The sequence below is a fragment of the Chiloscyllium plagiosum genome, unplaced genomic scaffold (genome assembly GCF_037043375.1).
Source record: "Chiloscyllium plagiosum isolate Xiang-an unplaced genomic scaffold, Cpla_swu_hap1 HiC_scaffold_40, whole genome shotgun sequence".
NCBI lineage: Eukaryota > Metazoa > Chordata > Chondrichthyes > Orectolobiformes > Hemiscylliidae > Chiloscyllium > Chiloscyllium plagiosum.
Genome location: NW_028270178.1, coordinates 6,143,479 through 6,215,567, shown reverse-complemented (window position 1 = coordinate 6,215,567; position 72,089 = coordinate 6,143,479).

Below are 72,089 nucleotides of genomic sequence, written 5' to 3'. Positions count from 1 at the left end.
TTCACAGTGAGCGAGATTTCACGCAAAACACAGTGAGGTGTATAATTACTGTAACGGCTGTTGCACACAACTTTGCATCTTGCTCAGCAGTTTCTGGACAAAACCTTATGTCCTGTAATGAGAAATACACCCTTACTATCAACTTACATCCTCCATAACGTGTTTGCTTCACAGGCTGGACGGTTTTACAGAACGGAATATTTATTTTGACAGTAAAGTCCTCACAGACAGCATTTTGTAGTGGAAATGGTTCCATGATCCTTTAGATTAGATTAGATTAGATTACTTTACAGTGTGGAAACAGGCCCTTCGGCCCAACAAGTCCACACCGACCCGCCGAAGCGCAACCCACCCATACCTCGACATTTACCCCTTACCTAACACTACGGGCAATTTCCCGTGGCCAATTCACCTGACCTGCACATCTTTGGACTGTGGGAGGAAACCGGAGCACCCGGAGGAAACCCACGCAGACACGGGGGAGGGGGGGGAACGTGCAAACTCCACACAGTCAGTCGCCTGAGGCGGGAATTGAACCCGGGTCTCTGGCGCTGTGAGGCAGCAGTGCTAACCACCGTGCCGCCCACGAGGTGAATTGGCCATGCTAAATTGCCCGTAGTGTTAGGTAATGGGTAAATATAGGGGTATGGGCGGGTTGCGCTTCGGCGGGTCAGTGTGGACTTGTTGGGCCTGTTTCCACACTGTAATGTAATCTAATCCTCTGATCAATCATATTGTACAGCCAGAGTCTCGTTTATCTGAATGATGCCTGTTTTAGGATCAACTCCAATACGCTGCTGAGCAATCATCTTGAACGCAACAGCTCGTGGCAAATGGGGAGTTTATGACACCAGTCAGGCATCGAGTCTGTGTATTCCGAAATGTTTTGTCTCAAATGACCTTCATTTTTTAATGCTGATAATCATCAAATGTGCTGTTGCAAACTATAGATGCAAAAAAACAAAAAAAAAATCCTGCACCCTTTTTTTTACAGAAAGAAGAACAGGATGGTGAACCACAGAAATGCTTTGTGCAAGTTTCCTGTGATCCCAGTCATGAGCATTTGCAACGCTTTGGAGAGCGACAGCAGAAAGGGGACAATAATCTCTAACCAAACACCGAGCACTAAAACAAAGAACTGTTGGCACTGCAGATCGAAAACAAATAACAAAACAGAAATCGCTGGAGGTCTGAAGCAAATAAAAACATGAAATCGCTGGAAATCTGAAACGAACTGAAACAGAAATCGCTGGAAATCTGAAACGAACTGAAACAGAAATCGCTGGAAATCTGAAACAAATTAAAACAATTCGCTGGAAATCTGAAACGAACTGAAACAGAAATCGCTGGAAATCTGAAACAAATTAAAACAATTCGCTGGAAATCTGAAACAAATAGAAACAGAAATTACTGGAAATTTGAAACAAATAGAAACATGAAATCGCTGGAAATCTGAAACAAATAGAAACAGAAATTACTGGAAATCTGAAACAAATAGAAACATGAAATCGCTGGAAATCTGAAACAAACTAAAACAGAAATCACTGGAAATCTGAAACAAACTAAAACAGAAATCACTGGAATTCTGAAACAAATAGAAACAGAAATCACTGGAAATCTGAAACGAACTAAAACAGGAATCGCTGAAAATGTGAAACAAATTAAAACAAATCGCTGAAAATCTGAAACAAATAGAAACAGAAATCGCTGGAAATCTGAAACAAACTAAAACAAAGCACTGAAGGTATTCCAGATGAGAAAACAGAGTAAACGTTCAGAGTTCAGTGACCTTTCTCCAGAATAAAAATCTCTTGCTACTTTCTACAAGAGTAGCCATTTCACCAGGTTCAAATATTTCACTGCCATGTTAGATATTGCACAGCATTTTTGTCAAATAAATACTTTTGCTCAATTTAACACATTGTTCCACCTATTTATCATCTTAGGCAGCAAAGACTAAGCAGGCAGGTTGTTAACTGAGTAGCTATAAATCAAGAGAGGGAAATATTCAATGAGACCGACATGGTCCTTGTACACCAGGCCCTGAAATTAAGTCTGCAGGTGCAGCAGGCAGGAGAGAAAGCACATTGTAAGTTGTTGTTCATAGAGAGAGGATTTGGGTACAGTAGCAGGGATGTCTTCCTGCAATTGTACAGGCCAGTGTTGAGAGTTCATTTGGAATACCACGTGCAGTCTCCTCACCTGGGAAAGGATGTTCTTGCTATGGAGGGAGGGCAACAAATTAATTCCCAAATTAACCTCTGGGATGGCAGGACTGACATGTGAAGAGACATTGGGTTGGTCCCCACCTTACCACAGTGCCAGCTCGGCATCATTCTCATTGATCCATGGCCAATCCACCCTCACCTGCACATCCCTGGGACACTATGGGACAATTTCCCATGGCCAATCCCACCCTAACCTGCACGTCCCTGGGCACTATGGGACAATTTCCCATGGCCAATCCACCCTAACCTGCACATCCCTGGGCACTATGGGACAATTTCCCATGGCCAATCCCACCCTAACCTGTACGTCCCTGGGCACTATGGGACAATTTCCCAGGGCCAATCCACCCTAACCTGCACATCCCTGGGCACTATGGGACAATTTCCCACGGCCAATCCACCCTAACCTGCACATCCCTGGACACTATGGGACAATTTCCCATGGCCAATCCACCCTAACCTGCACATCCCTGGGCACTATGGGACAATTTCCCATGGCCAATCCACCCTAACCTGCACATCCCTGGGCACTATGGGACAATTTCCCATGGCCAATCCACCCTAACGTGCACATCCCTGGGCACTATGGGACAATTTCCCATGGCCAATCCACCCTAACCTGCACATCCCTGGGCACTATGGGACAATTTCCCATGGCCAATCCACCCTAACCTGCACATCCCTGGACACTATGGGACAATTTCCCATGGCCAATCCACCCTAACCTGCACATCCCTGGGCACTATTGGACAATTTCCCATGGCCAACCCACCCTAACCTGCACATCGCGGGGCACTATGGGACAATTCCCCATGGCCAATCCACCTTAACCTGCACATCCCTGGGCACTATTGGACAATTTCCCATGGCCAACCCACCCTAACCTGTACATCCCTGGGCACTATGGGACAATTTCCCATGGCCAATCCACCCTAACCTGCACATCCCTGGGCACTATGGGACAGTTTCCCATGGCCAATCCCATCCTAACCTGAACATCCCTAGGCACTATGGGACAAATGTATTATGAACCTTGCAGTTAACCTATCCATCTCTGGACAGTATGGGACCATTTAGCATGACTAAACCGTCCTAACCTACACACCCCTGGACACTATGGATAATTTAGCGTGGCTGACCTACCCGAAACTGCACATATTAATGAGACTGCCATTATTTTTTACATGATTTATGCTGCAGATGACATATAACAATGATGTGCCCACCCACTGCATTAGGTTTCTATGACTTATTGTGTGTTTCCATGTGGATTACATGGACTACTTGATTGTAAGGAATATACGATCTTCCAGCACACTCTTTGTCCCATGGATGCTGGTTAATAAACATTTTCGTGTATTAATCAAGTTAAGAAATCCCAAGTGGATTACAATGGCCAGTGGGCATGATCTGAGGGTTGGTTCAATTGGATGGGACTTTTTTTTTAAAAAAGGTTCACTCATGGAGGTCACTGGGTGGTCCGCATTTGTTGCCCATCCTCAGGTTGTCTTGAAGTGAATGAGTTCAGAGGGCAGTTGCTAAGGGTCTGGAGTCACATGGGTATTTTGTCCCCACCCCCCCCGCCCCCCCCGAAAATTGGCAATGATCCATAGTCATCATTGATTCCAGATTTGACTTATCGAAGTCTTCCAGCGGGCTGCTGGTAAAGCACAGTAGATCAGGCATCAGCCAAGGAGCAGGAGATGGACGCTTTGGGCTTCTTCATGAATGAGGCTGGGAGTTCGAGGGGGTGGAGAGATAAATGTGAGGGGGTGTGGGACTGGGGTAGGTTCCTGGGAAGGCGATAGGTGGGGGTAATGTTGATAAGTCGGAGAGGAGGGTGGAAGGGATAGGTGGGAAGGAAAGTGGCCAGTTAGGGACGTGTCATGAGGGCGGTGCCGAGATGGAACTGGGATAGGGTGAGGGGGTGGGGTGGGGGAGGGGAGCTGAGGAAACTGGTGAAGCTCACATTGATGCTGTGTGGTCGGCGGGTCCCAAGACGGAAGATGAGGCGTTCTTCCTCCAGACGTCGGGTGGTGAGGGAGCGGCGATGGAGGAGGCCCAGGACCTGCATGTCCTCGGTGGAGTGGGAGGGTGGATTGAAGTGTTTCACCTTCAAAGTCACCATCTGCCCCTGGTGGGATTTCAGCCTGTTTCCCCAAACGCTAGTTGGGTTTCTGATGAAAGTCAAGTGAGAACACTACTCGTCCATCGCCTCTTGCGGAGATATTTGTACCATCGATAGTCACAGGTGAGGTGCCGGAAGGCTGGAGGTTGGCTAATGTGGTGCCACTGTTTAAGAAGGGTGGTAAAGACAAGCCAGGGAACTATAGACCGGTGAGCCTGACCTCGGTGGTGGGCAAGTTGTTGGAGGGAATCCTGAGGGACAGGATTTACATGTATTTGGAAAGGCAAGGACTGATTAGGGATAGTCAACATGGCTTTGTGCGCGGGAAATCATGTCTCACAAACTTGATTGAGTTTTTTGAAGAAGTAACAAAGAGGATTGTTGAGGGCAGAGCAGTAGATGTGATCTATATGGACTTCAGTAAGGCGTTCGACAAGGTTCCCCATGGGAGACTGGTTAGCAAGGTTAGATCTCTTGGAATACAGGGAGAACTAGCCATTTGGATACAGAACTGGCTCAAAGGTAGGTGACAGAGGGTGGTGGTGGAGGGTTGTTTTTCAAACTGGAGGCCTGTGACCAGTGGAGTGCCACAAGGATCGGTGCTGGGCCCTCTACCTTTTGTCATTTACATAAATGATTTGGATGCGAGCATAAGAGGTACAGTTAGTAAGTTTGCAGATGACACCAAAATTGGAGATGTAGTGGACAGCGATGAGGGTTACCTCAGATTACAACAGGATCTGGTCCAGATGGGCCAATGGGCTGAGAAGTGGCAGATGGAGTTTCATTCAGATAAATGCGAGGGGCTGCATTTTGGGAAAGCAAATCTTAGCAGGACTTATACACTTAATGGAGAGGTCCTGAACAAAGAGACCTTGGAGTGCAGGTTCATAGCTCCTTGACAGTGGAGTCACAGGTAGATAGGATAGTGAAGAAGGTGTTTGGTATGCTTTCCTTTATTGGTCAGAGTATTGAGTACAGGAGTTGGGAGGTCATGTTGCGGCTGGACAGGACATTGGTTAGGCCACTGTTGGAATATTGCGTGCAATTCTGGTCTCCTTCCTATCGGAAAGATGTTGTGAAACTTGAAAGGGTTCAGAAAAGATTTACAAGGATGTTGCCAGGATTGGAGGATCTGAGCTACAGGGAGAGGCTGAACAGGCTGGGGCTGTTTTCCCTGGAGCATCGGGGGCTGAGGGGTGACCTTATAGAGGTTTACAAAATTATGAGGGGCATGGATAGGATAAATAGACAAGGTCTTTTCCCTGGGGTGGGGGAGTCCAGAACTAGAGGGGCATAGATTTAGGGTGAGAGGGGAAAGGGAGCTAAGGGGCAACTTTTTCACCCAGAGGGTGGTACGTGTATGGAATGAGCTGCCAGAGGAAGTGGTGGAGGCTGGTACAATTGCAACATTTAAGAGGCATCTGGATGGGTATATGAGTAGGAAGGGTTTGGAGGGATATGGGCCGGGTGCTGGCAGGTGGGACTAGATTGGGTTAGGATATCTGGGACACCATGGACGGGTTGGGCCGAAGGGTCTGTTTCCGTACTGTACATCTCTGTGACTCTATGACTCCCTGAGACAGAAGCGGAGAGTTTGCATAATTGTAAACTTGGAAAGCAAATCATGTTGATGGCGGCTGGGCCCATCATTTATTGACCCCGTCCCCAGTTGCCCCCTGCCTTGAGAAAGTGGGTGGGGGTGAGCTGCCTTCCAGAATTGCTGCAGTCCACGTGCTATAAGGTAGACCCACAGTGTCCATGTGTTTGGAGGGTGTTGCCTGGGGAGACACAGTGGTGCAGGGAGGAATTTGGTTGCTTGCTGTGTTAATGATTTGAAATGAAATGTGTCTTTTTATTTACCTGTTTATTCAGTGTACCATTTACCTGTTTATTCAGTGTACCATTTACCTGTTTATTCAGTGTACCATTTACCTGTTTATTCGGTGTACCATTTACCTGTTTATTCGGTGTACCATTTACCTGTTTATACGGTGTACCATTTACCTGTTTATTCAGTGGCCCATTTACCTGTTTATTCGGTGTACCATTTACCTGTTTATTCGGTGTACCATTTACCTGTTTATACGGTGTACCATTTACCTGTTTATTCAGTGTACCATTTACCTGTTTATTCAGTGGCCCATTTACCTGTTTATTCGGTGTACCATTTACCTGTTTATTCGGTGTACCATTTACCTGTTTATACGGTGTACCATTTACCTGTTTATTCGGTGTACCATTTACCTGTTAATTCAGTGTACCATTTACCTGTTTATTCGGTGTACCATTTACCTGTTTATTCAGTGGCCCATTTACCTGTTAATTCAGTGTACCATTTACCTGTATATTCAGTGTACCATTTACCTGTTTATTCGGTGTACCATTTACCTGTTTATTCGGTGTACCATTTACCTGTTTATTCAGTGGCCCATTTACCTGTTAATTCAGTGTACCATTTACCTGTTTATTCAGTGTACCATTTACCTGTTTATTCAGTGGCCCATTTACCTGTTAATTCAGTGTACCATTTACCTGTATATTCAGTGTACCATTTACCTGTTTATTCGGTGTACCATTTACCTGTTTATTCAGTGGCCCATTTACCTGTTAATTCAGTGTACCATTTACCTGTATATTCAGTGTACCATTTGCCTGTTTATTCAGTGTACCATTTACCTATATATTCAGTGTACCATTTGCCTGTTTATTCAGTGTACCATTTACCTGTTTATACGGTGTACCATTTACCTGTTTATTCGGTGTACCATTTGCCCGTTTGTTCGGTGTACCATTTGCCTGTTTATTCAGTGGCCCATTTACCTGTTTATTCAGTGTACCATTTACCTGTTTATTCAGTGGCCCATTTACCTGTTTATTCGGTGTACCATTTACCTGTTTATTCAGTGTACCATTTACCTGTTTATTCAGTGGCCCATTTGCCTGTTTATTCAGTGTTCCATTTACCTGTTTATTCAGTGTACCATTTGCCTGTTTATTAGGTGTACCATTTACCTGTTTATTCAGTGGCCCATTTACCTGTTAATTCAGTGTACCATTTACCTGTTTATTCAGTGTACCATTTACCTGTTTATTCGGTGTCCATTTACCTGTTTATTCAGTGTACCATTTACCTGTTTATACGGTGTACCATTTACCTGTTTATTCAGTGGCCCATTTACCTGTTTATTCGGTGTTCCATTTACCTGTTTATTCAGTGGCCCATTTACCTGTTTATTCAGTGTACCATTTACCTGTTTATACGGTGTACCATTTACCTGTTTATTCAGTGGCCCATTTACCTGTTTATTCAGTATTCCATTTACCTGTTTATTCAGTGGCCCATTTACCTGTTTATTCAGTGTACCATTTCCCTGTTTATTCAGTGTACCATTTACCTGTTTATTCGGTGTCCATTTACCTGTTTATTCGGTGTACCATTTACCTGTTTATTCGGTGTCCATTTACCTGTTTATTCGGTGTACCATTTACCTGTTAATTCAGTGTACCATTTACCTGTTTATTCAGTGTACCATTTACCTGTTTATTCGGTGTACCATTTACCTGTTTATTCAGTGGCCCATTTACCTGTTAATTCAGTGTACTATTTACCTGTATATTCAGTGTACCATTTACCTGTTTATACGGTGTACCATTTACCTGTTTATTCGGTGTACCATTTACCTGTTTATTCAGTGGCCCATTTACCTGTTAATTCAGTGTACCATTTACCTGTTTATTCAGTGTACCATTTACCTGTTTATTCAGTGTACCATTTACCTGTTTATTCGGTGTCCATTTACCTGTTTATTCGGTGTACCATTTACCTGTTTATTCAGTGTACCATTTACCTGTTTATTCGGTGTACCATTTACCTGTTTATTCAGTGGCCCATTTACCTGTTAATTCAGTGTACTATTTACCTGTATATTCAGTGTACCATTTACCTGTTTATACGGTGTACCATTTACCTGTTTATTCGGTGTACCATTTACCTGTTTATTCAGTGGCCCATTTACCTGTTAATTCAGTGTACCATTTACCTGTTTATACGGTGTACCATTTACCTGTTTATTCAGTGGCCCATTTACCTGTGTATTCGGTGTACCATTTACCTGTTTATTCAGTGGCCCATTTACCTGTTTATTCGGTGTCCATTTAACTGTTTATTCAGTGTTCCATTTACCTGTTTATTCAGTGGCCCATTTACCTGTTTATTCAGTGTACCATTTACCTGTTTATTCGGTGTCCATTTACCTGTTTATTCAGTGTTCCATTTACCTGTTTATTCAGTGGCCCATTTACCTGTTTATTCAGTGTATCATTTACCTGTTTATTCAGTGGCCCATTTACCTGTTTATTCAGTGTACCATTTACCTGTTTATACGGTGTACCATTTACCTGTTTATTCAGTGTTCCATTTACCTGTTGATTCAGTGTACCATTTACCTGTTTAGTCAGTGTATCATTTGCCTATTTATTCAGTGGCCCATTTACCTGTTTATTCTGTGTACCATTTACCTGTTTATTCAGTGTACCATTTACCTGTTTATTCTGTGTACCATTTACCTGTGTATTCAGTGGCCCATTTACCTGTTTATTCAGTGTACCATTTACCTGTGTATTCTGTGTACCATTTACCTGTTTATTCTGTGTACCATTTACCTGTTTATTCAGTGTACCATTTGCCTGTTTATTCAGTGTACCATTTACCTGTTTCTTCAGTGTCCATTTACCTGTTTATTCTGTGTACCATTTACCTGTTTATTCTGTGTACCATTTACCTGTTTATTCAGTGTACCATTTGCCTGTTTATTCAGAGTAGCATTTCCCTGTTTATTCAGTGTACCATTTGCCTGTTTATTCGGTGTACCATTTACCTGTTTATTCAGTGTATCATTTATCTGTTTATTCAGTGTACCATTTGCCTGTTTATTCAGTGTACCATTTACCTGTTTATTCAGTATATCATTTACCTGTTTATTCAGTGTACCATTTGCCTGTTTATTCAGTGTACCATTTGCCTGTTTATTCAGTGTCCATTTACCTGTTTATTCAGTGTACCATTTACCTGTTTATTCTGTGTCCATTTACCTGTTTATTCAGTGTACCATTTGCCTGTTTATTCAGTGTACCATTTACCTGTGTATTCAGTGGCCCATTTACCTGTTTATTCAGTGTACCATTTGCCTGTTTATTCGGTGTACCATTTACCTGTTTATTCAGTGTCCATTTACCTGTTTATTCAGTGTACCATTTACCTGTTTATTCAGTGTCCATTTACCTGTTTATTCTGTGTACCATTTACCTGTTTATTCAGTGTACCATTTACCTGTTTATTCAGTTTACCATTTACCTGTTTATTCAGTGTCCATTTACCTGTTTATTCAGTGTATCATTTACCTGTTTATTCAGTGTACCATTTACCTGTTTATTCAGTGTATCATTTACCTGTTTATTCAGTGTACCATTTGCCTGTTTATTCAGTGTACCATTTACCTGTTTATTCTGTGTACCATTTACCTGTTTATTCAGTGTACCATTTACCTGTTTATTCAGTGTACCATTTGCCTGTTTATTCGGTGTACCATTTACCTGTTTATTCAGTTTACCATTTACCTGTTTATTCAGTGTACCATTTACCTGTTTATTCTGTGTACCATTTACCTGTTTATTCAGTGTACCATTTGCCTGTTTATTCGGTGTACCATTTACCTGTTTATTCAGTTTACCATTTACCTGTTTATTCAGTGTCCATTTACCTGTTTATTCAGTGTATCATTTACCTGTTTATTCAGTGTACCATTTACCTGTTTATTCAGTGTACCATATGCCTGTTTATTTGGTGTACCATTTACCTGTTTATTCAGTGTATCATTTACCTGTTTATTCAGTGTACCATTTACCTGTTTATTCAGTGTACCATTTACCTGTTTATTCAGTGTATCATTTACCTGTTTATTCAGTGTACCATTTACCTGTTTATTCAGTGTACCATATGCCTGTTTATTTGGTGTACCATTTACCTGTTTATTCAGTGTATCATTTACCTGTTTATTCAGTGTACCATTTACCTGTTTATTCGGTGTACCATATGCCTGTTTATTTGGTGTACCATTTACCTGTTTATTCAGTGTACCATTTACCTGTTTATTCAGTGTACCATATGCCTGTTTAATTGGTGTACCATTTACCTGTTTATTCGTTTTACCATTTACCTGTTTATTCAGTGTACCATTTACCTGTTTATTCAGTGTACCATTTACCTGTTTATTCGGTGTACGATATGCCTGTTTATTTGGTGTACCATTTACCTGTTTATTCAGTGTACCATTTACCTGTTTATTCGGTGTACCATATGCCTGTTTATTTGGTGTACCATTTACCTGTTTATTCAGTGTATCATTTACCTGTTTATTCAGTGTACCATTTACCTGTTTATTCGGTGTACCATATGCCTGTTTATTTGGTGTACCATTTACCTGTCTATTCGTTTTACCATTTACCTGTTTATTCAGTGTATCATTTACCTGTTTATTCAGTGTACCATTTACCTGTTTATTCAGTGTACCATTTGCCTGTTTATTCAGTGTCCATTTACCTGTTTATTCAGTGTACCATTTACCTGTTTATTCGGTGTACCATATGCCTGTTTATTTGGTGTACCATTTACCTGTTTATTCAGTGTACCATTTACCTGTTTATTCAGTGTACCATATGCCTGTTTATTTGGTGTACCATTTACCTGTTTATTCAGTGTACCATTTGCCTGTTTATTCAGTGTACCATTTGCCTGTTTATTCAGTGTACCATTTACCTGTTTATTCAGTGTATCATTTACCTGTTTATTCAGTGTACCATTTACCTGTTTATTCGGTGTACCATTTGCCTGTTTATTCAGTGTCCATTTACCTGTTTATTCAGTGTACCATTTACCTGTTTATTCGGTGTACCATATGCCTGTTTATTTGGTGTACCATTTACCTGTTTATTCAGTGTACCATTTACCTGTTTATTCAGTGTACCATATGCCTGTTTATTTGGTGTACCATTTACCTGTTTATTCAGTGTACCATTTGCCTGTTTATTCAGTGTACCATTTACCTGTTTATTCAGTGTATCATTTACCTGTTTATTCAGTGTACCATTTACCTGTTTATTCGGTGTACCATATGCCTGTTTATTTGGTGTACCATTTACCTGTTTATTCAGTGTACCATTTACCTGTTTATTCAGTGTACCATATGCCTGTTTATTTGGTGTACCATTTACCTGTTTATTCAGTGCACCATTTGCCTGTTTATTCAGTGTACCATTTACCTGTTTATTCAGTGTACCATTTACCTGTTTATTCAGTGTATCATTTACCTGTTTATTCAGTGTACCATTTACCTGTTTATTCGGTGTACCATATGCCTGTTTATTTGGTGTACCATTTACCTGTTTATTCAGTGTACCATTTACCTGTTTATTCAGTGTATCATTTACCTGTTTATTCAGTGTACCATTTACCTGTTTATTCGGTGTACCATTTGCCTGTTTATTCAGTGTACCATTTGCCTGTTTATTTGGTGTACCATTTACCTGTTTATTCAGTGTACCATTTGCCTGTTTATTCGGTGTACCATTTACCTGTTTATTCAGTGTACCATTTGCCTGTTTATTCATTGTACCATTTACCTGTTTATTCGGTGTACCATTTGCCTGTTTATTCAGTGTATCATTTACCTGTTTATTCAGTGTACCATTTACCTGTTTATTCGGTGTACCATTTGCCTGTTTATTCGGTGTACCATTTACCTGTTTATTCAGTGTACCATTTGCCTGTTTATTCAGTGTACCATTTACCTGTTTATTCAGTGTACCATTTACCTGTTTATTCAGTGTATCATTTACCTGTTTATTCAGTGTACCATTTACCTGTTTATTCGGTGTACCATATGCCTGTTTATTTGGTGTACCATTTACCTGTTTATTCAGTGTACCATTTACCTGTTTATTCAGTGTATCATTTACCTGTTTATTCAGTGTACCATTTACCTGTTTATTCGGTGTACCATTTGCCTGTTTATTCAGTGTACCATTTGCCTGTTTATTTGGTGTACCATTTACCTGTTTATTCAGTGTACCATTTGCCTGTTTATTCGGTGTACCATTTACCTGTTTATTCAGTGTACCATTTGCCTGTTTATTCAGTGTACCATTTACCTGTTTATTCGGTGTACCATTTGCCTGTTTATTCAGTGTACCATTTGCCTGTTTATTTGGTGTACCATTTACCTGTTTATTCAGTGTACCATTTGCCTGTTTATTCAGTGTTCATTTACCTGTTTATTCAGTGTACCATTTGCCTGTTTATTCAGTGTTCATTTACCTGTTTATTCAGTGTACCATTTGCCTGTTTATTCAGTGTTCATTTACCTGTTTATTCAGTGTATCATTTACCTGTTTATTCAGTGTTCATTTACCTGTTTATTCAGTGTACCATTTACCTGTTTATTCAATGTATCATTTACCTGTTTATTCAGTGTACCATTTGCCTGTTTATTCAGTGTTCATTTACCTGTTTATTCAGTGTACCATTTACCTGTTTATTCGGTGTACCATATGCCTGTTTATTTGGTGTACCATTTACCTGTTTATTCGGTGTACCATTTACCTGTTTATTCAGTGTGTCATTTAGCTATTTATTCACTGTACCATTTACCTGTTTATTCGGTGTACCATTTACCTGTTTATTCAGTGTATCATTTACCTGTTTATTCAGTGTACCATTTACCTGTTTATTCAGTTTACCATTTACCTGTTTATTCAGTGTACCATTTACCTGTTTATTCAGTGTATCATTTACCTGTTTATTCAGTTTACCATTTACCTGTTTATTCAGTGTACCATTTACCTGTTTATTCAGTGTATCATTTACCTGTTTATTCAGTGTACCATTTGTCTGTTTATTCAGTTTACCATTTACCTGTTTATTCAGTGTACCATTTACCTGTTTATTCAGTGTATCATTTCCCTGTTTATTCAGTGTACCATTTGTCTGTTTATTCAGTGTACCATTTACCTGTTTATTCAGTGTACCATTTACCTGTTTAATCAGTGTATCATTTACCTGTTTATTCGGTGTACCATTTAACTATTTATTCAGTGTACCATTTGCCTGTTTATTCAGTGTATCATTTACCTGTTTATTCGGTTTCCATTTGCCTGTTTATTCACTGTACCATTTTCCTGTTTATTCAGTTTACCATTTACCTGTTTATTCAGTGTACCATTTGTCTGTTTATTCAGTGTACCATTTACCTGTTTATTCAGTGTACCATTTACCTGTTTAATCAGTGTATCATTTACCTGTTTATTCGGTGTACCATTTAACTATTTATTCAGTGTACCATTTGCCTGTTTATTCAGTGTATCATTTACCTGTTTATTCGGTTTCCATTTGCCTGTTTATTCACTGTACCATTTGCCTGTTTATTCGGTGTCCATTTGCCTGTTTATTCAGTGTATCATTTACCTGTTTATTCAGTGTACCATTTGCCTGTTTATTCAGTGTACTATTTGCCTGTTTATTCAGTGTTCCATTTACCTGTTTATTCAGTGTACCATTTACCTGTTTATTCAGTGTCATTTAACTGTTTATTCAGTGTACCATTTACCTGTTTATTCAGTGTACCATTTACCTGTTTATTCGGTGTACCATTTACCTGTTTATTCAGTGTACCATTTACCTGTTTATTCAGTGTATCATTTACCTGTTTATTCAGTGTACCATTTGTCTGTTTATTCAGTGTACCATTTACCTGTTTATTCAGTGTACCATTTACCTGTTTAATCAGTGTATCATTTACCTGTTTATTCGGTGTACCATTTAACTATTTATTCAGTGTACCATTTGCCTGTTTATTCAGTGTATCATTTACCTGTTTATTCGGTTTCCATTTGCCTGTTTATTCACTGTACCATTTGCCTGTTTATTCGGTGTCCATTTGCCTGTTTATTCAGTGTATCATTTACCTGTTTATTCAGTGTACCATTTGCCTGTTTATTCAGTGTACTATTTGCCTGTTTATTCAGTGTTCCATTTACCTGTTTATTCAGTGTACCATTTACCTGTTTATTCAGTGTCATTTAACTGTTTATTCAGTGTACCATTTACCTGTTTATTCAGTGTACCATTTACCTGTTTATTCGGTGTACCATTTACCTGTTTATTCAGTGTACCATTTACCTGTTTATTCGGTGTACCATTTTCCTGTTTATTCAGTTTACCATTTACCTGTTTATTCGGTGTACCATTTACCTGTTTATTCGGTGTACCATTTACCTGTTTAATCAGTGTATCATTTACCTGTTTATTTGGTGTACCATTTAACTATTTATTCAGTGTACCATTTGCCTGTTTATTCAGTGTATCATTTACCTGTTTATTCAGTTTCCATTTGCCTGTTTATTCACTGTACCATTTGCCTGTTTATTCGGTGTCCATTTGCCTGTTTATTCAGTGTATCATTTACCTGTTTATTCAGTGTACCATATGCCTGTTTATTTGGTGTACCATTTACCTGTTTATTCAGTGTACCATTTACCTGTTTATTCAGTGTACCATATGCCTGTTTATTTGGTGTACCATTTACCTGTTTATTCAGTGTACCATTTGCCTGTTTATTCAGTGTACCATTTACCTGTTTATTCAGTGTACCATTTACCGGTTTATTCAGTGTATCATTTACCTGTTTATTCAGTGTACCATTTACCTGTTTATTCAGTGTACCATTTACCTGTTTATTCAGTGTATCATTTACCTGTTTATTCAGTGTACCATTTACCTGTTTATTCAGTGTACCATTTGCCTGTTTATTCAGTGTACCATTTACCTGTTTATTCAGTTTACCATTTACCTGTTTATTCAGTGTACCATTTACCTGTTTATTCAGTGTATCATTTCCCTGTTTATTCAGTGTACCATTTGTCTGTTTATTCAGTGTACCATTTACCTGTTTATTCAGTGTACCATTTACCTGTTTAATCAGTGTATCATTTACCTGTTTATTCGGTGTACCATTTAACTATTTATTCAGTGTACCATTTGCCTGTTTATTCAGTGTATCATTTACCTGTTTATTCGGTTTCCATTTGCCTGTTTATTCACTGTACCATTTTCCTGTTTATTCAGTTTACCATTTACCTGTTTATTCAGTGTACCATTTTCCTGTTTATTCAGTTTACCATTTACCTGTTTATTCAGTGTACCATTTACCTGTTTATTCAGTGTATCATTTACCTGTTTATTCAGTGTACCATTTGTCTGTTTATTCAGTGTACCATTTACCTGTTTATTCAGTGTACCATTTACCTGTTTAATCAGTGTATCATTTACCTGTTTATTCGGTGTACCATTTAACTATTTATTCAGTGTACCATTTGCCTGTTTATTCAGTGTATCATTTACCTGTTTATTCGGTTTCCATTTGCCTGTTTATTCACTGTACCATTTTCCTGTTTATTCAGTTTACCATTTACCTGTTTATTCAGTGTACCATTTTCCTGTTTATTCAGTTTACCATTTACCTGTTTATTCAGTGTACCATTTACCTGATTATTCAGTGTATCATTTACCTGTTTATTCAGTGTACCATTTGTCTGTTTATTCAGTGTACCATTTACCTGTTTATTCAGTGTACCATTTACCTGTTTAATCAGTGTATCATTTACCTGTTTATTCGGTGTACCATTTAACTATTTATTCAGTGTACCATTTGCCTGTTTATTCAGTGTATCATTTACCTGTTTATTCGGTTTCCATTTGCCTGTTTATTCACTGTACCATTTGCCTGTTTATTCGGTGTCCATTTGCCTGTTTATTCAGTGTATCATTTACCTGTTTATTCAGTGTACCATTTGCCTGTTTATTCAGTGTACCATTTACCTGTTTATTCAGTGTATCATTTACCTGTTTATTCAGTGTACCATTTGCCTGTTTATTCAGTGTTCATTTACCTGTTTATTCAGTGTCCATTTACCTGTTTATTCAGTGTACCATTTACCTGTCTATTCAGTGTCCATTTACCTGTTTATTCAGTGTACCATTTACCTGTTTATTCGGTGTACCATATGCCTGTTTATTTGGTGTACCATTTACCTGTTTATTCGGTGTACCATTTGCCTGTTTATTCAGTGTACCATTTACCTGTTTATTCAGTGTGTCATTTAGCTATTTATTCACTGTACCATTTACCTGTTTATTCAGTGTCCATTTACCTGTTTATTCGGTGTACCATTTACCTGTTTATTCAGTGTATCATTTGCCTGTTTATTCAGTGTACCATTTACCTGTTTATTCAGTGTATCATTTACCTGTTTATTCAGTGTACCATTTGCCTGTTTATTCAGTGTACTATTTGCCTGTTTATTCAGTGTTCCATTTACCTGTTTATTCAGTGTACCATTTACCTGTTTATTCAGTGTCATTTAACTGTTTATTCAGTGTACCATTTACCTGTTTATTCAGTGTACCATTTACCTGTTTATTCGGTGTACCATTTACCTGTTTATTCAGTGTACCATTTACCTGTTTATTCGGTGTACCATTTTCCTGTTTATTCAGTTTACCATTTACCTGTTTATTCGGTGTACCATTTACCTGTTTATTCGGTGTATCATTTACCTGTTTATTCAGTGTACCATTTGCCTGTTTATTCAGTGTACTATTTGCCTGTTTATTCAGTGTTCCATTTACCTGTTTATTCAGTGTACCATTTACCTGTTTATTCAGTGTCATTTAACTGTTTATTCAGTGTACCATTTACCTGTTTATTCAGTGTACCATTTACCTGTTTATTCGGTGTACCATTTACCTGTTTATTCAGTGTACCATTTACCTGTTTATTCGGTGTACCATTTTCCTGTTTATTCAGTTTACCATTTACCTGTTTATTCGGTGTACCATTTACCTGTTTATTCGGTGTACCATTTACCTGTTTAATCAGTGTATCATTTACCTGTTTATTTGGTGTACCATTTAACTATTTATTCAGTGTACCATTTGCCTGTTTATTCAGTGTATCATTTACCTGTTTATTCGGTTTCCATTTGCCTGTTTATTCACTGTACCATTTGCCTGTTTATTCGGTGTCCATTTGCCTGTTTATTCAGTGTATCATTTACCTGTTTATTCAGTGTACCATATGCCTGTTTATTTGGTGTACCATTTACCTGTTTATTCAGTGTACCATTTACCTGTTTATTCAGTGTACCATATGCCTGTTTATTTGGTGTACCATTTACCTGTTTATTCAGTGTACCATTTGCCTGTTTATTCAGTGTACCATTTACCTGTTTATTCAGTGTACCATTTACCTGTTTATTCAGTGTATCATTTACCTGTTTATTCAGTGTACCATTTACCTGTTTATTCAGTGTACCATTTACCTGTTTATTCAGTGTACCATTTACCTGTTTATTCAGTGTATCATTTACCTGTTTATTCAGTGTACCATTTACCTGTTTATTCGGTGTACCATATGCCTGTTTATTTGGTGTACCATTTACCTGTTTATTCAGTGTACCATTTACCTGTTTATTCAGTGTACCATATGCCTGTTTATTTGGTGTACCATTTACCTGTTTATTCAGTGCACCATTTGCCTGTTTATTCAGTGTACCATTTACCTGTTTATTCAGTGTACCATTTACCTGTTTATTCAGTGTATCATTTACCTGTTTATTCAGTGTACCATTTACCTGTTTATTCGGTGTACCATATGCCTGTTTATTTGGTGTACCATTTACCTGTTTATTCAGTGTACCATTTACCTGTTTATTCAGTGTATCATTTACCTGTTTATGCAGTGTACCATTTACCTGTTTATTCGGTGTACCATTTGCCTGTTTATTCAGTGTACCATTTGCCTGTTTATTTGGTGTACCATTTACCTGTTTATTCAGTGTACCATTTGCCTGTTTATTCGGTGTACCATTTACCTGTTAATTCAGTGTACCATTTGCCTGTTTATTCATTGTACCATTTACCTGTTTATTCGGTGTACCATTTGCCTGTTTATTCAGTGTATCATTTACCTGTTTATTCAGTGTACCATTTACCTGTTTATTCGGTGTACCATTTGCCTGTTTATTCGGTGTACCATTTACCTGTTTATTCAGTGTACCATTTGCCTGTTTATTCAGTGTACCATTTACCTGTTTATTCAGTGTACCATTTACCTGTTTATTCAGTGTATCATTTACCTGTTTATTCAGTGTACCATTTACCTGTTTATTCGGTGTACCATATGCCTGTTTATTTGGTGTACCATTTACCTGTTTATTCAGTGTACCATTTACCTGTTTATTCAGTGTATCATTTACCTGTTTATTCAGTGTACCATTTACCTGTTTATTCGGTGTACCATTTGCCTGTTTATTCAGTGTACCATTTGCCTGTTTATTTGGTGTACCATTTACCTGTTTATTCAGTGTACCATTTGCCTGTTTATTCGGTGTACCATTTACCTGTTTATTCAGTGTACCATTTGCCTGTTTATTCAGTGTACCATTTACCTGTTTATTCGGTGTACCATTTGCCTGTTTATTCAGTGTACCATTTGCCTGTTTATTTGGTGTACCATTTACCTGTTTATTCAGTGTACCATTTGCCTGTTTATTCAGTGTTCATTTACCTGTTTATTCAGTGTACCATTTGCCTGTTTATTCAGTGTTCATTTACCTGTTTATTCAGTGTACCATTTGCCTGTTTATTCAGTGTTCATTTACCTGTTTATTCAGTGTATCATTTACCTGTTTATTCAGTGTTCATTTACCTGTTTATTCAGTGTACCATTTACCTGTTTATTCAATGTATCATTTACCTGTTTATTCAGTGTACCATTTGCCTGTTTATTCAGTGTTCATTTACCTGTTTATTCAGTGTCCATTTACCTGTTTATTCAGTGTACCATTTACCTGTCTATTCAGTGTCCATTTACCTGTTTATTCAGTGTACCATTTACCTGTTTATTCGGTGTACCATATGCCTGTTTATTTGGTGTACCATTTACCTGTTTATTCGGTGTACCATTTACCTGTTTATTCAGTGTGTCATTTAGCTATTTATTCACTGTACCATTTACCTGTTTATTCGGTGTACCATTTACCTGTTTATTCAGTGTATCATTTACCTGTTTATTCAGTGTACCATTTACCTGTTTATTCAGTTTACCATTTACCTGTTTATTCAGTGTACCATTTACCTGTTTATTCAGTGTATCATTTACCTGTTTATTCAGTTTACCATTTACCTGTTTATTCAGTGTACCATTTACCTGTTTATTCAGTGTATCATTTACCTGTTTATTCAGTGTACCATTTGTCTGTTTATTCAGTTTACCATTTACCTGTTTATTCAGTGTACCATTTACCTGTTTATTCAGTGTATCATTTCCCTGTTTATTCAGTGTACCATTTGTCTGTTTATTCAGTGTACCATTTACCTGTTTAATCAGTGTATCATTTACCTGTTTATTCGGTGTACCATTTAACTATTTATTCAGTGTACCATTTGCCTGTTTATTCAGTGTATCATTTACCTGTTTATTCGGTTTCCATTTGCCTGTTTATTCACTGTACCATTTTCCTGTTTATTCAGTTTACCATTTACCTGTTTATTCAGTGTACCATTTGTCTGTTTATTCAGTGTACCATTTACCTGTTTATTCAGTGTACCATTTACCTGTTTAATCAGTGTATCATTTACCTGTTTATTCGGTGTACCATTTAACTATTTATTCAGTGTACCATTTGCCTGTTTATTCAGTGTATCATTTACCTGTTTATTCGGTTTCCATTTGCCTGTTTATTCACTGTACCATTTGCCTGTTTATTCGGTGTCCATTTGCCTGTTTATTCAGTGTATCATTTACCTGTTTATTCAGTGTACCATTTGCCTGTTTATTCAGTGTACTATTTGCCTGTTTATTCAGTGTTCCATTTACCTGTTTATTCAGTGTACCATTTACCTGTTTATTCAGTGTCATTTAACTGTTTATTCAGTGTACCATTTACCTGTTTATTCAGTGTACCATTTACCTGTTTATTCGGTGTACCATTTACCTGTTTATTCAGTGTACCATTTACCTGTTTATTCAGTGTATCATTTACCTGTTTATTCAGTGTACCATTTGTCTGTTTATTCAGTGTACCATTTACCTGTTTATTCAGTGTACCATTTACCTGTTTAATCAGTGTATCATTTACCTGTTTATTCGGTGTACCATTTAACTATTTATTCAGTGTACCATTTGCCTGTTTATTCAGTGTATCATTTACCTGTTTATTCGGTTTCCATTTGCCTGTTTATTCACTGTACCATTTGCCTGTTTATTCGGTGTCCATTTGCCTGTTTATTCAGTGTATCATTTACCTGTTTATTCAGTGTACCATTTGCCTGTTTATTCAGTGTACTATTTGCCTGTTTATTCAGTGTTCCATTTACCTGTTTATTCAGTGTACCATTTACCTGTTTATTCAGTGTCATTTAACTGTTTATTCAGTGTACCATTTACCTGTTTATTCAGTGTACCATTTACCTGTTTATTCGGTGTACCATTTACCTGTTTATTCAGTGTACCATTTACCTGTTTATTCGGTGTACCATTTTCCTGTTTATTCAGTTTACCATTTACCTGTTTATTCGGTGTACCATTTACCTGTTTATTCGGTGTACCATTTACCTGTTTAATCAGTGTATCATTTACCTGTTTATTTGGTGTACCATTTAACTATTTATTCAGTGTACCATTTGCCTGTTTATTCAGTGTATCATTTACCTGTTTATTCGGTTTCCATTTGCCTGTTTATTCACTGTACCATTTGCCTGTTTATTCGGTGTCCATTTGCCTGTTTATTCAGTGTATCATTTACCTGTTTATTCAGTGTACCATTTGCCTGTTTATTCAGTGTACCATTTACCTGTTTATTCAGTGTATCATTTACCTGTTTATTCGGTTTCCATTTGCCTGTTTATTCACTGTACCATTTGCCTGTTTATTCGGTGTCCATTTGCCTGTTTATTCAGTGTACCATTTACCTGTTTATTCAGTGTACCATTTACCTGTTTATTCGGTGTCCATTTGCATGTTTATTCAGTGTACCATTTACCTGTTTATTCAGTGTACCATTTACCTGTTTATTCAGTGTCCATTTACCTGTTTATTCAGTGTCCATTTGCGTGTTTATTCAGTGTACCATTTACCTGTTTATTCAGTGTCCACATACCTGTTTATTCAGTGTACCATTTACCTGTTTATTCAGTGTCCATTTGCCTGTTTATACAGTGTACCATTTGCCTGTTTAGTCAGTGTACCATTTATCTGTTTATTCGGTGTACCATTTACCTGTTTATTCGGTGTCCATTTACCTGTTTATTCGGTGTACCATTTAGCTGTTTATTCGGTGTCCATTTGCCTGTTTATTCAGTGTACCATTTGCCTGTTTATTCAGTGTACCATTTACCAGTTTATTCGGTGTACCATTTACCTGTTTATTCAGTGTACCATTTACCTGTTTATTCAGTGTACCATTTACCTGTCTATTCGGTGTACCATTTACCTGTTTATTCAGTGTACCATTTACCTGTTTATTTGGTGTCCATTTACCTGTTTGTTCAGTGTCCATTTACCTATTTATTCAGTGTACCATTTACCTGTCTATTCGGTGTACCATTTACCTGTTTATTCAGTGTACCATTTACCTGTTTATTCAGTGTCCATTTGCCTGTTTATTCAGTGTACCATTTGCCTGTTTATTCAGTGTACCATTTACCTGTTTATTCAGTGTCCATTTACCTGTTTATTCAGTGTCCATTTGCCTGTTTATTCAGTGTAGCATTTACCAGTTTATTCGGTGTACCATTTACCTGTTTATTCAGTGTACCATTTACCTGTCTATTCGGTGTACCATTTACCTGTTTATTCAGTGTACCATTTACCTGTTTATTCAGTGTCCATTTGCCTGTTTATTCAGTGTACCATTTGCCTGTTTATTCAGTGTCCATTTACCTGTTTATTCAGTGTCCATTTGCCTGTTTATTCAGTGTACCATTTACCTGTTTATTCAGTGTCCATTTGCCTGTTTATTCGGTGTACCATTTACCTGTTTATTCAGTGTCCATTTGCCTGTTTATTCAGTGTACCATTTGCCTGTTTATTCAGTGTCCATTTGCCTGTTTATTCGGTGTACCATTTACCTGTTTATTCAGTGTCCATTTGCCTGTTTATTCAGTGTACCATTTGCCTGTTTATTCAGTGTCCATTTACCTGTTTATTCAGTGTACCATTTACCTGTTTATTCAGTGTCCACATACCTGTTTATTCAGTGTACCATTTACCTGTTTATTCAGTGTCCATTTGCCTGTTTATACAGTGTACCATTTGCCTGTTTAGTCAGTGTACCATTTATCTGTTTATTCGGTGTACCATTTACCTGTTTATTCGGTGTCCATTTACCTGTTTATTCGGTGTACCATTTAGCTGTTTATTCGGTGTCCATTTGCCTGTTTATTCAGTGTACCATTTGCCTGTTTATTCAGTGTACCATTTACCAGTTTATTCGGTGTACCATTTACCTGTTTATTCAGTGTACCATTTACCTGTTTATTCAGTGTACCATTTACCTGTCTATTCGGTGTACCATTTACCTGTTTATTCAGTGTACCATTTACCTGTTTATTTGGTGTCCATTTACCTGTTTGTTCAGTGTCCATTTACCTATTTATTCAGTGTACCATTTACCTGTCTATTCGGTGTACCATTTACCTGTTTATTCAGTGTACCATTTACCTGTTTATTCAGTGTCCATTTGCCTGTTTATTCAGTGTACCATTTGCCTGTTTATTCAGTGTACCATTTACCTGTTTATTCAGTGTCCATTTACCTGTTTATTCAGTGTCCATTTGCCTGTTTATTCAGTGTACCATTTACCAGTTTATTCGGTGTACCATTTACCTGTTTATTCAGTGTACCATTTACCTGTCTATTCGGTGTACCATTTACCTGTTTATTCAGTGTACCATTTACCTGTTTATTCAGTGTCCATTTGCCTGTTTATTCAGTGTACCATTTGCCTGTTTATTCAGTGTCCATTTACCTGTTTATTCAGTGTCCATTTGCCTGTTTATTCAGTGTACCATTTACCTGTTTATTCAGTGTCCATTTACCTGTTTATTCGGTGTCCATTTGCCTGTTTATTCAGTGTACCATTTACCTGTTTATTCAGTGTCCATTTGCCTGTTTATTCGGTGTACCATTTACCTGTTTATTCAGTGTCCATTTGCCTGTTTATTCAGTGTACCATTTGCCTGTTTATTCAGTGTCCATTTACCTGTTTATTCAGTGTCCATTTGCCTGTTTATTCAGTGTACCATTTACCTGTTTATTCAGTGTCCATTTACCTGTTTATTCAGTGTCCATTTGCCTGTTTATTCAGTGTACCATTTACCTGTTTATTCAGTGTACCATTTGCCTGTTAATTCGGTGTCCATTTACCTGTTTATTCAGTGTCCATTTACCTGTTTATTCAGTGTACCATTTACCTGTTTATTCAGTGTACCATTTGCCTGTTAATTCGGTGTCCATTTACCTGTTTATTCAGTGTACCATCTACCTGTTTATTCAGTGTCCATTTGCCTGTTTATTCAGTGTACCATTTACCTGTTTATTCAGTGTACCATTTACCTGTTTATTCATTGTCCATTTACCTGTTTATTCAGTGTCCATTTACCTGTTTATTCAGTGTCCATTTGCTTGTTTATTCAGTGTACCATTTACCTGTTTATTCGGTGTACCATTTACCTGTTTATTCAGTGTACCATTTACCTGTTTATTCGGTGTCCATTTACCTGTTTATTCAGTGTCCATTTACCTGTTTATTCAGTGTACCATTTACCTGTTTATTCGGTGTACCATTTACCTGTTTATTCAGTGTACCATTTACCTGTTTATTCAGTGTATATTTGCATGTTTATTCAGTGTACCATTTGCCTCTTTATGCAGTGTACCATTTACCTGTTTATTCAGTGTACCATTTACCTGTTTATTCAGTGTCCATTTGCCTGTTTATTCGGAGTACCATTTACCTGTTTATTCAGTGTAACAGTTACCTGTTTGTTCAGTGTACCATTTACCTGTTTATTCGGTGTCCATTTGCCTGTTTATTCGGTGTACCATTTACCTGTTTATTCAGTGTCCATTTGCCTGTTTATTCGGAGTACCATTTACCTGTTTATTCAGTGTAACATTTGCCTGTTTCTTCAGTGTCCATTTGCCTGTTTATTCGGTGTACCATTTACCTGTTTATTCATTGTACCATTTACCTGTTTATTCAGTGTCCATTTACCTGTTTATTCAGTGTCCATTTGCCTGTTTGTTCGGTGTACCATTTACCTGTATATTCATTGTACCATTTACCTGTTTATTCAGTGTCCATTTACCTGTTTATTCAGTGTACCATTTGCCTGATTGTTCGGTGTACCATTTACCTGTATATTCAGTGTACCATTTACCTGTTTATTCAGTGTCCATTTGCCTGTTTATTCAGTGTACCATTTACCTGTTTATTCAGTGTACCATTTACCTGTTTGTTCAGTGTCCATTTACCTGTTTTTTCAGTGTACCATTTACCTGTTTATTCATTGTCCATTTACCTGTTTATTCAGTGTCCATTTGCCTGTTTATTCAGTGTACCATTTACCTGTTCATTCGGTGTACCATTTACCTGTTTATTCAGTGTACCATTTACCTGTTTATTCGGTGTCCATTTACCTGTTTATTCAGTGTCCATTTACCTGTTTATTCAGTGTACCATTTACCTGTTTATTCGGTGTACCATTTACCTGTTTATTCAGTGTATCATTTACCTGTTTATTCGGTGTCCATTTACCTGTTTATTCAGTGTACCATTTACCTGTTTATTCAGTGTACCATTTACCTGTTTATTCAGTGTACATTTGCATGTTTATTCAGTGTACCATTTGCCTGTTTATGCAGTGTACCATTTGCCTGTTTATTCAGTGTACCATTTACCTGTTTATTCAGTGTACCATTTACCTGTTTATTCAGTGTCCATTTACCTGTTTATTCGGAGTACCATTTACCTGTTTATTCAGTGTACCATTTACCTGTTTATTCAGTGTCCATTTACCAGTTTATTCAGTGTCCATTTACCTGTTTAATCAGTGTACCATTTGCCTGTTTATTCAGTGTACCATTTACCTGTTTATTCGGTGTACCATTTACCTGTTTATTCAGTGTACCATTTACCTGTTTCTTCAGTGTCCATTTGCCTGTTTATTCGGTGTACCATTTACCTGTTTATTCAGTGTACCATTTACTTGTTTATTCAGTGTCCATTTACCAGTTTATTCAGTGTCCATTTACCTGTTTAATCAGTGTACCATTTGCCTGTTTATTCAGTGTACCATTTGCCTGTTTATTCAGTGTACCATTTACCTGTTTATTCGTTTTACCATTTACCTGTTTATTCAGTGTACCATTTGCCTGTTTATTCAGTGTACCATTTACCCGTTTATTCAATGTCCATTGACCGGTTTATTCAGTGTACCATTTACCTGTTTATTCGGTGTACCATTTACCTGTTTATTCAGTGTCCATTTGCCTGTTTATTCAGTGTACATTTACCTGTTTATTCAGTGTACCATTTACCTGTTTATTCTGTGTACCATTTGCCTGTTTATTCGGAGTCCATTTACCTGTTTATTCAGTGTACCATTTACCTGTTTATTCTGTGTACCATTTGCCTGTTTATTCGGAGTCCATTTACCTGTTTATTCAGTGTACCATTTACCTGTTTATTCAGTGTCCATTTACCTGTTTATTCAGTGTACCATTTACCTGTTTATTCGGTGTACATTTACCTGGTAATTCCGTGTCCATTTACCTGTTAATTCAGTGTACCATTTACCTGTTTATTCAGTGTCCATTTGCCTGTTTATTCAGTGTACCATTTACCTGTTTATTCGGTGTACATTTACCTGGTAATTCCGTGTCCATTTACCTGTTAATTCAGTGTACCATTTACCTGTTTATTCAGTGCCCATTTACCTGTTTATTCAGTGTACCATTTACCTGTTTATTCAGTGCCCATTTACCTGTTTATTCAGTGTACCATTTACCTGTTTGTTCAGTGTACCATTTACCTGTTTATTCAGTGTCCATTTACCTGTTTATTCAGTGTACCATTTACCTGTTTATTCGGTGTACCATTTACCTGTTTATTCAGTGTCCATTTACCTGTTTATTCATTGTACCATTTACCTGTTTATTCAGTGTCTATTTACCTGTTTATTCAGTGTCCATTTACCTGTTTATTCATTGTACCATTTACCTGTTTATTCAGTGTCTATTTACCTGTTTATTCGCTGGACCATTTAACTGTTTATTCGGTGTACCATTTGCCTGTTTATTCAGTGTATCATTTACCTGTTTATTCAGTGTACCATTTACCAGTTTATTCAGTGTCTATTTACCTGTTTATTCAGTGTACCATTTACCTGTTTATTCAGTGTCCATTTACCTGTATATTCAGTGTACCATTTACCTGTTTATTCGGTGTCCATTTACCTGTTTATTCAGTATACCTTTTACCTGTTTATTCAGTGTCCATTTACCTGTTTATTCGGTGTCCATTTACCTGTTTATTCAGTGTACCATTTACCTGTTTATTCGGTGTACCATTTACCTGTTTATTCGGTGTCCATTTACCTGTTTATTCAGTGTACCTTTTACCTGTTTATTCAGTGTCCATTTACCTGTATATTCAGTGTACCATTTACCTGTTTATTCGGTGTACGATTTACCTGTTTATTCGGTGTACCATTTACCTGTTTATTCAGTGTACCATTTACCTGTTTATTCGGTGTACCATTTACCTGTTTATTTGTTGTACCATTTACCTGTTTATTCAGTGTACCATTTACCTGTTTATTCATTGTACCATTTACCTGTTTATTCAGTGTCTATTTACCTGTTTATTCGGTGTACCATTTACCTGTTTATTCAGTGTACCATTTACCTGTTTATTCAGTGTCCATTTACCTGTTTATTCAGTGTCCGTTTGCCTGTTTGTTCGGTGTACCATTTACCTGTTTATTCAGTGTACCATTTACCTGTTTATTCAGTGTCCATTTACCTGTTTATTCAGTGTCCGTTTGCCTGTTTGTTCGGTGTACCATTTACCTGTTTATTCATTGTACCATTTACCTGTTTATTCAGTGTCCATTTGCCTGTTTGTTCGGTGTACCATTTACCTGTATATTCATTGTACCATTTACCTGTTTATTCAGTGTCCATTTACCTGTTTATTCAGTGTACCATTTGCCTGTTTGTTCGGTGTACCATTTACCTGTATATTCAGTGTACATTTACCTGTTTATTCGGAGTACCATTTACCTGTTTATTCAGTGTACCATTTACCTGTTTATTCAGTGTCCATTTACCAGTTTATTCAGTGTCCATTTACCTGTTTAATCAGTGTACCATTTGCCTGTTTATTCAGTGTACCATTTACCTGTTTATTCGGTGTACCATTTACCTGTTTATTCAGTGTACCATTTACCTGTTTCTTCAGTGTCCATTTGCCTGTTTATTCGGTGTACCATTTACCTGTTTATTCAGTGTACCATTTACCTGTTTATTCAGTGTCCATTTACCAGTTTATTCAGTGTCCATTTACCTGTTTAATCAGTGTACCATTTGCCTGTTTATTCAGTGTACCATTTGCCTGTTTATTCAGTGTACCATTTACCTGTTTATTCGTTTTACCATTTACCTGTTTATTCAGTGTACCATTTGCCTGTTTATTCAGTGTACCATTTACCTGTTTATTCAATGTCCATTTACCGGTTTATTCAGTGTACCATTTACCTGTTTATTCGGTGTACCATTTACCTGTTTATTCAGTGTCCATTTGCCTGTTTATTCAGTGTACATTTACCTGTTTATTCAGTGTACCATTTACCTGTTTATTCTGTGTACCATTTGCCTGTTTATTCGGAGTCCATTTACCTGTTTATTCAGTGTACCATTTACCTGTTTATTCTGTTTACCATTTGCCTGTTTATTTGGAGTCCATTTACCTGTTTATTCAGTGTACCATTTACCTGTTTATTCTGTGTCCATTTACCTGTTTATTCAGTGTACCATTTACCTGTTTATTCAGTGTACCATTTACCTGTTTATTCGGTGTACCATTTACCTGTTTATTCAGTGTCCATTTGCCTGTTTATTCAGTGTACCATTTACCTGTTTATTCGGTGTACATTTACCTGGTAATTCCGTGTCCATTTACCTGTTAATTCAGTGTACCATTTACCTGTTTATTCAGTGTACCATTTACCTGTTTGTTCAGTGTACCATTTACCTGTTTATTCAGTGTCCATTTACCTGTTTATTCAGTGTACCATTTACCTGTTTATTCGGTGTACCATTTACCTGTTTATTCAGTGTCCATTTACCTGTTTATTCATTGTACCATTTACCTGTTTATTCAGTGTCTATTTACCTGTTTATTCAGTGTCCATTTACCTGTTTATTCATTGTACCATTTACCTGTTTATTCAGTGTCTATTTACCTGTTTATTCAGTGTACCATTTACCTGTTTATTCAGTGTCCATTTACCTGTTTATTCAGTGTACCATTTACCTGTTTATTCAGTGTCTATTTACCTGTTTATTCAGTGTACCATTTACCTGTTTATTCAGTGTCCATTTACCTGTTTATTCAGTGTACCATTTACCTGTTTATTCAGTGTCTATTTACCTGTTTATTCAGTGTCCATTTACCTGTTTATTCATTGTACCATTTACCTGTTTATTCGGTGTACCATTTACCTGTTTATTCAGTGTCCATTTACCTGTTTATTCATTGTACCATTTACCTGTTTATTCAGTGTCTATTTACCTGTTTATTCAGTGTACCATTTACCTGTTTATTCAGTGTCCATTTACCTGTTTATTCAGTGTACCATTTACCTGTTTATTCAGTGTCTATTTACCTGTTTATTCGCTGGACCATTTAACTGTTTATTCGGTGTACCATTTGCCTGTTTATTCAGTGTATCATTTACCTGTTTATTCAGTGTACCATTTACCTGTTTATTCAGTGTCCATTTACCTGTTTATTCAGTGTACCATTTACCTGTTTATTCAGTGTCCATTTACCTGTATATTCAGTGTACCATTTACCTGTTTATTCGGTGTCCATTTACCTGTTTATTCAGTATACCTTTTACCTGTTTATTCAGTGTCCATTTACCTGTTTATTCGGTGTCCATTTACCTGTTTATTCAGTGTACCATTTACCTGTTTATTCGGTGTACCATTTACCTGTTTATTCGGTGTCCATTTACCTGTTTATTCAGTGTACCTTTTACCTGTTTATTCAGTGTCCATTTACCTGTATATTCAGTGTACCATTTACCTGTTTATTCGGTGTACCATTTACCTGTTTATTCGGTGTACCATTTACCTGTTTATTCAGTGTACCATTTACCTGTTTATTCGGTGTACCATTTACCTGTTTATTTGTTGTACCATTTACCTGTTTATTCAGTGTACCATTTACCTGTTTATTCATTGTACCATTTACCTGTTTATTCAGTGTCTATTTACCTGTTTATTCGGTGTACCATTTACCTGTTTATTCAGTGTACCATTTACCTGTTTATTCAGTGTCCATTTACCTGTTTATTCAGTGTCCGTTTGCCTGTTTGTTCGGTGTACCATTTACCTGTATATTCAGTGTACCATTTACCTGTTTATTCAGTGTCCATTTGCCTGTTTATTCAGTGTACCATTTACCTGTTTGTTCAGTGTCCATTTACCTGTTTATTCAGTGTACCATTTACCTGTTTATTCATTGTCCATTTACCTGTTTATTCAGTGTCAATTTGCCTGTTTATTCAGTGTACCGTTTACCTGTTCATTCGGTGTACCATTTACCTGTTTATTCAGTGTCCATTTACCTGTTTATTCAGTGTCCATTTACCTGTTTATTCAGTGTACCATTTACCTGTTTATTCGGTGTACCATTTACCTGTTTATTCAGTGTACCATTTACCTGTTTATTCAGTGTACATTTGCATGTTTATTCAGTATACCATTTGCCTGTTTATGCAGTGTACCATTTGCCTGTTTATTCAGTGTACCATTTACCTGTTTATTCAGTGTACCATTTACCTGTTTATTCAGTGTCCATTTACCTGTTTATTCGGAGGACCATTTACCTGTTTATTCAGTGTACCATTTACCTGTTTGTTCAGTGTACATTTACCTGTTTCTTCAGTGTCCATTTGCCTGTTTATTCGGTGTACCATTTACCTGTTTATTCAGTGTACCATTTACCTGTTTATTCAGTGTCCATTTACCTGTTTATTCAGTGTCCATTTACCTGTTTAATCAGTGTACCATTTGCCTGTTTATTCAGTGTACCATTTGCCTGTTTATTCAGTGTACCATTTACCTGTTTATTCGTTTTACCATTTACCTGTTTATTCAGTGTACCATTTGCCTGTTTATTCAGTGTACCATTTACCTGTTAATTCAGTGTACCATTTACCTGTTTATTCAGTGTACCATTTGCCTGTTTATTCAGTGTACCATTTACCTGTTTATTCAGTGTACCATTTACCTGTTTATTCAGTGTACCATTTGCCTGTTTATTCAGTGTACCATTTACCTGTTTATTCAGTGTACCATTTACCTGTTTATTCGGTGTACCATTTACCTGTTTATTTGTTGTACCATTTACCTGTTTTTTCAGTGTACCATTTACCTGTTTATTCAGTGTACCATTTACCTGTTTTTTCAGTGTACCATTTACCTGTTTATTCGGTGTACCATTTGCCTGTTTATTCAGTGTACCATTTACCTGTTTATTTGTTGTACCATTTACCTGTTTATTCAGTGTACCATTTACCTGTTTATTCAGTGTACCATTTACCTGTTTATTCAGTGTCCATTTACCTGTTTATTCAGTGTACCATTTACCTGTTTATTTGTTGTACCATTTACCTGTTTTTTCAGTGTACCATGTGCCTGTTTATTCAGTGTACCATTTACCTGTTTATTCAGTGTACCATTTACCTGTTTATTTGTTGTACCATTTACCTGTTTATTCAGTGTACCATTTGCCTGTTTATTCGGTGTACCATTTACCTGTTCATTCAGTGTCCATTTACCTGTTTATTCACTGTACCATTTACCTGTTTATTTGTTGTACCATTTACCTGTTTTTTCAGTGTACCATGTGCCTGTTTATTCAGTGTACCATTTACCTGTTTATTCAGTGTCCATTTACCTGTTTATTCACTGTACCATTTACCTGTTTATTTGTTGTACCATTTGCCTGTTTATTCAGTGTACCATTTGTCTGTTTATTCGGTGTACCATTTATCTGTTTATTCAGTGTACCATTTACCTGTTTATTTGTTGTACCATTTACCTGTTTATTCAGTGTACCATTTACCTGTTTATTCAGTGTACCATTTACCTGTTTTTTCAGTGTACCATTTACCTGTTTATTCAGTGTACCATTTACCTGTTTATTTGTTGTACCATTTACCTGTTTTTTCAGTGTACCATTTACCTGTTTATTCAGTGTACCATTTACCTGTTTATTTGTTGTACCATTTACCTGTTTATTCAGTGTACCATTTACCTGTTTATTCAGTGTACCATTTACCTGTTTATTCGGTGTCCATTTACCTGTTTATTCAGTGAACCATTTACCTGTTTATTCAGTGTCCATTTACCTGTTTATTCAGTGTACCATTTACCTGATTATTCGGTGTCCATTTACCTGTTTATTCAGTGTACCATTTACCTGTTTATTCGGTGTCCATTTACCTGTTTATTCGGTGTACCATTTACCTGTTTAATCAGTGTACCATTTGCCTGTTTATTCAGTGTACCATTTGCCTGTTTATTCAGTGTACCATTTGCCTGTTTATTCAGTGTCCATTTACCTGTTTATTCAGTGTACCATTTGCCTGTTTATTCAGTGTCCATTTACCTGTTTATTCGGTGTACCATTTACCTGTTTATTCGGTGTACCATTTGCCTGTTTATTCAGTGTACCATTTACCTGTTTATTCGGTGTACCATTTACCTGTTTATTCAGTGCACCATTTACCTGTTTATTCGGTGTACCATTTCCTGTTTATTCAGTGTACCATTTACATGTTTATTCAGTGTACCATTTACCTGTTTATTCGGTGTACCATTTACCTGTTTATTCAGTGTACCATTTACCTGTTTATTCGGTGTACCATTTACCTGTTTATTCAGTGCCCATTTACCTGTTTATTCAGTGTACCATTTACCTGTTTTTTCAGTGTCCATTTGCCTGTTTATTCAGTGTACCATTTACCTGTTTATTCAGTGTACCATTTACCTGTTTATTCTGTGTACCAGTTGCCTGTTTATTCAGTGTACCATTTGCCTGTTTACTCGGTGTCCATTTACCTGTTTATTCAGTGTCCATTTACCTGTTTATTCGGTGGAGCGTTTGCCTGTTTATTCAGTTACCATTTGCCTGTTTATTCAGTGTCCATTTACCTGTTTATTCGGTGTACCATTTACCTGTTTATTCAGTGTACCATTTACCTGTTTATTCAGTGTACCATTTACCTGTTTATTCGGTGTCCATTTACCTGTTTATTCAGTGTACCATTTACCTGTTTATTCAGTGTACCATTTGCCTGTTTATTTGGTGTCCATTTACCTGTTTATTCAGTGTACCATTTGCCTGTTTATTCGGTGTAGCATTTACCTGTTTATTCAGTGTACCATTTTCCTGTTTATTCGGTGTCCATTTACCTGTTTATTCAGTGTACCATTTACCTGTTTATTCAGTGTACCATTTACCTGATTATTCGGTGTCCATTTACCTGTTTATTCAGTGTACCATTTACCTGTTTATTCAGTGTACCATTTGCCTGTTTATTCGGTGTCCATTTACCTGTTTATTCAGTGTACCATTTGCCTGTTTATTCGGTGTAGCATTTACCTGTTTATTCAGTTACCATTTGCCTGTTTATTCAGTGTCCATTTACCTGTTTATTCGGTGTACCATTTACCTGTTTATTCAGTGTACCATTTGCCTGTTTATTCAGTGGACCATTTGCCTGTTTATTCGGTGTCCATTTACCTGTTTATTCAGTGTACCATTTGCCTGTTTATTCGGTGTAGCATTTACCTGTTTATTCAGTTACCATTTACCTGTTTATTCAGTGTACCATTTACCTGTTTATTCGGTGTACCATTTACCTGTTTATTCAGTGTCCATTTGCCTGTTTATTCAGTGTACCATTTACCTGTTTATTCGGTGTACATTTACCTGGTAATTCCGTGTCCATTTACCTGTTAATTCAGTGTACCATTTACCTGTTTATTCAGTGTACCATTTACCTGTTTGTTCAGTGTACCATTTACCTGTTTATTCAGTGTCCATTTACCTGTTTATTCAGTGTACCATTTACCTGTTTATTCGGTGTACCATTTACCTGTTTATTCAGTGTCCATTTACCTGTTTATTCATTGTACCATTTACCTGTTTATTCAGTGTCTATTTACCTGTTTATTCAGTGTCCATTTACCTGTTTATTCATTGTACCATTTACCTGTTTATTCAGTGTCTATTTACCTGTTTATTCGCTGGACCATTTAACTGTTTATTCGGTGTACCATTTGCCTGTTTATTCAGTGTATCATTTACCTGTTTATTCAGTGTACCATTTACCTGTTTATTCAGTGTCCATTTACCTGTTTATTCAGTGTACCATTTACCTGTTTATTCAGTGTCCATTTACCTGTATATTCAGTGTACCATTTACCTGTTTATTCGGTGTCCATTTACCTGTTTATTCAGTATACCTTTTACCTGTTTATTCAGTGTCCATTTACCTGTTTATTCGGTGTCCATTTACCTGTTTATTCAGTGTACCATTTACCTGTTTATTCGGTGTACCATTTACCTGTTTATTCGGTGTCCATTTACCTGTTTATTCAGTGTACCTTTTACCTGTTTATTCAGTGTCCATTTACCTGTATATTCAGTGTACCATTTACCTGTTTATTCGGTGTACCATTTACCTGTTTATTCGGTGTACCATTTACCTGTTTATTCAGTGTACCATTTACCTGTTTATTCGGTGTACCATTTACCTGTTTATTTGTTGTACCATTTACCTGTTTATTCAGTGTACCATTTACCTGTTTATTCATTGTACCATTTACCTGTTTATTCAGTGTCTATTTACCTGTTTATTCGGTGTACCATTTACCTGTTTATTCAGTGTACCATTTACCTGTTTATTCAGTGTCCATTTACCTGTTTATTCAGTGTCCGTTTGCCTGTTTGTTCGGTGTACCATTTACCTGTATATTCAGTGTACCATTTACCTGTTTATTCAGTGTCCATTTGCCTGTTTATTCAGTGTACCATTTACCTGTTTGTTCAGTGTCCATTTACCTGTTTATTCAGTGTACCATTTACCTGTTTATTCATTGTCCATTTACCTGTTTATTCAGTGTCAATTTGCCTGTTTATTCAGTGTACCGTTTACCTGTTCATTCGGTGTACCATTTACCTGTTTATTCAGTGTCCATTTACCTGTTTATTCAGTGTCCATTTACCTGTTTATTCAGTGTACCATTTACCTGTTTATTCGGTGTACCATTTACCTGTTTATTCAGTGTACCATTTACCTGTTTATTCAGTGTACATTTGCATGTTTATTCAGTGTACCATTTGCCTGTTTATGCAGTGTACCATTTGCCTGTTTATTCAGTGTACCATTTACCTGTTTATTCAGTGTACCATTTACCTGTTTATTCAGTGTCCATTTACCTGTTTATTCGGAGGACCATTTACCTGTTTATTCAGTGTACCATTTACCTGTTTGTTCAGTGTACATTTACCTGTTTCTTCAGTGTCCATTTGCCTGTTTATTCGGTGTACCATTTACCTGTTTATTCAGTGTACCATTTACCTGTTTATTCAGTGTCCATTTACCTGTTTATTCAGTGTCCATTTACCTGTTTAATCAGTGTACCATTTGCCTGTTTATTCAGTGTACCATTTGCCTGTTTATTCAGTGTACCATTTACCTGTTTATTCGTTTTACCATTTACCTGTTTATTCAGTGTACCATTTGCCTGTTTATTCAGTGTACCATTTACCTGTTAATTCAGTGTACCATTTACCTGTTTATTCAGTGTACCATTTGCCTGTTTATTCAGTGTACCATTTACCTGTTTATTCAGTGTACCATTTGCCTGTTTATTCAGTGTACCATTTACCTGTTAATTCAGTGTACCATTTACCTGTTTATTCAGTGTCCATTTACCTGTTTATTCAGTGTACCATTTACCTGTTTATTCGGTGTACCATTTACCTGTTTATTTGTTGTACCATTTACCTGTTTTTTCAGTGTACCATTTACCTGTTTATTCAGTGTACCATTTACCTGTTTTTTCAGTGTACCATTTACCTGTTTATTCGGTGTACCATTTGCCTGTTTATTCAGTGTACCATTTACCTGTTTATTTGTTGTACCATTTACCTGTTTATTCAGTGTACCATTTACCTGTTTATTCAGTGTACCATTTACCTGTTTATTCAGTGTCCATTTACCTGTTTATTCAGTGTACCATTTACCTGTTTATTTGTTGTACCATTTACCTGTTTTTTCAGTGTACCATGTGCCTGTTTATTCAGTGTACCATTTACCTGTTTATTCAGTGTACCATTTACCTGTTTATTTGTTGTACCATTTACCTGTTTATTCAGTGTACCATTTGCCTGTTTATTCGGTGTACCATTTACCTGTTTATTCAGTGTCCATTTACCTGTTTATTCACTGTACCATTTACCTGTTTATTTGTTGTACCATTTACCTGTTTTTTCAGTGTACCATGTGCCTGTTTATTCAGTGTACCATTTACCTGTTTATTCAGTGTCCATTTACCTGTTTATTCACTGTACCATTTACCTGTTTATTTGTTGTACCATTTGCCTGTTTATTCAGTGTACCATTTGTCTGTTTATTCGGTGTACCATTTACCTGTTTATTCAGTGTACCATTTACCTGTTTCTTTGTTGTACCATTTACCTGTTTATTCAGTGTACCATTTACCTGTGTATTCAGTGTACCATTTACCTGTTTTTTCAGTGTACCATTTACCTGTTTATTCAGTGTACCATTTACCTGTTTATTTGTTGTACCATTTACCTGTTTTTTCAGTGTACCATTTACCTGTTTATTCAGTGTACCATTTACCTGTTTATTTGTTGTACCATTTACCTGTTTATTCAGTGTACCATTTACCTGTTTATTCAGTGTACCATTTACCTGTTTATTCGGTGTCCATTTACCTGTTTATTCAGTGAACCATTTACCTGTTTATTCAGTGTCCATTTACCTGTTTATTCAGTGTACCATTTACCTGATTATTCGGTGTCCATTTACCTGTTTATTCAGTGTACCATTTACCTGTTTATTCGGTGTCCATTTACCTGTTTATTCGGTGTACCATTTACCTGTTTAATCAGTGTACCATTTGCCTGTTTATTCAGTGTACCATTTGCCTGTTTATTCAGTGTACCATTTGCCTGTTTATTCAGTGTCCATTTACCTGTTTATTCAGTGTACCATTTGCCTGTTTATTCAGTGTCCATTTACCTGTTTATTCGGTGTACCATTTACCTGTTTATTCGGTGTACCATTTGCCTGTTTATTCAGTGTACCATTTACCTGTTTATTCGGTGTACCATTTACCTGTTTATTCAGTGCACCATTTACCTGTTTATTCGGTGTACCATTTACCTGTTTATTCAGTGTACCATTTACCTGTTTATTCAGTGTCCATTTACCTGTTTATTCGGAGGACCATTTACCTGTTTATTCAGTGTACCATTTACCTGTTTGTTCAGTGTACATTTACCTGTTTCTTCAGTGTCCATTTGCCTGTTTATTCGGTGTACCATTTACCTGTTTATTCAGTGTACCATTTACCTGTTTATTCAGTGTCCATTTACCTGTTTATTCAGTGTCCATTTACCTGTTTAATCAGTGTACCATTTGCCTGTTTATTCAGTGTACCATTTGCCTGTTTATTCAGTGTACCATTTACCTGTTTATTCGTTTTACCATTTACCTGTTTATTCAGTGTACCATTTGCCTGTTTATTCAGTGTACCATTTACCTGTTAATTCAGTGTACCATTTACCTGTTTATTCAGTGTACCATTTGCCTGTTTATTCAGTGTACCATTTACCTGTTTATTCAGTGTACCATTTGCCTGTTTATTCAGTGTACCATTTACCTGTTAATTCAGTGTACCATTTACCTGTTTATTCAGTGTCCATTTACCTGTTTATTCAGTGTACCATTTACCTGTTTATTCGGTGTACCATTTACCTGTTTATTCGGTGTACCATTTACCTGTTTATTTGTTGTACCATTTACCTGTTTTTTCAGTGTACCATTTACCTGTTTATTCAGTGTACCATTTACCTGTTTTTTCAGTGTACCATTTACCTGTTTATTCGGTGTACCATTTGCCTGTTTATTCAGTGTACCATTTACCTGTTTATTTGTTGTACCATTTACCTGTTTATTCAGTGTACCATTTACCTGTTTATTCAGTGTACCATTTACCTGTTTATTCAGTGTCCATTTACCTGTTTATTCAGTGTACCATTTACCTGTTTATTTGTTGTACCATTTACCTGTTTTTTCAGTGTACCATGTGCCTGTTTATTCAGTGTACCATTTACCTGTTTATTCAGTGTACCATTTACCTGTTTATTTGTTGTACCATTTACCTGTTTATTCAGTGTACCATTTGCCTGTTTATTCGGTGTACCATTTACCTGTTTATTCAGTGTCCATTTACCTGTTTATTCACGGTACCATTTACCTGTTTATTTGTTGTACCATTTACCTGTTTTTTCAGTGTACCATGTGCCTGTTTATTCAGTGTACCATTTACCTGTTTATTCAGTGTCCATTTACCTGTTTATTCACTGTACCATTTACCTGTTTATTTGTTGTACCATTTGCCTGTTTATTCAGTGTACCATTTGTCTGTTTATTCGGTGTACCATTTACCTGTTTATTCAGTGTACCATTTACCTGTTTCTTTGTTGTACCATTTACCTGTTTATTCAGTGTACCATTTACCTGTGTATTCAGTGTACCATTTACCTGTTTTTTCAGTGTACCATTTACCTGTTTATTCAGTGTACCATTTACCTGTTTATTTGTTGTACCATTTACCTGTTTTTTCAGTGTACCATTTACCTGTTTATTCAGTGTACCATTTACCTGTTTATTTGTTGTACCATTTACCTGTTTATTCAGTGTACCATTTACCTGTTTATTCAGTGTACCATTTACCTGTTTATTCGGTGTCCATTTACCTGTTTATTCAGTGAACCATTTACCTGTTTATTCAGTGTCCATTTACCTGTTTATTCAGTGTACCATTTACCTGATTATTCGGTGTCCATTTACCTGTTTATTCAGTGTACCATTTACCTGTTTATTCGGTGTCCATTTACCTGTTTATTCGGTGTACCATTTACCTGTTTAATCAGTGTACCATTTGCCTGTTTATTCAGTGTACCATTTGCCTGTTTATTCAGTGTACCATTTGCCTGTTTATTCAGTGTCCATTTACCTGTTTATTCAGTGTACCATTTGCCTGTTTATTCAGTGTCCATTTACCTGTTTATTCGGTGTACCATTTACCTGTTTATTCGGTGTACCATTTGCCTGTTTATTCAGTGTACCATTTACCTGTTTATTCGGTGTACCATTTACCTGTTTATTCAGTGCACCATTTACCTGTTTATTCGGTGTACCATTTCCTGTTTATTCAGTGTACCATTTACATGTTTATTCAGTGTACCATTTACCTGTTTATTCGGTGTACCATTTACCTGTTTATTCAGTGTACCATTTACCTGTTTATTCGGTGTACCATTTACCTGTTTATTCAGTGCCCATTTACCTGTTTATTCAGTGTACCATTTACCTGTTTTTTCAGTGTCCATTTGCCTGTTTATTCAGTGTACCATTTACCTGTTTATTCAGTGTACCATTTACCTGTTTATTCTGTGTACCAGTTGCCTGTTTATTCAGTGTACCATTTGCCTGTTTACTCGGTGTCCATTTACCTGTTTATTCAGTGTCCATTTACCTGTTTATTCGGTGGAGCGTTTGCCTGTTTATTCAGTTACCATTTGCCTGTTTATTCAGTGTCCATTTACCTGTTTATTCGGTGTACCATTTACCTGTTTATTCAGTGTACCATTTACCTGTTTATTCAGTGTACCATTTACCTGTTTATTCGGTGTCCATTTACCTGTTTATTCAGTGTACCATTTACCTGTTTATTCAGTGTACCATTTGCCTGTTTATTCGGTGTCCATTTACCTGTTTATTCAGTGTACCATTTGCCTGTTTATTCGGTGTAGCATTTACCTGTTTATTCAGTGTACCATTTTCCTGTTTATTCGGTGTCCATTTACCTGTTTATTCAGTGTACCAATTACCTGTTTATTCAGTGTACCATTTACCTGATTATTCGGTGTCCATTTACCTGTTTATTCAGTGTACCATTTACCTGTTTATTCAGTGTACCATTTGCCTGTTTATTCGGTGTCCATTTACCTGTTTATTCAGTGTACCATTTGCCTGTTTATTCGGTGTAGCATTTACCTGTTTATTCAGTTACCATTTGCCTGTTTATTCAGTGTCCATTTACCTGTTTATTCGGTGTACCATTTACCTGTTTATTCAGTGTACCATTTGCCTGTTTATTCAGTGGACCATTTGCCTGTTTATTCGGTGTCCATTTACCTGTTTATTCAGTGTACCATTTACCTGTTTATTCGGTGTCCATTTACCTGTTTATTCGGTGTACCATTTGCCTGTTTGTTCGGTGTCCATTTACCTGTTTCTTCAGTGTACCATTTGCCTGTTTATTCGGTGTCCATTTACCTGTTTATTCAGTGTATCATTTACCTGTTTATTCAGTGTACCATTTGCCTGTTTATTCGGTGTCCATTTACCTGTTTATTCGGTGTACCATTTACCTGTTTATTCGGTGTACCATTTGCCTGTTTATTCAGTGTCCATTTACCTGTTTATTCAGTGTCCATTTACCTGTTTATTCAGTGTACCATTTACCTGTTTATTCAGTGTCCATTTACCTGTTTATTCAGTGTACCATTTACCTGTTTATTCAGTGTACCATTTGCCTGTTTATTCAGTGTACCATTTACCTGTTTATTCAGTGTCCATTTACTTGTTTATTCAGTGTACCATTTGCCTGTTTATTCAGTGTACCATTTACCTGTTTATTCAGTGTACCATTTACCTGTTTATTCGGTGTACCATTTACCTGTTTATTCAGTGTCAATTTACCTGTTTATTCCGTGTCCATTTACCTGTTTATTGAGTGTACCATTTGCCTGTTTATTCAGTGTACCATTTACCTGTTTATTCAGTGTCCATTTAAATGTTTATTCAGTGTCCAATTACCTGTTTATTCGGTGTCCATTTACCTGTTTATTCAGTGTATCATTTACCTGTTTATTCAGTGTACTATTTACCTGTTTATTCAGTGTACCAATTACCTGTTTATTCAGTGTACCATTTGCCTGTTTATTCGGTGTCCATTTACCTGTTTATTCAGTGTACTATTTGCCTGTTTATTCAATGTACCATTTACCTGTTTATTCGTTTTACCATTTACCTGTTTATTCAGTGTACCATTTGCCTGTTTATTCAGTGTACCATTTGCCTGTTTATTCAGTGTCCATTTACCTGTTTATTCAGTGTACCATTTGCCTGTTTATTCAGTGTACCATTTACCTGTTTATTCGGTGTACCATTTACCTGTTTATTCGGTGTACCATTTGCCTGTTTATTCAGTGTACCATTTACCTGTTTATTCGGTGTACCATTTACCTGTTTATTCAGTGTACCATTTACCTGTTTATTCGGTGTACCATTTACCTGTTTATTCAGTGTACCATTTACCTGTTTATTCGGTGTACTATTTACCTGTTTATTCAGTGTACCATTTACCTGTTTATTCGGTGTACCATTTAACTGTTTATTCAGTGCCCATTTACCTGTTTATTCGGTGTACCATTTACCTGTTTATTCAGTGTCCATTTGCCTGTTTATTCAGTGTACCATTTACCTGTTTATTCAGTGTACCATTTACCTGTTTATTCTGTGTACCATTTGCCTGTTTATTCAGTGTACCATTTACCTGTTTATTCGGTGTACCATTTACCTGTTTATTCAGTTTCCATTTACCTGTTTATTCGGTGTACCATTTACCTGTTTATTCAGTGTACCATTTGCCTGTTTATTCAGTGTACCATTTGCCTGTTTATTCGGTGTCCATTTACCTGTTTATTCAGTGTACCATTTGCCTGTTTATTCGGTGTCCATTTACCTGTTTATTCAGTGTACCATTTACCTGTTTATTCAGTGTCCATTTACCTGTTTATTCAGTGTACCATTTACCTGTTTATTCGGTGTACCATTTGCCTGTTTATTCAGTGTCCATTTACCTGTTTATTCAGTGTCCATTTACCTGTTTATTCAGTGTACCATTTACCTGTTTATTCAGTGTCCATTTACCTGTTTATTCAGTGTCCATTTACCTGTTTATTCAGTGTACCATTTGCCTGTTTATTCAGTGTACCATTTACCTGTTTATTCAGTGTCCATTTACTTGTTTATTCAGTGTACCATTTGCCTGTTTATTCAGTGTACCATTTACCTGTTTATTCAGTGTACCATTTATCGGTTTATTCGGTGTACCATTTACCTGTTTATTCATTGTCAATTTACCTGTTTATTCAGTGTCCATTTACCTGTTTATTGAGTGTACCATTTGCCTGTTTATTCAGTGTACCATTTACCTGTTTATTCAGTGTCCATTTACCTGTTTATTCAGTGTCCAATTACCTGTTTATTCGGTGTACCATTTACCTGTTTATTCAGTGTATCATTTACCTGTTTATTCAGTGTACTATTTACCTGTTTATTCAGTGTACCATTTACCTGTTTATTCAGTGTACCATTTGCCTGTTTATTCGGTGTCCATTTACCTGTTTATTCAGCGTACTATTTGCCTGTTTATTCAATGTACCATTTACCTGTTTATTCAGTGTCCATTTACCTGTTTATTCAGTGTATCATTTACCTGTTTATTCAGTGTACTATTTACCTGTTTATTCAGTGTACCATTTACCTGTTTATTCAGTGTACCATTTGCCTGTTTATTCGGTGTCCATTTACCTGTTTATTCAGTGTATCATTTACCTGTTTATTCAGTGTACTATTTACCTGTTTATTCAGTGTACCATTTACCTGTTTATTCAGTGTACCATTTGCCTGTTTATTCGGTGTCCATTTACCTGTTTATTCAGCGTACTATTTGCCTGTTTATTCAATGTACCATTTACCTGTTTATTCAGTGTCCATTTACTTGTTTATTCAGTGTATCATTTACCTGTTTATTCAGTGTCCAATTACCTGTTTATTCGGTGTCCATTTACCTGTTTATTCAATGTACCATTTACCTGTTTATTCAGTGTCCATTTACCTGTTTATTCAGTGTCCATTTACCTGTTTATGCAGTGTCCAATTACCTGTTTATTCGGTGTCCATTTACCTGTTTATTCAGTGTATCATTTACCTGTTTATTCAGTGTACTATTTCCCTGTTTATTCAGTGTACCATTTACCTGTTTATTCGGTGTACCATTTGCCTGTTTATGCAGTGTCCATTTACCTGTTTATTCAGTGTCCATTTACCTGTTTATTCAGTGTACCATTTGCCTGTTTATTCAGTGTACCATTTACCTGTTTATTCAGTGTACCATTTACCTGTTTATTCATTTTCCATTTACCTGTTTATTCAGTGTACCATTTACCTGTTTATTCAGTGTCCATTTACCTGTTTATTCAGTGTCCATTTACCTGTTTATTCAGTGTACCATTTGCCTGTTTATTCAGTGTACCATTTGCCTGTTTATTCGGTGTCCATTTACCTGTTTATTCAGTGTACCATTTACCTGTTTATTCGGTGTCCATTTACCTGTTTATTCGGTGTACCATTTGCCTGTTTGTTCGGTGTCCATTTACCTGTTTCTTCAGTGTACCATTTGCCTGTTTATTCGGTGTCCATTTACCTGTTTATTCAGTGTACCATTTACCTGTTTATTCAGTGTACCATTTGCCTGTTTATTCGGTGTAGCATTTACCTGTTTATTCAGTTACCATTTGCCTGTTTATTCAGTGTCCATTTACCTGTTTATTCGGTGTACCATTTACCTGTTTATTCAGTGTACCATTTGCCTGTTTATTCAGTGTACCATTTGCCTGTTTATTCGGTGTCCATTTACCTGTTTATTCAGTGTACCATTTACCTGTTTATTCAGTGTACCATTTACCTGTTTATTCGGTGTCCATTTACCTGTTTATTCGTTGTACCATTTGCCTGTTTGTTCGGTGTCCATTTACCTGTTTATTCAGTGTACCATTTGCCTGTTTATTCGGTGTCCATTTACCTGTTTATTCAGTGTACCATTTACCTGTTTATTCAGTGTACCATTTGCCTGTTTATTCGGTGTCCATTTACCTGTTTATTCGGTGTACCATTTACCTGTTTATTCGGTGTACCATTTGCCTGTTTATTCAGTGTCCATTTACCTGTTTATTCAGTGTCCATTTACCTGTTTATTCAGTGTACCATTTACCTGTTTATTCATTGTCCATTTACCTGTTTATTCAGTGTACCATTTACCTGTTTATTCAGTGTCCATTTACCTGTTTATTCAGTGTACCATTTACCTGTTTATTCAGTGTACCATTTGCCTGTTTATTCAGTGTACCATTTACCTGTTTATTCAGTGTCCATTTACTTGTTTATTCAGTGTACCATTTGCCTGTTTATTCAGTGTACCATTTACCTGTTTATTCAGTGTACCATTTACCTGTTTATTCGGTGTACCATTTACCTGTTTATTCAGTGTCAATTTACCTGTTTATTCCGTGTCCATTTACCTGTTTATTGAGTGTACCATTTGCCTGTTTATTCAGTGTACCATTTACCTGTTTATTCAGTGTCCATTTACCTGTTTATTCAGTGTCCAATTACCTGTTTATTCGGTGTCCATTTACCTGTTTATTCAGTGTATCATTTACCTGTTTATTCAGTGTATCATTTACCTGTTTATGCAGTGTACCATTTACCTGTTTATTCAGTGTACCATTTGCCTGTTTATTCGGTGTCCATTTACCTGTTTATTCAGTGTACTATTTGCCTGTTTATTCAATGTACCATTTACCTGTTTATTCGTTTTACCATTTACCTGTTTATTCAGTGTACCATTTGCCTGTTTATTCAGTGTACCATTTGCCTGTTTATTCAGTGTCCATTTACCTGTTTATTCAGTGTACCATTTGCCTGTTTATTCAGTGTACCATTTACCTGTTTATTCGGTGTACCATTTACCTGTTTATTCGGTGTACCATTTGCCTGTTTATTCAGTGTACCATTTACCTGTTTATTTGGTGTACCATTTACCTGTTTATTCAGTGTACCATTTACCTGTTTATTCGGTGTACCATTTACCTGTTTATTCAGTGTACCATTTACCTGTTTATTCGGTGTACCATTTACCTGTTTATTCAGTGTACCATTTACCTGTTTATTCGGTGTACCATTTAACTGTTTATTCAGTGCCCATTTACCTGTTTATTCGGTGTACCATTTACCTGTTTATTCAGTGTCCATTTGCCTGTTTATTCAGTGTACCATTTACCTGTTTATTCAGTGTACCATTTACCTGTTTATTCTGTGTACCATTTGCCTGTTTATTCAGTGTACCATTTACCTGTTTATTCGGTGTACCATTTACCTGTTTATTCAGTTTCCATTTACCTGTTTATTCGGTGTACCATTTACCTGTTTATTCAGTGTACCATTTGCCTGTTTATTCAGTGTACCATTTGCCTGTTTATTCGGTGTCCATTTACCTGTTTATTCAGTGTACCATTTGCCTGTTTATTCGGTGTCCATTTACCTGTTTATTCAGTGTACCATTTACCTGTTTATTCGGTGTCCATTTACCTGTTTATTCAGTGTACCATTTACCTGTTTATTCGGTGTACCATTTGCCTGTTTATTCAGTGTCCATTTACCTGTTTATTCAGTGTCCATTTACCTGTTTATTCAGTGTACCATTTACCTGTTTATTCAGTGTCCATTTACCTGTTTATTCAGTGTCCATTTACCTGTTTATTCAGTGTACCATTTGCCTGTTTATTCAGTGTACCATTTACCTGTTTATTCAGTGTCCATTTACTTGTTTATTCAGTGTACCATTTGCCTGTTTATTCAGTGTACCATTTACCTGTTTATTCAGTGTACCATTTACCTTTTTATTCGGTGTACCATTTACCTGTTTATTCAGTGTCAATTTACCTGTTTATTCAGTGTCCATTTACCTGTTTATTGAGTGTACCATTTGCCTGTTTATTCAGTGTACCATTTACCTGTTTATTCAGTGTCCATTTACCTGTTTATTCAGTGTCCAATTACCTGTTTATTCGGTGTCCATTTACCTGTTTATTCAGTGTATCATTTACCTGTTTATTCAGTGTATCATTTACCTGTTTATTCAGTGTACCATTTACCTGTTTATTCAGTGTACCATTTGCCTGTTTATTCGGTGTCCATTTACCTGTTTATTCAGTGTACTATTTGCCTGTTTATTCAATGTACCATTTACCTGTTTATTCGTTTTACCATTTACCTGTTTATTCAGTGTACCATTTGCCTGTTTATTCAGTGTACCATTTGCCTGTTTATTCAGTGTCCATTTACCTGTTTATTCAGTGTACCATTTGCCTGTTTATTCAGTGTACCATTTACCTGTTTATTCGGTGTACCATTTACCTGTTTATTCGGTGTACCATTTGCCTGTTTATTCAGTGTACCATTTACCTGTTTATTCGGTGTACCATTTACCTGTTTATTCAGTGTACCATTTACCTGTTTATTCGGTGTACCATTTACCTGTTTATTCAGTGTACCATTTACCTGTTTATTCGGTGTACCATTTACCTGTTTATTCAGTGTACCATTTACCTGTTTATTCGGTGTACCATTTAACTGTTTATTCAGTGCCCATTTACCTGTTTATTCGGTGTACCATTTACCTGTTTATTCAGTGTCCATTTGCCTGTTTATTCAGTGTACCATTTACCTGTTTATTCAGTGTACCATTTACCTGTTTATTCTGTGTACCATTTGCCTGTTTATTCAGTGTACCATTTACCTGTTTATTCGGTGTACCATTTACCTGTTTATTCAGTTTCCATTTACCTGTTTATTCGGTGTACCATTTACCTGTTTATTCAGTGTACCATTTGCCTGTTTATTCAGTGTACCATTTGCCTGTTTATTCGGTGTCCATTTACCTGTTTATTCAGTGTACCATTTGCCTGTTTATTCGGTGTCCATTTACCTGTTTATTCAGTGTACCATTTACCTGTTTATTCAGTGTCCATTTACCTGTTTATTCAGTGTACCATTTACCTGTTTATTCGGTGTACCATTTGCCTGTTTATTCAGTGTCCATTTACCTGTTTATTCAGTGTCCATTTACCTGTTTATTCAGTGTACCATTTACCTGTTTATTCAGTGTCCATTTACCTGTTTATTCAGTGTCCATTTACCTGTTTATTCAGTGTACCATTTGCCTGTTTATTCAGTGTACCATTTAACTGTTTATTCAGTGTCCATTTACTTGTTTATTCAGTGTACCATTTGCCTGTTTATTCAGTGTACCATTTACCTGTTTATTCAGTGTACCATTTACCGGTTTATTCGGTGTACCATTTACCTGTTTATTCAGTGTCAATTTACCTGTTTATTCAGTGTCCATTTACCTGTTTATTGAGTGTACCATTTGCCTGTTTATTCAGTGTACCATTTACCTGTTTATTCAGTGTCCATTTACCTGTTTATTCAGTGTCCAATTACCTGTTTATTCGGTGTCCATTTACCTGTTTATTCAGTGTATCATTTACCTGTTTATTCAGTGTACTATTTACCTGTTTATTCAGTGTACCATTTACCTGTTTATTCAGTGTACCATTTGCCTGTTTATTCGGTGTCCATTTACCTGTTTATTCAGCGTACTATTTGCCTGTTTATTCAATGTACCATTTACCTGTTTATTCAGTGTCCATTTACCTGTTTATTCAGTGTATCATTTACCTGTTTATTCAGTGTCCAATTACCTGTTTATTCGGTGTCCATTTACCTGTTTATTCAGTGTATCATTTACCTGTTTATTCAGTGTACTATTTACCTGTTTATTCAGTGTACCATTTACCTGTTTATTCAGTGTACCATTTGCCTGTTTATTCGGTGTCCATTTACCTGTTTATTCGGTGTACTATTTGCCTGTTTATTCAATGTACCATTTACCTGTTTATTCAGTGTCCATTTACCTGTTTATTCAGTGTATCATTTACCTGTTTATTCAGTGTACTATTTACCTGTTTATTCAGTGTACCATTTACCTGTTTATTCAGTGTACCATTTGCCTGTTTATTCGGTGTCCATTTACCTGTTTATTCAGTGTATCATTTACCTGTTTATTCAGTGTACTATTTACCTGTTTATTCAGTGTACCATTTACCTGTTTATTCAGTGTACCATTTGCCTGTTTATTCGGTGTCCATTTACCTGTTTATTCAGCGTACTATTTGCCTGTTTATTCAATGTACCATTTACCTGTTTATTCAGTGTCCATTTACTTGTTTATTCAGTGTATCATTTACCTGTTTATTCAGTGTCCAATTACCTGTTTATTCGGTGTCCATTTACCTGTTTATTCAATGTACCATTTACCTGTTTATTCAGTGTCCATTTACCTGTTTATTCAGTGTCCATTTACCTGTTTATTCAGTGTATCATTTACCTGTTTATTCAGTGTACTATTTACCTGTTTATTCAGTGTACCATTTGCCTGTTTATTCAGTGTACCATTTACCTGTTTATTCAGTGTCCAATTACCTGTTTATTCGGTGTCCATTTACCTGTTTATTCAGTGTATCATTTACCTGTTTATTCAGTGTACTATTTACCTGTTTATTCAGTGTACCATTTACCTGTTTATTCAGTGTCCAATTACCTGTTTATTCGGTGTCCATTTACCTGTTTATTCAATGTACCATTTACCTGTTTATTCAGTGTCCATTTACCTGTTTATTCAGTGTCCATTTACCTGTTTATTCAGTGTATCATTTACCTGTTTATTCAGTGTACTATTTACCTGTTTATTCAGTGTACCATTTACCTGTTTATTCAGTGTACCATTTGCCTGTTTATTCGGTGTCCATTTACCTGTTTATTCAGCGTACTATTTGCCTGTTTATTCAATGTACCATTTACCTGTTTATTCAGTGTCCATTTACTTGTTTATTCAGTGTATCATTTACCTGTTTATTCAGTGTCCAATTACCTGTTCATTCGGTGTACCATTTACCTGTTTATTCAGTGTACCATTTGCCTGTTTATTCGGTGTCCATTTACCTGTTTATTCAGCGTACTATTTGCCTGTTTATTCAATGTACCATTTACCTGTTTATTCAGTGTCCATTTACTTGTTTATTCAGTGTATCATTTACCTGTTTATTCAGTGTCCAATTACCTGTTTATTCGGTGTCCATTTACCTGTTTATTCAATGTACCATTTACCTGTTTATTCAGTGTCCATTTACCTGTTTATTCAGTGTCCATTTACCTGTTTATTCAGTGTCCAATTACCTGTTTATTCGGTGTCCATTTACCTGTTTATTCAGTGTATCATTTACCTGTTTATTCAGTGTACTAATTCCCTGTTTATTCAGTGTACCATTTACCTGTTTATTCGGTGTACCATTTGCCTGTTTATTCAGTGTCCATTTACCTGTTTATTCAGTGTCCATTTACCTGTTTATTCAGTGTACCATTTGCCTGTTTATTCAGTGTACCATTTACCTGTTTATTCAGTGTACCATTTACCTGTTTATTCATTGTCCATTTACCTGTTTATTCAGTGTACCATTTACCTGTTTATTCAGTGTCCATTTACCTGTTTATTCAGTGTCCATTTACCTGTTTATTCAGTGTACCATTTACCTGTTTATTCAGTGTCCATTTACTTGTTTATTCAGTGTACCATTTGCCTGTTTATTCAGTGTACCATTTACCTGTTTATTCAGTGTACCATTTGCCTGTTTATTCAGTGTGTCATTTACCTATTTATTCAGTGAACCATTTAACAGTTTATTCAGTGTATCATTTACCTGTTTATTCAGTGTACCATTTACCGGTTTATTCGGTGTACCATTTACCTGTTTATTCAGTGTCAATTTACCTGTTTATTCAGTGTCCATTTACCTGTTTATTGAGTGTACCATTTGCCTGTTTATTCAGTGTACCATTTACCTGTTTATTCAGTGTCCATTTACCTGTTTATTCAGTGTCCAATTACCTGTTTATTCGGTGTCCATTTACCTGTTTATTCAGTGTATCATTTACCTGTTTATTCAGTGTACTATTTACCTGTTTATTCAGTGTACCATTTACCTGTTTATTCAGTGTACCATTTCCCTGTTTATTCAGTGTACCATTTGCCTGTTTATTCGGTGTCCATTTACCTGTTTATTCAGTGTACTATTTGCCTGTTTATTCAATGTACCATTTACCTGTTTATTCAGTGTCCATTTACCTGTTTATTCAGTGTATCATTTACCTGTTTATTCAGTGTACCATTTACCTGTTTATTCAGTGTACCATTTACCTGTTTATTCAGTGTACCATTTGCCTGTTTATTCAGTGTCCATTTACCTGTTTATTCAGTGTCCATTTACCTGTTTATTCAGTGTACTATTTGCCTGTTTATTCGGTGTCCATTTACCTGTTTATTCAGTGTACCATTTGCCTGTTTATTCAGTGTACCATTTGCCTGTTTATTCAGTGTACCATTTACCTGTTTATTCAGTGTACCATTTACCTGTTTATTCAGTGTACCATTTGCCTGTTTATTCAGTGTACCATTTACCTGTTTATTCAGTGTACCATTTGCCTGTTTATTCAGTGTACCATTTACCTGTTTATTCAGTGTACCATTTACCTGTTTATTCAGTGTACCATTTGCCTGTTTATTCGGTGTACCATTTGCCTGTTTATTCAGTGTACCATTTGCCTGTTTATTCAGTGTACCATTTACCTGTTTATTCAGTGTACCATTTGCCTGTTTATTCGGTGTACCATTTGCCTGTTTATTCGGTGTACCATTTACCTGTTTATTCGGTGTACCATTTACCTTTTTATTCGGTGTACCATTTACCTGTTTATTCGGTGTACCATTTACCTGTTTATTCAGTGTACCATTTGCCTGTTTATTCGGTGTACCATTTGCCTGTTTATTCAGTGTACCATTTACCTGTTTATTCGGTGTACCATTTGCCTGTTTATTCGGTGTACCATTTACCTGTTTATTCGGTGTACCATTTACCTGTTTATTCGGTGTACCATTTACCTGTTTATTCGGTGTACCATTTACCTGTTTATTCGGTGTCCATTTGCCTGTTTATTCAGTGTACCATTTGCCTGTTTATTCGGTGTACCATTTGCCTGTTTATTCGGTGTACCATTTACCTTTTTATTCGGTGTACCATTTACCTGTTTATTCGGTGTATCATTTACCTGTTTATTCAGTGTACCATTTGCCTGTTTATTCGGTGTACCATTTGCCTGTTTATTCAGTGTACCATTTACCTGTTTATTCAGTGTACCATTTACCTGTTTATTCGGTGTACCATTTACCTGTTTATTCAGTGTACCATTTACCTGTTTATTCGGTGTACCATTTACCTTTTTATTCAGTGTATCATTTACCTGTTTATTCGGTGTACCATTTGCCTGTTTATTTGGTGTACCATTTGCCTGTTTATTCGGTGTACCATTTACCTGTTTATTCGGTGTACCATTTACCTGTTTATTCAGTGTACTATTTACCTGTTTATTCGGTGTACCATTTACCTGTTTATTCGGTGTACCATTTACCTGTTTATTCAGTGTACCATTTACCTGTTTATTCAGTGTACCATTTACCTGTTTATTTGGTGTACCATTTGCCTGTTTATTCAGTGTACCATTTACCTGTTTATTCAGTGTACCATTTGCCTGTTTATTCAGTGTACCATTTACCTGTTTATTCAGTGTACCATTTACCTGTTTATTCAGTGTACCATTTGCCTGTTTATTCAGTGTACCATTTACCTGTTTATTCAGTGTACCATTTGCCTGTTTATTCAGTGTACCATTAACCTGTTTATTCAGTGTACCATTTACCTGTTTATTCAGTGTACCATTTGCCTGTTTATTCGGTGTACCATTTGCCTGTTTATTCAGTGTACCATTTGCCTGTTTATTCAGTGTACCATTTACCTGTTTATTCAGTGTACCATTTGCCTGTTTATTCGGTGTACCATTTGCCTGTTTATTCGGTGTACCATTTACCTTTTTATTCGGTGTACCATTTACCTGTTTATCCGGTGTACCATTTACCTGTTTATTCAGTGTACCATTTGCCTGTTTATTCGGTGTACCATTTGCCTGTTTATTCAGTGTACCATTTACCTGTTTATTCAGTGTAACATTTACCTGTTTATTCGGTGTACCATTTACCTGTTTATTCAGTGTACCATTTACCTGTTTATTCGGTGTACCATTTACCTGTTTATTCAGTGTATCATTTACCTGTGTATTCGGTGTACCATTTGGCTGTTTATTCGGTGTACCATTTGCCTGTTTATTTGGTGTACCATTTACCTGTTTATTCAGTGTACCATTTACCTGTTTATTCGGTGTACCATTTACCTCTTTATTCAGTGTACTATTTGCCTGTTTATTCGGTGTACCATTTGCCTGTTTATTCAGTGTACCATTTGCCTGTTTATTCGGTGTACCATTTACCTATTTATTCGGTGTACCATTTACCTGTTTATTCAGTGTACCATTTGCCTGTTTATTCAGTGTACCATTTACCTGTTTATTCAGTGTACCATTTACCTGTTTATTCAGTGTACTATTTGCCTGTTTATTTGGTGTACCATTTGCCTGTTTATTCGGTGTACCATTTACCTGTTTATTCGGTGTACCATTTACCTGTTTATTCAGTGTACTATTTACCTGTTTATTCGGTGTACCATTTACCTGTTTATTCGGTGTACCATTTACCTGTTTATTCAGTGTACCATTTACCTGTTTATTCGGTGTACCATTTACCTGTTTATTCGGTGTACCATTTACCTGTTTATTCGGTGTACCATTTACCTGTTTATTCAGTGTACCATTTACCTGTTTATTCGGTGTACCATTTGCCTGTTTATTCGGTGTACCATTTACCTGTTTATTCAGTGTATCATTTACCTGTTTATTCGGTGTACCATTTACCTGTTTATTCGGTGTACCATTTGCCTGTTTATTCGGTGTACCATTTACCTGTTTATTCAGTGTACCATTTACCTGTTTATTCGGTGTACCATTTACCTGTTTATTCAGTGTACCATTTACCTGTTTATTCAGTGTACTATTTGCCTGTTTATTCGGTGTACCATTTGCCTGTTTATTCGATGTACCATTTACCTGTTTATTCGGTGTACCATTTACCTGTTTATTCAGTGTACTACTTGCCTGTTTATTCGGTGTACCATTTACCTGTTTATTCGGTGTACCATTTACCTGTTTATTCAGTGTACCATTTGCCTGTTTATTCAGTGTACCATTTACCTGTTTATTCGGTGTACCATTTACCTGTTTATTCAGTGTACCATTTACCTGTTTATTCGGTGTACCATTTACCTGTTTATTCAGTGTACTACTTGCCTGTTTATTCGGTGTACCATTTACCTGTTTATTCGGTGTACCATTTACCTGTTTATTCAGTGTACCATTTGCCTGTTTATTCAGTGTACCATTTACCTGTTTATTCGGTGTACCATTTACCTGTTTATTCAGTGTACCATTTACCTGTTTATTCGGTGTACCATTTACCTGTTTATTCGGTGTACCATTTACCTGTTTATTCAGTGTACCATTTGCCTGTTTATTCAGTGTACCATTTACCTGTTTATTCGGTGTACCATTTACCTGTTTATTCAGTGTACCATTTACCTGTTTGTTCGGTGTACCATTTACCTGTTTATTCGGTGTACCATTTACCTGTTTATTCAGTGTATCATTTACCTGTTTATTCAGTGTCCATTTACCTGTTTATTCAGTGTACTATTTGCCTGTTTATTCGGTGTACCATTTGCCTGTTTGTTCGGTGTACCATTTACCTGTTTATTCGGTGTACCATTTACCTGTTTATTCAGTGTATCATTTACCTGTTTATTCAGTGTACCATTTACCTGTTTATTCAGTGTACTATTTGCCTGTTTATTCGGTGTACCATTTGCCTGTTTATTCAGTGTACCATTTACCTGTTTATTCGGTGTACCATTTGCCTGTTTATTCGGTGTACCATTTGCCTGTTTATTCAGTGTACCATTTACCTGTTTATTCAGTGTACCATTTACCTGTTTATTCGGTGTACCATTTGCCTGTTTATTCAGTGTACCATTTACCTGTTTATTCAGTGTACCATTTACCTGTTTATTCGGTGTACCATTTACCTGTTTATTCAGTGTACCATTTGCCTGTTTATTCGGTGTACCATTCACCTGTTTATTCGGTGTACCATTTACCTGTTTATTCGGTGTACCATTTACCTGTTTATTCAGTGTACCATTTGCCTGTTTATTCGGTGTACCATTTACCTGTTTATTCGGTGTATCATTTGCCTGTTTATTCAGTGTACCATTTACCTGTTTATTCAGTGTACCATTTACCTGTTTATTCGGTGTACCATTTGCCTGTTTATTCAGTGTACCATTTACCTGTTTATTCAGTGTACCATTTGCCTGTTTATTCAGTGTACCATTTACCTGTTTATTGAGTGTACCATTTGCCTGTTTATTCAGTGTACCAGTTACCTGTTTATTCAGTGTCCATTTACCTGTTTATTCAGTGTCCAATTACCTGTTTATTCGGTGTCCATTTACCTGTTTATTCAGTGTATCATTTACCTGTTTATTCAGTGTACTATTTACCTGTTTATTCAGTGTACCATTTACCTGTTTCTTCAGTGTACCATTTGCCTGTTTATTCGGTGTCCATTTACCTGTTTATTCAGTGTACTATTTACCTGTTTATTCAATGTACCATTTACCTGTTTATTCAGTGTCCATTTACCTGTTTATTCAGTGTATCATTTACCTGTTTATTCAGTGTCCAATTACCTGTTTATTCGGTGTCCATTTACCTGTTTATTCAGTGTATCATTTACCTGTTTATTCAGTGTACTATTTACCTGTTTATTCAGTGTACCATTTACCTGTTTATTCAGTGTACCATTTGCCTGTTTATTCGGTGTCCATTTACCTGTTTATTCAGCGTACTATTTGCCTGTTTATTCAATGTACCATTTACCTGTTTATTCAGTGTCCATTTACCTGTTTATTCAGTGTATCATTTACCTGTTTATTCAGTGTCCAATTACCTGTTTATTCGGTGTCCATTTACCTGTTTATTCAATGTACCATTTACCTGTTTATTCAGAGTCCATTTACCTGTTTATTCAGTGTCCATTTACCTGTTTATTCAGTGTCCAATTACCTGTTTATTCGGTGTCCATTTACCTGTTTATTCAGTGTATCATTTACCTGTTTATTCAGTGTACTATTTCCCTGTTTATTCAGTGTACCATTTACCTGTTTATTCGGTGTACCATTTGCCTGTTTATTCAGTGTCCATTTACCTGTTTATTCAGTGTCCATTTACCTGTTTATTCAGTGTACCATTTGCCTGTTTATTCAGTGTACCATTTACCTGTTTATTCAGTGTACCATTTACCTGTTTATTCATTGTCCATTTACCTGTTTATTCAGTGTACCATTTACCTGTTTATTCAGTGTCCATTTACCTGTTTATTCAGTGTCCATTTACCTGTTTATTCAGTGTACCATTTACCTGTTTATTCAGTGTCCATTTACTTGTTTATTCAGTGTCCCATTTGCCTGTTTATTCAGTGTACCATTTACCTGTTTATTCAGTGTACCATTTACCTGTTTATTCATTGTCCATTTACCTGTTTATTCAGTGTCCATTTACCTGTTTATTCAGTGTACCATTTACCTGTTTATTCAGTGTCCATTTACCTGTTTATTCAGTGTACCATTTACCTGTTTATTCAGTGTACCATTTACCTGTTTATTCAGTGTCCATTTACCTGTTTATTCAGTGTACCATTTACCTGTTTATTCAGTGTACCATTTACCTGTTTATTCAGTGTCCATTTACTTGTTTATTCAGTGTACCATTTACCTGTTTATTCAGTGTACCATTTACCTGTTTATTCAGTGTACCATTTACCTGTTTATTCAGTGTCCATTTACTTGTTTATTCAGTGTCCCATTTGCCTGTTTATTCAGTGTACCATTTACCTGTTTATTCAGTGTACCATTTACCTGTTTATTCATTGTCCATTTACCTGTTTATTCAGTGTCCATTTACCTGTTTATTCAGTGTACCATTTACCTGTTTATTCAGTGCCCATTTACCTGTTTATTCAGTGTACCATTTACCTGTTTATTCAGTGTCCATTTACTTGTTTATTCAGTGTACCATTTGCCTGTTTATTCAGTGTACCATTTACCTGTTTATTCAGTGTACCATTTACCTGTTTATTCAGTGTCCATTTACTTGTTTATTCAGTGTACCATTTGCCTGTTTATTCAGTGTACCATTTACCTGTTTATTCAGTGTCCATTTACCTGTTTATTCAGTGTACCATTTACCTGTTTATTCAGTGTCCATTTACTTGTTTATTCAGTGTATCATTTGCCTGTTTATTCAGTGTACCATTTACCTGTTTATTCAGTGTACCATTTACCTGTTTATTCAGTGTCCATTTACTTGTTTATTCAGTGTACCATTTGCCTGTTTATTCAGTGTACCATTTACCTGTTTATTCAGTGTACCATTTGCCTGTTTATTCAGTGTGTCATTTACCTATTTATTCAGTGAACCATTTAACAGTTTATTCAGTGTATCATTTACCTGTTTATTCAGTGTACCATTTACCGGTTTATTCGGTGTACCATTTACCTGTTTATTCAGTGTCAATTTACCTGTTTATTCAGTGTCCATTTACCTGTTTATTGAGTGTACCATTTGCCTGTTTATTCAGTGTACCATTTACCTGTTTATTCAGTGTACCATTTACCTGTTTATTCAGTGTCAATTTACCTGTTTATTCAGTGTCCATTTGCCTGTTTATTCAGTGTACCATTTACCTGTTTATTCAGTGTACCATTTACCTGTTTATTCAGTGTCCATTTACTTGTTTATTCAGTGTACCATTTACCTGTTTATTCAGTGTCCAATTACCTGTTTATTCGGTGTCCATTTACCTGTTTATTCAGTGTATCATTTACCTGTTTATTCAGTGTACTATTTACCTGTTTATTCAGTGTACCATTTACCTGTTTATTCAGTGTACCATTTCCCTGTTTATTCAGTGTACCATTTGCCTGTTTATTCGGTGTCCATTTACCTGTTTATTCAGTGTACTATTTGCCTGTTTATTCAATGTACCATTTACCTGTTTATTCAGTGTCCATTTACCTGTTTATTCAGTGTATCATTTACCTGTTTATTCAGTGTACCATTTACCTGTTTATTCAGTGTACCATTTACCTGTTTATTCAGTGTACCATATGCCTGTTTATTCAGTGTCCATTTACCTGTTTATTCAGTGTCCATTTACCTGTTTATTCAGTGTACTATTTGCCTGTTTATTCGGTGTCCATTTACCTGCTTATTCAGTGTACCATTTGCCTGTTTATTCAGTGTACCATTTGCCTGTTTATTCAGTGTACCATTTACCTGTTTATTCAGTGTACCATTTACCTGTTTATTCAGTGTACCATTTGCCTGTTTATTCAGTGTACCATTTACCTGTTTATTCAGTGTACCATTTGCCTGTTTATTCAGTGTACCATTTACCTGTTTATTCAGTGTACCATTTACCTGTTTATTCAGTGTACCATTTGCCTGTTTATTCGGTGTACCATTTGCCTGTTTATTCAGTGTACCATTTGCCTGTTTATTCAGTGTACCATTTACCTGTTTATTCAGTGTACCATTTGCCTGTTTATTCGGTGTACCATTTGCCTGTTTATTCGGTGTACCATTTACCTGTTTATTCGGTGTACCATTTACCTTTTTATTCGGTGTACCATTTACCTGTTTATTCGGTGTACCATTTACCTGTTTTTTCAGTGTACCATTTGCCTGTTTATTCGGTGTACCATTTGCCTGTTTATTCAGTGTACCATTTACCTGTTCATTCGGTGTACCATTTGCCTGTTTATTCGGTGTACCATTTACCTGTTTATTCGGTGTACCATTTACCTTTTTATTCGGTGTACCATTTACCTGTTTATTCGGTGTACCATTTACCTGTTTATTCAGTGTCCATTTACCTGTTTATTCAGTGTACCATTTGCCTGTTTATTCGGTGTACCATTTGCCTGTTTATTCGGTGTACCATTTACCTTTTTATTCGGTGTACCATTTACCTGTTTATTCGGTGTACCATTTACCTGTTTATTCGGTGTACCATTTGCCTGTTTATTCGGTGTACCATTTGCCGGTTTATTCGGTGTACCATTTACCTTTTGATTCGGTGTACCATTTACCTGTTTATTCGGTGTACCATTTACCTTTTTATTCGGTGTACCATTTACCTGTTTATTCAGTGTACCATTTGCCTGTTTATTCGGTGTACCATTTGCCCGTTTATTCAGTGTACCATTTACCTGTTTATTCAGTGTACCATTTACCTGTTTATTCGGTGTACCATTTACCTGTTTATTCAGTGTACCATTTACCTGTTTATTCGGTGTACCATTTACCTGTTTATTCAGTGTATCATTTACCTGTTTATTCGGTGTACCATTTGCCTGTTTATTCGGTGTACCATTTGCCTGTTTATTCGGTGTACCATTTACCTGTTTATTCAGTGTACCATTTACCTGTTTATTCGGTGTACCATTTACCTGTTTATTCAGTGTACTATTTGCCTGTTTATTCGGTGTACCATTTGCCTGTTTATTCAGTGTACCATTTGCCTGTTTATTCGGTGTACCATTTACCTGTTTATTCGGTGTACCATTTACCTGTTTATTCAGTGTACTATTTGCCTGTTTATTTGGTGTACCATTTGCCTGTTTATTCGGTGTACCATTTACCTGTTTATTCGGTGTACCATTTACCTGTTTATTCAGTGTACCATTTACCTGTTTATTCGGTGTACCATTTACCTGTTTAGTCAGTGTACCATTTACCTGTTTATTCGGTGTACCATTTACCTGTTTATTCGGTGTACCATTTACCTGTTTATTCAGTGTACTATTTACCTGTTTATTCGGTGTACCATTTACCTGTTTATTCGGTGTACCATTTACCTGTTTATTCAGTGTACCATTTGCCTGTTTATTCGGTGTACCATTTACCTGTTTATTCGGTGTACCATTTACCTGTTTATTCAGTGTACCATTTACCTGTTTATTCAGTGTACTATTTACCTGTTTATTCGGTGTACCATTTACCTGTTTATTTGGTGTACCATTTACCTGTTTATTCAGTGTACTATTTGCCTGTTTATTTGGTGTACCATTTGCCTGTTTATTCGGTGTACCATTTACCTGTTTATTCGGTGTACCATTTACCTGTTTATTCAGTGTACTATTTACCTGTTTATTCGGTGTACCATTTACCTGTTTATTCAGTGTACCATTTACCTGTTTATACAGTGTACTATTTACCTGTTTATTCGGTGTACCATTTACCTGTTTATTCGGTGTACCATTTATCTGTTTATTCAGTGTACCATTTACCTGTTTATTTGGTGTACCATTTACCTGTTTATTCAGTGTACCATTTACCTGTTTATTCGGTGTACCATTTACCTGTTTATTCAGTGTACCATTTACCTGTTTATTCGGTGTACCATTTACCTGTTTATTCAGTGTACCATTTACCTGTTTATTCGGTGTACCATTTGCCTGTTTATTCAGTGTACCATTTACCTGTTTATTCGGTGTACCATTTACCTGTTTATTCGGTGTACCATTTGCCTGTTTATTCGGTGTACCATTTACCTGTTTATTCGGTGTACCATTTACCTATTTATTCGGTGTACCATTTACCTGTTTATTCAGTGTACTATTTACCTGTTTATTCGGTGTACCATTTACCTGTTTATTCGGTGTACCATTTACCTGTTTATTCAGTGTACTATTTACCTGTTTATTCGGTGTACCATTTACCTGTTTATTTGGTGTACCATTTACCTGTTTATTCAGTGTACCATTTACCTGTTTATTCGGTGTACCATTTACCTGTTTATTCAGTGTACCATTTACCTGTTTATTCGGTGTACCATTTGCCTGTTTATTCAGTGTACCATTTACCTGTTTATTCAGTGTACCATTTACCTGTTTATTCAGTGTACCATTTGCCTGTTTATTCAGTGTACCATTTACCTGTTTATTCAGTGTACCATTTGCCTGTTTATTCAGTGTACCATTAACCTGTTTATTCAGTGTACCATTTACCTGTTTATTCAGTGTACCATTTGCCTGTTTATTCGGTGTACCATTTGCCTGTTTATTCAGTGTACCATTTGCCTGTTTATTCAGTGTACCATTTACCTGTTTATTCAGTGTACCATTTGCCTGTTTATTCGGTGTACCATTTGCCTGTTTATTCGGTGTACCATTTACCTTTTTATTCGGTGTACCATTTACCTGTTTATTCGGTGTACCAAAAACCTGTATATTCAGTGTACCATTTGCCTGTTTATTCGGTGTACCATTTGCCTGTTTATTCAGTTTACCATTTACCTGTTTATTCAGTGTACCATTTACCTGTTTATTCGGTGTACCATTTACCTGTTTATTCAGTGTACCATTTACCTGTTTATTCGGTGTACCATTTACCTGTTTATTCAGTGTATCATTTACCTGTTTATTCGGTGTACCATTTGCCTGTTTATTCGGTGTACCATTTGCCTGTTTATTCGGTGTACCATTTACCTGTTTATTCAGTGTACCATTTACCTGTTTATTCGGTGTACCATTTACCTGTTTATTCAGTGTACTATTTGCCTGTTTATTCGGTGTACCATTTGCCTGTTTATTCAGTGTACCATTTGCCTGTTTATTCGGTGTACCATTTACCTGTTTATTCGGTGTACCATTTACCTGTTTATTCGGTGTACCATTTACCTGTTTATTCAGTGTACTATTTGCCTGTTTATTTGGTGTACCATTTGCCTGTTTATTCGGTGTACCATTTACCTGTTTATTCGGTGTACCATTTACCTGTTTATTCAGTGTACTATTTACCTGTTTATTCAGTGTACCATTTACCTGTTTATTCGGTGTACCATTTACCTGTTTATTCGGTGTACCATTTACCTGTTTATTCGGTGTACCATTTGCCTGTTTATTCGGTGTACCATTTACCTGTTTATTCAGTGTATCATTTACCTGTTTATTCGGTGTACCATTTGCCTGTTTATTCGGTGTACCATTTGCCTGTTTATTCGGTGTACCATTTACCTGTTTATTCAGTGTACCATTTACCTGTTTATTCGGTGTACCATTTACCTGTTTATTCAGTGTACCATTTACCTGTTTATTCAGTGTACCATTTACCTGTTTATTCAGTGTACTATTTGCCTGTTTATTCGGTGTACCATTTGCCTGTTTATTCAGTGTACCATTTGCCTGTTTATTCAGTGTTCCATTTACCTGTTTATTCAGTGTACCATTTACCTGTTTATTCAGTGTACCATTTACCTGTTTGTTCGGTGTACCATTTACCTGTTTATTCAGTGTATCATTTACCTGTTTATTCAGTGTCCATTTACCTGTTTATTCAGTGTACCATTTGCCTGTTTATTCAGTGTACCATTTACCTGTTTATTCAGTGTACCATTTACCTGTTTATTCAGTGTACCATTTACCTGTTTGTTCGGTGTACCATTTACCTGTTTATTCAGTGTATCATTTACCTGTTTATTCAGTGTCCATTTACCTGTTTATTCAGTGTACCATTTACCTGTTTATTCAGTGTATCATTTACCTGTTTATTCAGTGTCCATTTACCTGTTTATTCAGTGTACCATTTGCCTGTTTATTCAGTGTACCATTTGCCTGTTTATTCAGTGTACCATTTACCTGTTTATTCGGTGTACCATTTACCTGTTTATTCAGTGTATCATTTACCTGTTTATTCAGTGTCCATTTACCTGTTTATTCAGTGTACTATTTGCCTGTTTATTCGGTGTACCATTTGCCTGTTTGTTCGGTGTACCATTTACCTGTTTATTCGGTGTACCATTTACCTGTTTATTCAGTGTATCATTTACCTGTTTATTGAGTGTACCATTTACCTGTTTATTCAGTGTACTATTTGCCTGTTTATTCGGTGTACCATTTGCCTGTTTATTCAGTGTACCATTTACCTGTTTATTCAGTGTACCATTTGCCTGTTTATTCGGTGTACCATTTACCTGTTTATTCGGTGTACCATTTACCTGTTTATTCAGTGTACCATTTGCCTGTTTATTCGGTGTACCATTTACCTGTTTATTAGGTGTACCATTTACCTGTTTATTCAGTGTACCATTTACCTGTTTATTCAGTGTACCATTTGCCTGTTTATTCGGTGTACCATTTACCTGTTTATTCGGTGTATCATTTGCCTGTTTATTCAGTGTACCATTTACCTGTTTATTCAGTGTACCATTTACCTGTTTATTCGGTGTACCATTTACCTGTTTATTCAGTGTACTATTTGCCTGTTTATTTGGTGTACCATTTGCCTGTTTATTCGGTGTACCATTTACCTGTTTATTCGGTGTACCATTTACCTGTTTATTCAGTGTACTATTTACCTGTTTATTCGGTGTACCATTTACCTGTTTATTCAGTGTACCATTTACCTGTTTATACAGTGTACTATTTACCTGTTTATTCGGTGTACCATTTACCTGTTTATTCGGTGTACCATTTACCTGTTTATTCAGTGTACCATTTACCTGTTTATTCGGTGTACCATTTGCCTGTTTATTCGGTGTACCATTTACCTGTTTATTCAGTGTATCATTTACCTGTTTATTCGGTGTACCATTTGCCTGTTTATTCGGTGTACCATTTGCCTTTTTATTCGGTGTACCATTTACCTGTTTATTCAGTGTACCATTTACCTGTTTATTCGGTGTACCATTTACCTGTTTATTCAGTGTACCATTTACCTGTTTATTCAGTGTACCATTTACCTGTTTATTCAGTGTACTATTTGCCTGTTTATTCGGTGTACCATTTGCCTGTTTATTCAGTGTACCATTTGCCTGTTTATTCAGTGTACCATTTACCTGTTTATTCAGTGTACCATTTACCTGTTTATTCAGTGTACCATTTACCTGTTTGTTCGGTGTACCATTTACCTGTTTATTCAGTGTATCATTTACCTGTTTATTCAGTGTCCATTTACCTGTTTATTCAGTGTACCATTTGCCTGTTTATTCAGTGTACCATTTACCTGTTTATTCAGTGTACCATTTACCTGTTTATTCAGTGTACCATTTACCTGTTTGTTCGGTGTACCATTTACCTGATTATTCAGTGTATCATTTACCTGTTTATTCAGTGTCCATTTACCTGTTTATTCAGTGTACCATTTACCTGTTTATTCAGTGTATCATTTACCTGTTTATTCAGTGTCCATTTACCTGTTTATTCAGTGTACCATTTGCCTGTTTATTCAGTGTACCATTTGCCTGTTTATTCAGTGTACCATTTACCTGTTTATTTGGTGTACCATTTACCTGTTTATTCAGTGTATCATTTACCTGTTTATTCAGTGTCCATTTACCTGTTTATTCAGTGTACGATTTGCCTGTTTATTCGGTGTACCATTTGCCTGTTTGTTCGGTGTACCATTTACCTGTTTATTCGGTGTACCATTTACCTGTTTATTCAGTGTATCATTTACCTGTTTATTGAGTGTACCATTTACCTGTTTATTCAGTGTACTATTTGCCTGTTTATTCGGTGTACCATTTGCCTGTTTATTCAGTGTACCATTTACCTGTTTATTCAGTGTACCATTTGCCTGTTTATTCGGTGTACCATTTACCTGTTTATTCGGTGTACCATTTACCTGTTTATTCAGTGTACCATTTGCCTGTTTATTCGGTGTACCATTTACCTGTTTATTAGGTGTACCATTTACCTGTTTATTCAGTGTACCATTTACCTGTTTATTCAGTGTACCATTTGCCTGTTTATTCGGTGTACCATTTACCTGTTTATTCGGTGTATCATTTGCCTGTTTATTCAGTGTACCATTTACCTGTTTATTCAGTGTACCATTTACCTGTTTATTCGGTGTACCATTTACCTGTTTATTCAGTGTACTATTTGCCTGTTTATTTGGTGTACCATTTGCCTGTTTATTCGGTGTACCATTTACCTGTTTATTCGGTGTACCATTTACCTGTTTATTCAGTGTACTATTTACCTGTTTATTCGGTGTACCATTTACCTGTTTATTCAGTGTACCATTTACCTGTTTATACAGTGTACTATTTACCTGTTTATTCGGTGTACCATTTACCTGTTTATTCGGTGTACCATTTATCTGTTTATTCAGTGTACCATTTACCTGTTTATTTGGTGTACCATTTACCTGTTTATTCAGTGTACCATTTACCTGTTTATTCGGTGTACCATTTACCTGTTTATTCAGTGTACCATTTACCTGTTTATTCGGTGTACCATTTACCTGTTTATTCAGTGTACCATTTACCTGTTTATTCGGTGTACCATTTGCCTGTTTATTCAGTGTACCATTTACCTGTTTATTCGGTGTACCATTTACCTGTTTATTCGGTGTACCATTTGCCTGTTTATTCGGTGTACCATTTACCTGTTTATTCGGTGTACCATTTACCTGTTTATTCGGTGTACCATTTACCTGTTTATTCAGTGTACTATTTACCTGTTTATTCGGTGTAACATTTACCTGTTTATTCGGTGTGCCATTTACCTGTTTATTCGGTGTACCATTTACCTGTTTATTCAGTGTACTATTTACCTGTTTATTCGGTGTACCATTTACCTGTTTATTTGGTGTACCATTTACCTGTTTATTCAATGTACCATTTACCTGTTTATTCGGTGTACCATTTACCTGTTTATTCAGTGTACCATTTACCTGTTTATTCGGTGTACCATTTGCCTGTTTATTCAGTGTACCATTTACCTGTTTATTCAGTGTACCATTTGCCTGTTTATTCAGTGTACCATTTACCTGTTTATTCAGTGTACCATTTACCTGTTTATTCAGTGTACCATTTGCCTGTTTATTCAGTGTACCATTTACCTGTTTATTCAGTGTACCATTTGCCTGTTTATTCAGTGTACCATTAACCTGTTTATTCAGTGTACCATTTACCTGTTTATTCAGTGTACCATTTGCCTGTTTATTCGGTGTACCATTTGCCTGTTTATTCAGTGTACCATTTGCCTGTTTATTCAGTGTACCATTTACCTGTTTATTCAGTGTACCATTTGCCTGTTTATTCGGTGTACCATTTGCCTGTTTATTCGGTGTACCATTTACCTTTTTATTCGGTGTACCATTTACCTGTTTATTCGGTGTACCATTTACCTGTTTATTCAGTGTACCATTTGCCTGTTTATTCGGTGTACCATTTGCCTGTTTATTCAGTTTACCATTTACCTGTTTATTCAGTGTACCATTTACCTGTTTATTCGGTGTACCATTTACCTGTTTATTCAGTGTACCATTTACCTGTTTATTCAGTGTACCATTTACCTGTTTATTCAGTGTATCATTTACCTGTTTATTCGGTGTACCATTTGCCTGTTTATTCGGTGTACCATTTGCCTGTTTATTCGGTGTACCATTTACCTGTTTATTCAGTGTACCATTTACCTGTTTATTCGGTGTACCATTTACCTGTTTATTCAGTGTACTATTTGCCTGTTTATTCGGTGTACCATTTGCCTGTTTATTCAGTGTACCATTTGCCTGTTTATTCGGTGTACCATTTACCTGTTTATTCGGTGTACCATTTACCTGTTTATTCGGTGTACCATTTACCTGTTTATTCAGTGTACTATTTGCCTGTTTATTTGGTGTACCATTTGCCTGTTTATTCGGTGTACCATTTACCTGTTTATTCGGTGTACCATTTACCTGTTTATTCAGTGTACTATTTACCTGTTTATTCAGTGTACCATTTACCTGTTTATTCGGTGTACCATTTACCTGTTTATTCAGTGTACCATTTACCTGTTTATTCGGTGTACCATTTACCTGTTTATTCGGTGTACCATTTACCTGTTTATTCAGTGTACCATTTACCTGTTTATTCGGTGTACCATTTGCCTGTTTATTCAGTGTACCATTTACCTGTTTATTCAGTGTATCATTTACCTGTTTATTCGGTGTACCATTTGCCTGTTTATTCGGTGTACCATTTGCCTGTTTATTCGGTGTACCATTTACCTGTTTATTCAGTGTACCATTTACCTGTTTATTCGGTGTACCATTTACCTGTTTATTCAGTGTACCATTTACCTGTTTATTCAGTGTACCATTTACCTGTTTATTCAGTGTACTATTTGCCTGTTTATTCGGTGTACCATTTGCCTGTTTATTCAGTGTACCATTTGCCTGTTTATTCGGTGTACCATTTACCTGTTTATTCGGTGTACCATTTACCTGTTTATTCAGTGTACTATTTGCCTTTTTATTCGGTGTACCATTTACCTGTTTATTCAGTGTACCATTTACCTGTTTGTTCGGTGTACCATTTACCTGTTTATTCGGTGTACCATTTACCTGTTTATTCAGTGTATCATTTACCTGTTTATTCAGTGTCCATTTACCTGTTTATTCAGTGTACTATTTGCCTGTTTATTCGGTGTACCATTTGCCTGTTTGTTCGGTGTACCATTTACCTGTTTATTCGGTGTACCATTTACCTGTTTATTCAGTGTATCATTTACCTGTTTATTGAGTGTACCATTTACCTGTTTATTCAGTGTACGATTTGCCTGTTTATTCGGTGTACCATTTGCCTGTTTATTCAGTGTACCATTTACCTGTTTATTCAGTGTACCATTTGCCTGTTTATTCGGTGTACCATTTGCCTGTTTATTCGGTGTACCATTTGCCTGTTTATTCAGTGTACCATTTACCTGTTTATTCAGTGTACCATTTACCTGTTTATTCGGTGTACCATTTACCTGTTTATTCAGTGTATCATTTACCTGTTTATTCAGTGTCCATTTACCTGTTTATTCAGTGTACCATTTACCTGTTTATTCAGTGTATCATTTACCTGTTTATTCAGTGTCCATTTACCTGTTTATTCAGTGTACCATTTGCCTGTTTATTCAGTGTACCATTTGCCTGTTTATTCAGTGTACCATTTACCTGTTTATTCGGTGTACCATTTACCTGTTTATTCAGTGTATCATTTACCTGTTTATTCAGTGTCCATTTACCTGTTTATTCAGTGTACTATTTGCCTGTTTATTCGGTGTACCATTTGCCTGTTTGTTCGGTGTACCATTTACCTGTTTATTCGGTGTACCATTTACCTGTTTATTCAGTGTATCATTTACCTGTTTATTGAGTGTACCATTTACCTGTTTATTCAGTGTACTATTTGCCTGTTTATTCGGTGTACCATTTGCCTGTTTATTCAGTGTACCATTTACCTGTTTATTCAGTGTACCATTTGCCTGTTTATTCGGTGTACCATTTGCCTGTTTATTCGGTGTACCATTTGCCTGTTTATTCAGTGTACCATTTACCTGTTTATTCAGTGTACCATTTACCTGTTTATTCGGTGTACCATTTGCCTGTTTATTCAGTGTACCATTTACCTGTTTATTCAGTGTACCATTTACCTGTTTATTCGGTGTACCATTTGCCTGTTTATTCAGTGTACCATTTACCTGTTTATTCGGTGTACCATTTACCTGTTTATTCGGTGTACCATTTACCTGTTTATTCAGTGTACCATTTGCCTGTTTATTCGGTGTACCATTTACCTGTTTATTCGGTGTACCATTTACCTGTTTATTCAGTGTACCATTTGCCTGTTTATTCGGTGTACCATTTACCTGTTTATTCGGTGTATCATTTGCCTGTTTATTCAGTGTACCATTTACCTGTTTATTCAGTGTACCATTTACCTGTTTATTCGGTGTACCATTTGCCTGTTTATTCAGTGTACCATTTACCTGTTTATTCAGTGTACCATTTGCCTGTTTATTCGGTGTACCATTTACCTGTTTATTCGGTGTACCATTTGCCTGTTTATTCAGTGTACCATTTGCCTGTTTATTCGGTGTACCATTTACCTGTTTATTCAGTGTACCATTTGCCTGTTTATTCAGTGTACCATTTGCCTGTTTATTCAGTGTACCATTTACCTGTTTATTCAGTGTACCATTTGCCTGTTTATTCGGTGTACCATTTGCCTGTTTATTCAGTGTACCATTTGCCTGTTTATTCAGTGTACCATTTACCTGTTTATTCAGTGTACCATTTACCTGTTTATTCGGTGTACCATTTGCCTGTTTATTCAGTGTACCATTTACCTGTTTATTCGGTGTACCATTTACCTGTTTATTCGGTGTACCATTTACCTGTTTATTCAGTGTACCATTTGCCTGTTTATTCGGTGTACCATTTACCTGTTTATTCGGTGTACCATTTACCTGTTTATTCAGTGTACCATTTACCTGTTTATTCAGTGTACCATTTGCCTGTTTATTCGGTGTACCATTTACCTGTTTATTCGGTGTATCATTTGCCTGTTTATTCGGTGTACCATTTGCCTGTTTATTCAGTGTACCATTTGCCTGTTTATTCGGTGTACCATTTACCTGTTTATTCAGTGTACCATTTGCCTGTTTATTCAGTGTACCATTTACCTGTTTATTCAGTGTACCATTTGCCTGTTTATTCGTTGTTCCATTTACCTGTTTATTCAGTGTACCATTTGCCTGTTTATTCAGTGTACCATTTACCTGTTTATTCGGTGTACCATTTGCCTGTTTATTCGGTGTACCATTTACCTGTTTATTCGGTGTACCATTTACCTGTTTAATCATGTGTCACTGTTCTGAGTTGGGTTGAAGTCGCAGCTACACAGATGTGGAATACTTTTGGTAATTTCCTAACTTGGGAGTCACGGACCAAAGCTGATGGTCCACCTACTCACGTTCCCACTTGCCTGTCTCCGGCATGTTTCAATGTCCCGGTGAGTCGGAGCGCAGACCGATGGAGTGACATCTCATCTTTGGGCGAGGTATTTCACAACCGTCTGGGCTCGGTGTTGAGGTCAACAGCTGCAGGGGGCGAACTCATTGCCTCCCTTCCTTTCAGCTTGTTCCGTGCACTGTCACCGTGTTCCTCTTGCTCCTTCCCCCACCGCAGCCGGGCTGCCCGTCCATCCCAGTCAGGCCCACCACTTCGTCTGCCCCCCCCGTCTCACATTCCTACCCCTTAGTCTGAACGATCAACACCCTTCCTCCCCCAGCACTCCGTCCACCGCCTCGAATGATGCATATTCACCGTCCTCAGCAAAAGGAAGGCTCCGTTAGGTCCCTGGGATCATCAGGAGCGCATGTGAGTCATTCAGACCATCAAAGCCAACCATTCAATGAGATCTCGGTTTGGTCTGACAATCCTCAGCTCCACCTTCCTCCTTTCCCACACAATCCTTGACCCCCCCCCCCCCCTCGCTGAGTCAAACCCCACCGAGCTCCAGAGGACCAGGAGACATAGGAACAGAATTGAGGCCATTCGGCCCGTGGAGTGTGCTCTGCCATGCAATCACGGTCGATACGTTTCTCAACCCCTTTCTCCCCGTAACCCTTGATACTCAGGAACCTACCCATCTCCGTCTTCGATGTCCTCAATGACCAGGCCCCCACGACCCACCACCCCCCCCCCACCCCCCACGAATTTCTGTGACAGTGAATTGCATAGAGTCCCGGCTGAAGAAGTTCCTCCTAATCTCTGTTCGAAAGGGTCTCCCCTTTACTCTGAGGATCGTGTCCCAGTCTCAGCCTTGAGGACACACTCCATGTCCCAGCTTTCTCTCCGATTCACTCCCCTCGGAGACAGAAGACATTCCTCCCCATCTCCGTTGCCTTCAATGAGATGACGCCCTCTGGCCTGAGACTCTCTCACAACGAAGGGAGACAACCTCTCCGCATCTCCCTTGTCATATCCCAGAAGGATTTCTTCTTTGTCAATAATGCCTTCCAATGAGTAACAGGCCCAGCCCGCTCAACCTCTCCCTCATAATCCAAACCGTCCGTCCGTCCCCCCCGGGAGCAGCCGAGTGAACCTTCTCTGGGCTGCCCCCAACGCCAGCCCACCCCACACTATAGATTCACACAATGCAGAAAGGCACCACTCACGCACTCTATATCTTCCATGTTCTTCTCCATTGTAAACACTGATGCACAATTAGCGAGTTTTGAGAAGATTCGTAGCTCAGGCTGAGGTTCTGGATGTAGGTTTGCTCGCTGAGCTGGAAGGCTCATTTCCAGACATTTCGTCACCCTACTAGGTAACACCTTCAGTGGGACTCCGGGCAGAGCACCGCTGATAATTCCTGCTTTCCATTTATACGTTTGGGTTTCTTTGGGTTGGCTATGTCATTTCCTGCGGTGATGTCACTTCCTGTTCCTTTTCTCAGGGGGTGGTAGATAGGGTCCAACTCATAGAGTCAGAGAGATGTCCAGCACGGAAACAGACCCTTCAGTCCAACCAGTCCATGGTGTACCAGATATCCCAACCCAATCTCGTCCCACCTGCCAGCACCCGGCCCAAATCCCTCCGAACCCTTCCGATTCATATACCCATCCAAATGCCTCTTAAATGTTGCAATTGTACCAGCCTCCACCACTTCCTCTGGCAGCTCATTCCATACACGTACCACCCTCTGGGTGAAAAAGTTGCCCCTTAGGTCTCTTTTATATCTTTCCCCTCTCACCCTAAACCTATGCCCCTCTAGTTCTGGACTCCCCCACCCCAAGGGGAAAAGACTTTGCCTATTTATCCTATCCATGCCCCTCATAATTTTGTAAACCTCTACAAGGTCACCCCTCAGCCTCCGACGCTCCAGGGAAAACAGCCCCAGCCTGTTCAGCCTCTCCCTGTAGCTCAGACCCTCCAATCCTGGCAACATCCTTGTAAATCTTTTCTGAACCCTTTCAAGTTTCACAACATCTTTCCGATAGGAAGGAGACCAGAATTGCACGTAATAGTCCAACAGTGGCCTAACCAATGTCCTGTCCAGCCGCAACATGACCTCCCAACTCCTGTACTCAATACACTCACTCACACACACTCACACACATTCACACTCACTCACACTCACACACACACATTCACACACGCAGACTCACTCAGTCACTTACTCAAACACACTCACAAATACACGCTCACTCACACTCACTCACACACATTCACTCACATACACTCACTCACTCACTTACTCATTCACACACTCACATATACACACTCAAAAACACACTCACACTCGCACACATACACTCACACACACACTCACACACACTCACACACCCAAACACTCACTCACACATGCACTCACACACACACACTCACACACACACGCACATACACACTCACCCACACACATACACTCACTCACACACCCAAACACTCACTCACACACACATTCACACACACAGACTCACTCGCTCACTTACTCAAACACACACACATACTCACAAACACAGACACTCTTTACACATACACTCACACACAGACATGCGCACATACACACTCATCACACATACATGCACACAGATATACTCACTCACATATACACACACACTCACTCATACCCATTCACTCACTCATGCACACACACACACACACTCACATGCATGCACACACACACACTCACTCATGCAACCTCACTCACACATATGCACACACATACCCTCACACACTCACTTACACACACTCACACATACACACTCATGCACACACACATTCACACACTTGCTCACACTCACATACTCACTCATGCACCATCACTCATACACATGCACACAAACATACATTCACATACTCACTCACACATACACACACACACTTGCACACACACACTTGCACACACACATTTGCACACATACACCCACTCACACACCTAAACACTCACTCACACACACTCACACTCACACACGCACACACTCAAACACACACACACTCACACTCACACACTGATTCACACTTGCACACACACAACTCCCACACGCACTCACAAACACAGACACTCTTCACA